This window comes from Rhinichthys klamathensis, unplaced genomic scaffold, assembly GCF_029890125.1.
Source record: "Rhinichthys klamathensis goyatoka isolate OS25496 unplaced genomic scaffold, OSU_Roscu_1.1 h1tg000775l_1, whole genome shotgun sequence".
Lineage (NCBI taxonomy): Eukaryota > Metazoa > Chordata > Actinopteri > Cypriniformes > Leuciscidae > Rhinichthys > Rhinichthys klamathensis.
Window position 1 is genome coordinate 183,582 of NW_026607174.1, and position 72,089 is coordinate 255,670.

Below are 72,089 nucleotides of genomic sequence, written 5' to 3' on the forward strand. Positions count from 1 at the left end.
GCTCAAACTAGGAGCTGAGAAATGTTTGAGAAATGGAGATTAGTCCGGCCTCGGCGGGGACTAAAACACACTCTTTTCTCATTTGCCGGTGACGCACGCCCATGGGGGGCGGGGTAGATTTCTTATAACGTAAAGAAAGCTAGCCGCGGTTTTAGGGCTCGCGGTCTTGATGCTGGCCCGTTTCCCTGACGACTCGCGGACAGAAGGGGGAGGTCCACAGAGCTCGCCTGTTGCGCGGCGGTTGCGCGGGCGCCTCCCAGTCGAGGCCGATGCTTTCCACAGCCTGAGAGAGCAGATGCATCAGCTCAGTCTCAATGCCGGCTCTCTTACCAGTGGTTTGGCGGGAAACGCTAGCGGAGGGGAGGTCCACAGAGCTCGCCCAATCCTCGCTATCAGATGCCAGAAGAGAACACGCCTCGGTGGGTTCGTCGAACTCGTGGACGGACGCGGCGGCAGGCGGGGGCCGTTGTCTGTCAGTGAGCGACTCGAGCGAAGCCGGCGAAGCTGGCGGGCGAACCGGCGAGCTTTGGCGGGCTAGAGAGAGCTCGGGAGCGCGCTGGGCGCGGCGCTTCTTGCGGCGCGGCACCACGGCGGGCTGTGGTGAAGGCTCGGAGAATGATGTCGGGCGAGTCCTCAGAGTCAGCATGGGCAAAAGCTCGCAGTGAGGGCATCCGCCGTCAGCGAGCGCGATGGCCACGTGATCCTCACCCAGGTAGGACACACAGATGACGTGACGGTCCCCGTCGCTGAGTGGGGCGCGGCACGAGCCACAGGATGGCATCTTTAAAAAGACACAGCTCTTTTGTGATGAGAAGTGTGAGTCGCATCAAGTAAGCGAGCAAACACTCTCAGCAGAGTAAGGATACAAAGTGATATAAAAGGATATAGAACGCCGGAAAGCGCAGCAGGTACGGCAGTTGAAGGCGGCGAGGCCAGCGACTCCAGAGCTCGTCCCGCTGAAAAGCTTGCTTCGACGGCGCGGCTTCTCACTCCGGATCCAGCGATGCGTGTGCTTCGCTGAAGAGATGAAAATCAGCTTGTACCAGCCTAACGAGCATATTTATAGAGTGAGACCACGCCCTTTCTGGCGGGACGTGACGATATGGGCGCGAGTTGCCCCCATTGGTCATTACGTCACGCAGAGTCTCTCTCGATAGGCTGCTGCATTTGCCGCAAGAGCAGCCAATAGGCGCGCGAGCTGTCTCGCCTGTGTCTGCTTGCTGCTGCAAAGCGTTTTACATTAATAAAAAATTAAGGATAATTTTTGGCTTCAATATCTCGTAGAAAAGAGGTTTTCCCCTAGCGTAAGCTATTACGCAGTACGAGAGATACTCTCGTAAGAGAACCTGACTCTATCACTCTCGTGATTATTTCTCCCCTTTTTCAGGTGCGTTGTTGATTATAAAACTGAGTTGAGTAAATGTAATGATGATTTAACATGTTAAGAGTGTTGAAGGTGTGTTTTAGTAACATTTTGAGTAAGTGAGAGAGTTAAGTTTGCCGAGTTTAAAATGTACGTGTGTGAGCGGAGCCTTCGCTCGGTTACAGTTAAAAATAGCTTCGTAATGAGAGCAGCCGCCATTTTATGTCAATTGTGAAGTAACAGATACCTATATAATATCTATTTTGCTGTGTTATTTGTATGTGTTTCAAGCACTTTATCGATATTTTTGGTAAATGTAGTAATGTTTATTGAGCTAAAACTACTTTGTGCTTGATTGACAGCTGTTATATTGGAAAAATGAGTTTATGTTCCAGTGAATTACAGAGTATGCTGTTGTGACTTGAATAAGCCCTATAAAGCTACTATTTTCTGTAGATCTGTAAAATGTATTATTGTTGAAATGATAACACTAAAGTTTTCAGTGAGGAAACCTGACTCTATCACTCTCGTGATTATTTCTCCCCTTTTTCAGGGGTGTAACATAGTGACTTCGATCAATGAACGGAATAAATGCGCGGACCACACGACTCCACTAGGAAGGCAACTAGGACGCCAAAAGCAACGCGCACCCCCAGCCATTTGAACGCTGCACTTTAATTTGGAAGCGCAATCATGGTAATGATCAACCAGCCGCTGACGCCGCTAAATCTACTGGGCAGATCATTCCAGTTCTCCCCCAGGGGGAGTTATAGGGGAAATTCCCAATCCACTACATAAGACTAGGGATGGCTGACGCGAAACAGTCGTTCCGAAGCTTTGCGAGATCCCGAAGCGCAGATGTTTCGAAACACTGATCCGAAGCGTGATTCAAAACACCAACGTCACGTGACTACGGCTAAATGAAGCTTTTGAGTGTTTCATCAGGTGGAGTGCTCCGCCGAATCAGGGTTTGATTGACAGGTCGGTCGGGAAAGATCACACTATCACACACAGTATAAAAGTGAAGTCAACGCATTTTCACATCGTGGGTTTTTGTGAAAGGAGTTTGGTTTTGAGGTAGCGGATTTTTGGTGATATAGTGACATTTATAGTGCGATTTGTTTAGTTATATTAAGGCTTCCATTTAAATTTACACATTGACAGAGACAGACAGAGTAGCATATAGTGACACGTACATAGATGCATAGATAGATAGATAGATAGATAGATAGATAGATAGATAGATAGATAGATAGATAGATAGATGAATATATTTTCATTTTCATTCAGAGCCACAAATGTCAACATTAGGCCCATCATCATCATCATCAACAACACCAGTAGAAACACAGGACAGTTTATGGGAACATTTTGATAATCGTTTCCATGAAACCCAGATGATACACAATGCTACAGCTGATGCCACAGTGGAAGTGAAAAAATACCTCAGCGATGCGTTTTTGCCCAGAACTGCCCTAACTTACTGGAAAGAGAGAGCAGTAATCTTTCCTCATTTGTATGTCCTAGCTAAAAAATATCTTTGCATGCCAGCAACAAGTGTCCCTTGTGAGAGAATTTTTTCAAAGGCAGGAGAAATTATCTGTAAAAAAAAGAAGTAGGCTGAGTCCTTCGACAGCAGAGAAATTGATATTTTTTGATAAAAATCTATAAGAAAAGTGAGACATTGTGGCTTGATTTCTTTTATTAATTTTTCATGACCAAAATAACATTATGCAATGTGAAGAGACTACAGGTTACAAGCTTCATATATTTGAAAAATACAATAATAATAATAAATAAAAAAACATTTTTTTTATTGGCTCGTTGTTTTAAAAATCAAAGTTGTTTCAGATCAACACCCGCAAGTGACCACTAGGTGTCACAGTGGAGACGGGGGTCGGATTGACTCGAAGCCTCGAAACAATATGGTACGTTTGCTTCAACTGTTTCATTGCTTCACGAAGCCTCGATCTGCCCATCACTACATAAGACTTGACCGATTACTTGACGAAAAACAAACAGAGGATACAGGATCAAAACCTTGTCTAGGAAACAAACTAAATAGGATACTCAAAAGAAATAATACAGGTAAGGTAACACGCAGGAGAATCACAATATCAACGGATCACAGAATCAACAAGAATACAATGAACCAACGACAGACAGCAAACACAAGGGCATGATATAGGGAGACACTAATGACAAGAACAGGTGAAGCTGACTAGACAATAATGACAAGATGAGGATAACAAGGGGGCGGGGTGACGTAACGAGACAACACAAGCACATGGCCCAAGCAAAAGGCCAAGCGCTTGTACACAAAACATGGGACTGCCATGATCCTGCCACAAGACCAGGGATTATCAATGACATGATGGCAGAATCATGACAGTTATTATTGAAGCACAATTTGCACAACTGTATTAATCTAGAAGCAGATTTAACTGTGATTTTCTACTGTAATAAACAGTTTAACTGGTAAGATCCTCAGAGGAGTTGTGCAGTTATTCCCTAAGAATGGAAAGACAGTTTCTGTGAAGGATGTCCTGAATGTGAGTAAATGTGTGTTAGTTACAGGATCAGAGAATGACACCTTTCCTCTGTCATAGTCCAGCTGAACTCTCACACGCTGGAGCTTCTGTTTAACAGTAAAGACAGTGGCGGGTTGCTCTGGGGATTGTGAGAAGTATTTGCTGTTTATGAACCGCACACGCCAGACATTTGAGTTAAAGAAAACCTTTCCCTTCCTTTGGTTTGATGCTGTGGTTATTCCAAGACCCCAGTATATAGTGTCTCCAACCTCCACATCCCAGCAGTGTGTTCCTGAGTTAAAGCCCTCAGATCCCAGGACACATGGATACTCATCAAACCTCTCTGGATTATCAGGAAGTGTTTTATCTTCATCACTGAGCGACACACTGGTCAGATCAGCAGAGAGTGTGAGACGACGATGTGCTGTGTTTGGATCCAGAGTCAACGGAGCTGCAAAGAGAATAACATCAGATTACAGGATCAAATACTGTATGATGATTATAGAAAGTTAAAACACAAATAAAGACTTTGTTGAAAGAAATCATAAATCATGATGTCATAACAATGGTCTCTCAGTTACTGTCAGAATGGATTGAGGCTCCAGGTTTTATATCAGTATTCAATAAACACTATTGTATCCTAATTCATAAACAGATCATGAGGAATAGACTTTTTATTCTGAGTTCGCTGTATGATCTGATGATTTACTTTAATACACTTCAGTAATTCAAGTGATTTTTAATATATATATATATATATAGAACGTTGTATACATATTAATGTTGTATAATATGTACAATGTTGTGTGTGTTTATATCTGAACTATCTTCTGCACTGTGTGAAATCTGCTGAGACTCACTGTGTTGGACAGTTTCCAGCATCTTCTTCCAGACTCTGAACGGCAGGTTACCCAGATAACGCCACACATGAATCAAAGCTCCAGAACTCATCCGTGGATCCGGCTGTGAGATCTGGACTCTGAGGAACATTCAGGAGTCAGAACTGCAGTGAATTTGAGTTCAGATCCACTGAGAGAAGAGATACGAGCAGCTCACTTACCTTTCCATCCAGACTTTATAGTTCTGGAAAATATAGAGTTTGAAAACATTTTAATATCTTATCAAACACTCTCACTGTCAATGAGTCTCTCTATACAAGTTGTTTTATGCACAGAGAATGAAGCCAGATTGATTTGTCACCTTTATAAACGAGACGTCATTGTCTTTCATCATCTTCTCCATGTCTCTGAGTGTGTGTGAAAGAGCTGAGATGTGTGTGTTCATCTCCTCCAGCTTCTCCTTCATCCTCTGCTTCTTCTGCTCCTCTTCCTCCCTCAGTGCAGTGATTGTAGCTTCTTCTTCGTCTCTGAGAAACTGATGAAGCTTCTCAAACTCTTCTTTAATCTGACGCTCTGTGTGCTCAGCTTGAGACTGAAATCAAATCACATTCACTTCAATCATCTCAATCAACACAAATCTCAGATACCCGACATATAACGGATGCAGAAGCAGAAGCTGCTCGTCATTTACAGAAATAATCAACTGGAATCCATTGTATTAAATATATCGATTCATAACTGTATAAAGTGATCCTAGAGCTGTAATGAAAAAACTCTTGATTCTGTTTCCTCACATTGATGTGTTTAGCTGTTTTCTCAAACTCTCCTTTCTTTTCTTCTTTGTGTTGAAGTTTCTGTTGTAAGGACTTCAGTGCTGTATTGAGCTTCTCCTAGAATTGAACAAAAATACATTAAACACCAGATTGCAGTGAAGAGAAGAAAATACAGTGATATGATCATACAATTCTGTGCAAAAGTATTTACCCCCACCCTGATTTCTTCTGTTTTTGTGTAAATCTCATACTAAATTGATTCAGAAATTAAAACTTACCATAAAACAAAGGCAACCTGAGTGAACACAAAGTACAGTTTGTAAATGACAATGTTATTTACTGAAGCAAAAAATTTATCCAATACTAAGTGGGCCTGCGTGATAATGTATTTGGCCCCATAGTTACTAATTCCTCAAATCTATGAAACAGTATTTATAATGTTGTTCAGCTGGACTAAACACAACCAGTCCTGATCACTGCAGATGTTCAATCAAATAAACACTTAAATAGGACTTTTTCAACAGCATGAAGTTGGGTAAAAGGTCTTAAACAGTAACACACTGTGACAAAGGTGAAAGAAACTCCAGGAGTAATGATGAAGACGGTGATTGAAATACATCCGTCTGTGATGGATTACAAAGCTTTCTCAAAGGCTCTTGGACTCAAAGGACCACAGCGAGAGCCATTATATCCAAAAACTCGGCACAGTAGCAAACCTTCCCAGAAGTGGCTCAAAGTCACCAAAGGCCAAGAACAACATCGTAGGAACTGATTTTTTCTGTTTTCTATCAGAAAATGCAAAAGCACAATATCCTATCTTTAGTCTGCAAACTGAAGCTCAAGCAACAAGACAAATTCGATTCAATTCAACTATTCAAAGAATAGTGAGTAAATCCACTTCTGCACGGCTCAAAAAAGCACAATTACAGTTTATGTACCTTGTGACCTTGTCAAAGGCCTGACCTGAAACAAATTGAGAAGATGTGGCAGGACAAGTTCGGTATTTTACACTTAAAGCCCTGTTTCAAGATCGTTTCTGATAAAATAGAACGGTTAAGTTTACAATTTGGACACATGCTGCTGTCCCGAGAAATTTCAGTTTCTGTGGTCGCACCCCCCCCCCCCCCCCCCCTCACCTCTACAGTGGTTGCATAGGTGCACAGAAACAATCCTTCCTAAAACGCATTAAACTTTAGTCAACAAAGACGTGAAACTCACCGAGTGGTCAGGGGTGTTCACTGATATCCTCATACAAAAATCGCTGCAAAAGATGCTTTCCAACAGGTTTTATCGTAGTTTTTGTCCGACTCCATTTGACTTGACTGGGAAAAAAACTACGATAAACCTGTTGGAAAGCATCTTTTGCAGTGATTTTTGTGTGAGCATATCAGTGAACACCCCAGACCACTCGGTGAGTTTCACGTCTTTGTAAACTAAATTTTAATGCGTTTTAGATTCACAGCATGTGTCCAAATTTTAATCTTAACCGTTCTATTTTATCAGAAACGATCTTGAAACAGGGCTTTAAGTGTAAAATACCGAACTTGTCCTTTAAACAGGCAGTTCATGCTTGAAAACCCTCCAATGAGGCTGAACTAAAGATGTCCGCTCAATTGTGCTCTTGTTTTGCAAAATAATGATATCTATGAAAAAGGACCCACTATTTAGTAGTGACACAAAAACATGAGAAATCAGGATGGGCAAATACTTTTACCGCACAGTAAATGTCATATAAAGTTGAGTAAAATGACATTGAAATAGTAATGAATGAATTGTTATGATATCTATGTTTATGACTAATTATTGTTCCCTTTCGTAGTCACTACGAGTTACGTTGTGATGACGAATGGGGTTTCACTTAGAAAGCCTATCAACTTCGAGTATTACAAAACGAGCCAATGGCAAAGAAATGCCATGGGTCTGCGGAATTTGTATAGTGTAACTCCGCCCCACCTTGTGGGTATATAAGGAAGTACGCTGGTAACACCCAGTTATGTTTTTCCGGATGAGTTCGCTGACCAGTCGCGTTCAGAGGACGCCGGCGGGCCCAGCAGTTCATCCAGCGGCACCCTGGCAGATGAAATCATGTCTATCGCCGCACCACAAGGTGAGCTGGAGTCCTCTGGAGATGAGGGTTCGGCTGTGCTGCCACCTCCGGGTGTGCCAGCTTGTCGAGTCTGATCCAGAGTTGACAGGTATGCTTTCCCAGGCCGCCGCGAGTATCGGGCTTGTGTGGACCTCCGCCTTGTCCCGAGTGCTCAAGGCTGATGATTGGTTTTGGGGGTGGCGACCCCAATTCCTTTCTACCTGGACGTGCATGAAGAGGTCATGAGATCGTGGGAGTCTCCTTTGACTTTTCGCGACTGCTCAGTGGCCTCTTACGCCTTCTCTGCCCTTGCAGAGGCCGCGGTCAAGGGTACACTGGGTTTCCCCTCGTGTAGTGTTCTGTGGCAACACATCTGTGTCCCCACAGCGCCTCCACCTGGTGTGGCGACCCTAAGCTCCCTTCCAATGCCTGTAGGTTATTTGTTCAGTCTGCTCGCCGCCTCTTCCGCCCCCTCCCGTCCGGCCCCAGCAGCAGCTTTCACCCGGGCCGCACCGTGGAGGTGGTCTCAGGAAGGCGCCCAAGCCCGTACCAGTCCCGCAGCCTACCGAACACCAGGCGATGCGGCGCTCCCGTTACGGGCAGCTCAGAGATGGGTTGCAGTTCTTCCAGGACGTGGTTGCAGGGCCACTCCTTCTCCCGGTTGAGGGCCGGGGGAGAACCTCTTCTCTAAAGAACTGACATTCCCATCTCTGAGCCCCCAGAGGGCGCGGATGGCAGTGTGTGCCGCTAACAAGCCTCGCCACTCTCGTCCCCCTCTGTCGCCAGACCCCTGACAGACCAGGCCCCCGTGGAACACTGGTCCTTCCCTGGCCTCCTCTGTCAGGATATGGCATCGGGACGCTCCGCCTCCCACGTCTGGGCTGGTCATTCTGCCTCGCTGCCCCATCGTGGGTACGTCTTGAAACATCAAAATTTGAAACATTATATTGATCATTAAACTGACATTTAACAAAAAGAGATTTGTGTCATTTTATTTTATGTAGGCCTACATACAGTGAAGAGAATGTATATATAAAATAATTTATATATTTTAAAATATTCCTAGTACATAGGCTATATAAAATAAAATGACAAACCTGTCTCTTTTTGTTAAATTTCAGTTTTATTGATCAGTAATAGCCATTATAACAGTATAAGTAGCCTAAAAGGTATAAGAAGCTATACAAGACAGGAAATAAATTAAACGATTCAGACAAACTAAACATACAGGATACAACGTTAAAATAGCCTAAATATAAAGTTATGAAACTTCACTTTGCCCTCAGCTAAAACGATTTGCCAGGGAACAAATTATAGATTAATGAGACCAAGATCGCCCGTTAGATATACACAAGATGAATTATATCTCATGTTTAACCACTAGACTACAGACACACGTCAGAAGCACTGGCCGAGGTACGGCTGTTCCAGGCGGGGTACATGAGCACTGAGAGTCCGGTGAACGCCTGGATCTCACAACTCCCAAAACGTCAGGTTAAATTTTTAAATAGGCGCTATCTTTATAAATAAACCACAGATTTGAGCTTTAAACAACTACATTGTCGACTGAAAAACTATTAAAACTACATTTCGTGAAACAACAGTATTATGTTAAAATTTCGCGGCCTTTCTCCTCTGAACGTTACTATTAATAATTATATCATGACCAAATACAGCCAGAAACAAATGTTCAGTCTTGCTTGTGAAAGGTAATTCCTCGAGACCTGTTTTCAATTGTGTGGCGATGTGTACAGCCCCAAGCAGCGCACAAAACTATGATAAAAGAGTAGCAATACTCGAGAGCACGTAGATGTGAATTTGAGAACTTGTACAATAAATATTCGTACTTGTAATACAATATCATTTATGTCTTTTAAATCAGTCTAATGCATTAAGCCATGTTAGCGTTTCAGAACATCCACGAGGAGGCGGGTTTCGTGACATCATCGCGTACAATAGAAGTCCCATTTCATTGGCTAGGCGCCAACCAATAAAACGGCTCCTTCGAACACCCCCGCTCCCGCCCCCCTCTCTCTATCGCCACTACTGAATTACAAGTGCACAAATCAGTTTTGCACCTCATATATCGCGAAAAGAGTAGCAAAAGTCAAGGCGCGAAATTTGAACTTGCAGTGACAGATTTGAGAAGTTGCAAGTGCCAATTTGAGGTTGTACTGCGAATTTGAATGTTAGAAGAAGTGCAAATATATTTTACATGTTTGTGACTGTCATTGTATTTCTGTGAATGGCATTTTACACTTTGTGACTGCTTGTCTGCAGCTTCAGATTCAGAAATACAGGTTTGTGACTATTGTCTGCGAGTGCAAATCTCAACATTCAACTTCAGATTTTTATTTTACAGGTTTTCACATTGGAGCTGTGAGTGTAAATGTTCACATACAAGTACGAATATTTATTGTACAAGTTCTCAAATTCACATCTACGTGCTCTCGAGTATTGCTACTAATTTACCTTCATACAAAACAGGCATTTTTCTAAATTCCCGCTATGAGAAGTATGAGAAAGTTGCCCTCCGCAATATGGCGGCGCCGTTGACGTGCGCACCAGCGGCCAATAGGCCGTCTTTGGGTGCATCTCAATTCTTATTTGTGCATCCTCGTTTCCTTTCCTCGCGTCTCAGCTCCACCCCTGCAGGATGTCAATATTTACTTTCTAGCCATAAGAAGTGTGCCTGATTCTTGAAATTGTCATCCCCAACTATGTCCCTGAACCTTGAGCGAGCCAATGACAGGGGCATGTAGGCAGCATCTCCTTCTTGAAGAACAACTTCAAATGTTCTTCAGCAACGCTCGTGATAACTGAAAAGATAGCAACAGTTAGCACAGGCCGTTCAAAATGTTTTAAAAAGCACATTATATAACATTATTCAACTACTTTGAAGATGAAGCATGATGGAGGGTCATCGTCTTTTAACAGCTCATCCTTAAAGAAAAATATAAGTGGATTAAAATTGTTCTATGATACACATTTTAAATCATCATTAAAATTGATTATGCATACCTTGCTAAAATCAGAGGGCACAACTGGGGTTTGGTCTGCTAAAATGAAGTAATTTAAATTAGCTGACCAATTTTACATAATTTGAAACCCAGCATAGTAAATGTATTTTGTTTCATATCAAAGTTCTTACTTTTCATATGCAAGTTCAGTTTTTTTCTTCCTATAGGTTTCAGGGAGTGCAGAGCATTCTTCTTCTTCTGAAAGAGGATTAGAATAAAAAAAAGTGATACAATTATCCATTAATTTTTTATTTGACAAAAAATATCAGCAAAATATAAAAAGCTGAAAATACCAGCTACAACAGCTCGTTTTCTCTTTCTCTCATGTCTTCCACAATTTGATTGTCATGCAAAAAAAAAACAAATAAAGTAAGCAATAGAACAAGTACAATATCAAAGTTAATTGAATGCAAGGATGCATTACATTGATCACAAATTACAGTAAAGACTTTTGTAAATACAAAAAACCTTATCCACCAATGAATACAACAACATTTCAAAATCTTGCCAACCCCTAATAGTATTAAGAACAGATATTAAAGGAGTTTGATACAGCAAGTAGTGTTTACTTGCTGATTTCCATCATCACTGAAACACTTTGCTACTCCTTTTCACTCAAAGGGTCTGCAGAATATATTTTTACTGAAATAGTGTTATGAGCGAGTCACTAAATCATTCCGTTCCATGACTTCCCAAAACAGTTTACAGAGTGAACAAGATTTCTTCACTTCTTTCAGGGTTTCTTAAAAACACCACGTGTTAAAAGTACAGCTAATTTTTTCACACTTACTCTAAAGAGAAATTTTCAAGCATTATCTTATGTTCTTCATGTTTAGCTGTGTACATAAAGTAATGAATTAGTATAATTTTCAATTATATTAAAATGCATAGCTACAAAAAATAAATACTTACTTCAGTGAAGTCAGACTTCTGTCCCAGAACAACATACAGTGCATACTTTAATATGGGAAGAAACGCAAAAAAAGTTACATGGGTAACAGCAATTGATTACGATTGGATGCGATCTCCTATTCATAGTGAATATAACAATAATATTTTGGTCAACTTACACCCAAGATAAATGGGACTGAAGGTGGCCTGTTGCCTGGAAGATCTCATCATATTTTATATTGTCCTAGGGACAAAGCGGACAGTGAAAGAGTGTCCTGCACATCTTTCACTGATAGTGAACCTAAAACACAATAACATGCGTTTCACATTTGTTTCACTGATTGTTATGAGTAATACATTTAATAAAATAATTATGATTTTAAAACAAATGTTTCAATTACATTACATTACATTGTGGATTACGCAGAAAAAAGCATAACTACAATGAAAACAAGTTTGAAAAGAATTGCATGCATTGTACAATTAAGTTAGGAGTTGTTTTCTAATCTCAAAGTCCATTTACAAAACGTTTAAGACATTTACAATTTGAAAATCAATGCAGTCCTAAAACGTACAAAAATTACACTGCCACAATACCTTATTATGGTCTTCAGAATCCATAATCTGGAGAGCAAATTGTAGAAATGGAAGGCAGAAAAGATCTTGTCACGCACGTTACAGATTTTGTCATTTGTGTGCTACTAAAAAAACTACAGAAATTTATTTGGATACACTTTACCCTTATTCTTTTTTAAAGGGGTGATGAACTGAGAAATCTAATTTTCCTTGAGCTTTTGACATCTAAGAGGTCATCATATTATAAGAATATCCTGTAAGTTTCAGAACTGAAAACGTCCTTGTTAGTCCAATAAAAGCTTTTATTGACACCAGGCTCAGCAAACGACTCGTTTTTCAAAGTGGGGAACTATGACGACAAAGAGGATAAAACCCCACCCCCGCAGAAGAAGATCAACGCCTACTTCAACACGGCCGGTTTAGCCCCGCCCACCGATTCGCGCATTACACGAAACTCATTATAATATGCAAAACTGTTATCCACTCACAGCAGTGGGTGTTTACTTCCAAGTCTTCAATGCGAGACGCCCATAAAAACCGAGCGTTTTTGAGCTAGGCTCAAAACTAGGGTAAAAAATAGCCTTTTACCTATTCATTTTGATGTTTTTGAATGTAAAAAAAACCAAGCGAACGTCATAAGTTGACCTCAGACAACAATATAAAAAAAATGTAAAAGCCAGTTCATGACCCCTTTAACACATCAAGACTAAAAACAGTGTAAGTTAAAAACTAGGGCTGTCAAAATTGCTCAAAAATGACGTTCGAATATTCCCTCTAAAAAAAACACAAATATTCGAACTATTCGAATATCTGGTTGCGCATTTTGTCAATGACGCGCATTACGTCAATAACAGGACAAATTAATACAAAGAGACACAACTACTTGTATAGGTAGTTTATTTAAGTTTAAACATAGTTGACAACGTATTAACTTACACAAAACCAAGTAAATCAACTAATGGCCAAGACCGCAGACCTTTCTCTCGCTCGCACTCGCAGGCACTCTCTCTCTCTCTCTCTCTCTCTCTCTCTCTCTCTCTCTCTCTCTCTCTCTCTCTCTCTCTCTCTCTCTCTCTCTCTCTCTCTCTCTCTCTCTCGCCCTCACGCTCTCTGCGCATAACGGTTTAAATGAACAACAATAAACAAATGTTGAGTGCTGATCAAGAGTTTTGTGCAAGCAATGTAAGGTCTAGACTCTTGTCCTAAATATAGCAGGCTTCATTCGGTGATTGAAACAAATATTATTTGTATTGACTGGACTGTACACATAGACTGCCATTCTCAAGAGTGCTTTATTGCTCAAACTCCGTTAACAAGCAACATGAAGCAACACCGCTTAACGGCGCCCTCTGTTGGCTGACTGTTACAATAGTCAGTATCAGTACATCTCTCTTTTTTTTTTTTTTTTTTTTTTTTTTTTTTTTACAATAACTTAACAATGACAATTTAAACAAGGTCTGTCAACTTAAACAGCACTTACTCTTAATAACAGCAACAACAAAAGAAACAAGTTAGTACACAATCTTGCTGCGTATTTCTAACATTAGCTGCACAAACTTTGTTGCATATAACTAAGTAAATACGAAGTAAAAAAAAAAAAATTCAAACTTAACTTAACACTCTTCTATTAGTCTTTTAGGTTTCATTGCGTGACGACGTGGTCTTCCCCCACCCATCTCAGTGGAAGGTGAGTTTTTTGTGATGTTTTCAGTGACAGCTGTAGAGCTAGGAGAGTTTTCCTCTACTCGTGTTTGCTCAGTTGGTCCATCAGAGATAACTGTTGGAGCTATTTTGTATTTTTGTTTCTTTTGGGCTTAAATTAAATTATAGTCTAATTTATTTCTTTTCTTTTCCTGTTAAAGTTAATTTGTTTATTTTGTATTTATGCTTTACTTGTATTGTCGTTTATTGGTCACATGGTGCTATGGTCATTAGCATAAGTAGGTCAAGGTGGGAGGAACCTTAGGCACGAGGGCATATGGTTTTTTATCAGCGTGAGAGAGGCAGCAGAAATGTCTGTGAGCTTGCTTATGTGTGTGAATAAACCGCCTCAAACTCAATCTTCTTATGGACATTACTTTGCTTTGGTACCTCTGAACCTGCGTAAAGCCTAACCATAACGTAGCCTCGAGTGGCCATTTGAGAAGTTTGTTATTATTTGTTTTTGTTTAAGTTTATGGACAAATAGCCACTACATTAAGTAAAAAACCCGTCCTGGATATATCGTTTGTTTACGTGGAAATTGAGTTGTCGTTTACTGGATTACCTGTTCGAAAGTGGATTACTCACCTGGATACAGTGCAAACATCGAATAATACGACCCATCCGACAGTGTAAAGTTTCCCTGGACACCGTACTGGATAACGGTGAAGCTACTGGAGCGCTGGAGCTGCACTACGGAGTGGAGAACATTATTTGCTGCAATTTGAATTCGCAAAGGCCTAAAGCCTTCACAGGTGACGCGCACGGCCGCGCGCAACAACAGCTACTGCGTGCATTCAACTCCGTGTGCAAAGGTAACCACCGCAGCAAACAAAGTTCCACAAGGTACGTGCTTTATTCAATCTTTGCAAACAACTGTGTGTGTACATGACCGACATCAACAAAAAGTAAAATGTCTGACGTTGCATCCAAAGCCGTAAGCGACACGGCGCTTCCTACAAGAAGACGCACAAGTTTTACTGCTAAAGGAGTAATGTTTTTTATGCAAACGTGTCAGGAAAAGAGATCGATGCAATGCAGACGAGCCAAATCGTACATGAATCAAATGGATAAATTGATGCACTCTGCAGACAATATTGATGCAGTCAAGTCTCTTTTGGATAAAATAATAATATGTGTTGATGAGGCAAAACAACATCATTTGTCATTTGTGTCACTGGACATACCACAGGATGAAAGGGAAAAACAAGATAAATATTTTGAACAAAAGGAAAAGTGTTTTTCAAGCTTTATTGATGATGTCAAAGGCTGGTTATCAAACACAGGCCATTCATATGAACTTCCAATTAAACCACCTGATAATCCAACTGATGTTGGGCCTGAGGACAGTGTATCCAATAAAGGTTCTGCAACGCGTTCAAAGGCTGGCTCTAGACTGTCAAAGACTTCATCCAGTGCATCTGCAAAAATATTAGCGCAAGCAGAGAGAGCAGCATTACAGGAGCGCATGGCTGCTCTAAAACAAAAACACATTTTGGAGGATCAGGAGGAACAAATACGACTTGAACAAGAGGACTTACGGAAGAAACGGGAACATTTAAGGAGAGAAAAGGAACAACTTGCTCTGGAGGCAGAATTAAAGGTGACAAATGCAAAATTGGAGGTTCTGGAAGTAAGCTCAAAGTGTGGCTCTAAAGTGTCAAGATGTGCATCTCAAACATCAGATGGCATGAACTCTTACTTGAAAAGGTCAGAAACTCAAATCATTCAATTAAATCCAAATGCTGAACGTTATGTGCCCACCAATAAAAGCTCTGAACCTACCTCCAGTCGCTTATTAAATTCTGTCCCTGTTGGTGTTCAACCCAAATATGTTGTAAAACAACTACCCATACCTAATGTCATTCCTGTGTTTCAAAGGCAAGGTACACAATCACGGGGTCTGCAAGATGCTTGTGACGATAATCAATCCATCGATTCTCCGGACATTTTGAACATCATGCAGCGTCAAAATGAAATAACTACGCTGTTGGTCCAACAAAACACAGCCTCTGCTCTGCCTACGAGAAATATACCTGTATTTGATGGTGATCCCCTGTATTTCAAATCTTTTCTCAGAGCCTTTGAAAATTGTATTGAGGATAAAACTCAAAATTTCAGTGATTGTTTGTACTTCCTAGAGCAGTACACTAGGGGGCAACCAAGAGACATTGTAAGAAGTTGTCAGCATCTGCCCTCTGAACCGGGTTATCAAAGAGCAAAAACACTTTTGATTGAACATTTTGGCAGTGAACACAAAATCTCCTCTGCTTACATGGATAAAATCAACAACTGGCCCTCAATAAAACCTGAGGATGTTAACGCTCTGCAGTCATTTGCTTTGTTCCTTCGAGGTTGCTCCAACATAGTACATCATATAAAGTACATGAAGGAGTTGGACATGCCAGCTAACCTCAGGACAATCCTAATGAAACTCCCATACAAGCTGAGGGAAAAGTGGAGAAATGTGGCATGTGACATACTGGAACAAACTGGAAGCAGAGCAGTGTTTGTTGATTTTGTAAATTTTATTGAAAAGCAACTAAAAATTGTTTCAGACCCTCTGTTTGGAAATATTAATGATGTTTCTCCAGCCAGCCACACAAAGCTATCCATACAAGTTAAGCAGAAAAGGAAAAGTGGTACATTTGCCACTAGCATCAATGCACCAAAGGATGGACATAAAGAAATGGAAAACTCAATAGCTCACAGTAACCAGCTCAAATGTCTGTTTTGCTATCTTACCAATCACACTCTGGAAAAATGCTTTCAGTTTAGAAGGAAGACACAACAGGACAAGATTCAGTTTCTAAAGGAGAAGGGTGTTTGTTTTGGGTGCTTGAAACATGGACACACAAGCAAAGACTGTAGAAGTCGTTTGGATTGTGAAGTGTGTCATAGGAAACACCCATCTGTCCTGCATGTGGAGAAGGAGGATACTACAAGGCTAACCTCTAAAGAAACTGAGAGCACTGTATCCGGGAAGCAGCAGACGTGTGGTCATATTGGGGCTGGCGAAGAGGATACTGCTGTTTTTTCCATTGTGGCTGTGCAGGTGAAAAGTCAGAAAAGTAATAAAGTTGTGCATACTTATGCTTTCCTGGATCCTGGGAGCTCTGGTACCTTCTGTACTACAAGTATGGCTGAAAGGCTGGGAGTATCAGGAAAAAACTGTAATGTAGTGTTAAGGACAATGGGGCAGACTAAAACTATTAACACTACTATAGTAACTGGTCTGGAGGTATCTGGTTTTTACACCGATGACTTTATTGAGCTACCATCTGTTCTGACACAAACGAAAATGCCTGTATCTAAAGTCAATGTGCCATGTCAGGATGATGTTGCCAAATGGGCGTATTTGAGCAGCATTAGGCTACATGAAGTGGATGCAGATGTAGACTTGCTCATTGGAACCGACTCTCCTAAAGTGTTGGAGCCATGGGAACTAATAAACAGTCAATGTGGTGGACCGTATGCAGTGAGGACCAGAGTTGGCTGGGTCATAAACGGGCCTCTTCGTGCTGGAGACTCTGGAGGTACTGGTGTCAAATCAGGATGCATCGTTGTAACTGCTAATCACATATCTGTGGAACACTTGGAAAGTATGTTGATGCAACAGTATAATCATGACTTTACTGAAAGAACAAGTGATGAACAACTTGAGATGTCAAGAGAAGATATTAAATTCATGAAAATTGTGGAGGGTACGACAGTGCTTAACAATGAGCATTATTACATTGACTTACCTTTCAGAGTTGACGATCCTGTTTTGCCAAATAATCGCTGCATTGCACTACAAAGACTCCAAGGCCTGAAGAGGAGATTTAATAGAGATACGTCATTCAAAGCTCAATACGTTGGTTTCCTCAACAACATGTTAGAGCAAGGATATGCAGAAAAGGTTCCCACAAATGAGCCCACTCTGGAACAAGGAAAGGTGTGGTACATTCCCCACCATGGTGTACATCATCCAACCAAAGGAAGGTTGCGTGTTGTGTTCGATTGCGGCTGTACTTACAAAGGTACATCATTGAACAGTCAGCTCCTGCAGGGCCCAGACTTCACTAACACGCTAATTGGTGTCCTCCTTCGGTTTAGAGAAGAGCCCATCGCTGTTATGGCTGATATCAACGCCATGTTCCATCAGGTCCGGGTTCCATATAAGCATGTTAACTTCTTGCGCTTTTTATGGTGGCCCAATGGAGACGCTACAGTGGAGCCAGAGGAATACAGGATGTGCGTTCATTTGTTTGGAGCTGTATCCTCTCCAAGCTGCTCAAACTATGCATTGAGGAGAACTGCTGAGGATAATGCACTGCAATACTCACCCGATGTCCTTCGTACAGTCAAGACAAATTTCTACGTGGATGACTGTCTTAAGTCCACTGTGACAGAGGAAGATGCAGTGAAGCTTATATATGGATTAACATCTCTCTGTAAAAGAGGCGGCTTCCATCTTCAAAAGTGGGTCACAAATAACTCAAATGTGTTTGAACTTATTCCTAGCAACATCAGAGCAGTGGGTTTGGAGAACATGGATTTGGACAGGGACCAACTCCCTGTGGAAAGAGCTCTGGGGATGCAATGGTGTGTTCAAGGAGATACGTTCAGCTTTAGGACTGCAGTGCAGGAACGTCCACACACTAGGAGGGGCATCCTTTCTGTGGTGAGCTCTCTTTACGACCCGCTGGGTTTTCTGTCTCCTTTCATTATCCCTGCCAAGTTACTGTTACAGGAGCTGTGCAGAATGAACTTTAAATGGGATGAGCCAGTTCCCCGTGATGTCTCCAAACATTGGTCTGAGTGGCTCTCTGAACTTCAGCATATGAGTGGATTTAAAGTGGAACGGTGCATTAAACCTAAAAACTTTGGAACACAAGTGAAAGCAGAACTGCATCATTTTTCAGATGCTAGTCAAACAGGATACGGCACTGTTTCATACTTGAGATTGGAAAGCACTGACAATGTGCATGTTTCATTTATCACAGGCAAGGCTCGTGTCGCTCCTCTAAAGCAACTAACCATCCCACGCCTTGAGCTTGCTGCAGCTGTACTTGCTGTTCGAGTGAACGCAATGCTGTTGAAAGAGCTACAGTTGCCATTGCAGAGGTCATTTTTTTGGACCGATAGCACTACTGTTCTTAAGTACATCTTCAATGAAACAAAGCGCTTTCACACATATGTTGCCAATCGTGTCAGCACCATAAGAGAATCTACAGACAAAGATCAGTGGAGGTATGTAAACACCAAAGATAATCCTGCAGATGAAGCTTCTCGAGGATTAAGAGCTCAGGAGTTTGGGAAAGGAAAATGGCTAAAAGGACCAGACTTTTTGCACTTGCCCCCCACCAAATGGCCAAAACTCGACTTGGACTCCTTCTCCATTCCATCTGATGATGCAGAGGTGAAAAAAGAATTTAAGGTGAATGTTGTTACAATACACAATGACAATCCCCTCAATCAGCTCATTCACTATTTTTCATCCTGGAGAAAGCTTAAAACATCAGTGGCCTGGTGGTTGGAGCTGAAAGAAAGACTTTTACTCTTGAGCCGAAAGAGAAAAGAATATGTGGTCAACCAGAATGAGAATGTGGAAAAGGAGATTAAAAAGTTCAAGGCCGCACTTGGAAAATCCAGCTTGACACCAGAGCGCTTGGAGGAAGCCGAAAAGGCAATAATTCAGTTTGCGCAAAACCAAAGATTCAGCACTGAAATTTCCTCACTAAAACATGACTCAAAGACTGTTTCCAAAGACAGTCCTCTGTATCGCCTCGATCCCTTCATCGAAGATGGCATCCTCAGAGTTGGTGGACGCTTGTTTAAATCTGCACTGCCGTGGGAGGTAAAGCATCCTGTTATTCTGTCAAAGGATTTGCATGTTTCCCAGCTCATATTGCGTTACATCCATTATCAACTTGGACATGCTGGACGCAATCATATGCTGCACAGATTGAGACAGAAGTATTGGATCATAAATGCCAACTCTGCGGCCAGGAAGATTCTCTCACAATGTACAGTGTGCAGAAGGTACAGAGGAAAACTTGGAGAACAAAAAATGTCCGACTTACCGGAGGAACGAGTAGTGCCTGATAACGCACCCTTTACAAATGTGGGAGTGGACTATTTTGGACCATTGGAGGTGAGGAGAGGTAGAACTGTGCTGAAGCGATATGGAGTGATATTTACCTGTATGAGCAGCCGCGCAGTACATCTTGAGGTGGCGCACTCCCTCGACACAGACTCCTGCATCAATGCTGTGCGAAGATTTATCTGCAGAAGAGGACCTGTGACAAGTATAAGGTCAGATAACGGCACAAATTTTGTTGGTGCGAAGAAGGAATTGAGGCAGGCTCTGGCCGCTTTAAATCACTCTAAAATTGAAAGGACTTTTGTGCAGGAAGGAATGACGTGGAGTTTTAACACCCCAGCTGCATCTCACCAAGGTGGTGTTTGGGAGCGTCTGATTCGCTCTGTGCGCAGTGTACTTACCTCTGTTGTTGGACATCAACTGCTGGACGAGGAAGGCCTGCAAACACTGTTTTGCGAAGTGGAAGCAATACTCAATGACCGGCCAATAACTAAGGCTTCAGAAGATCCCAATGATTTAGAAGCGCTTACTCCAAATCACATTCTCCTGCTAAAAGGCAAGCCCATTCTGCCATTAGGTCTGTTTGAGAAATCTGATCTGTACATTAAGAGGAGATGGAGGCAAGTGCAGTACGTTGCGGAGCTTTTCTGGAAAAGGTGGACAGCAGAGTATTTGCTTGTAATGCAAGAAAGGCAAAAATGGACGAAGCAAAAGAGAAACTTTATTCCAGGAGATATTGTTGTAATTGCTGATGCCACAGCTCCAAGAGGTTCATGGATGATGGGCAGAGTTCTAAGCACCACAGCTGACTCCAGAGGACTGGTTCGCTCTGTGAAGGTCCAAACGAAGATCAGCATCCTGGACAGACCAATAACCAAGCTCTGTCTTCTCTTGGAGGCTAACAATTGACTCAGCTCATTCTTTCTCCTACCTCTGTCTTCTATCTATTTTGTTTCTTTCAGATGTGGAGAATCTGAAGATGTGAAGATTCCAGTTTAATGCCTAAGCTACAATTAGGAAATAGCTCCTTTGTGTTAAAGCTAAGGTTAATTGTGGGTAAAGTACCGTTACAATTAGGGGCTGGGTTGTTGGAGCTATTTTGTATTTTTGTTTCTTTTGGGCTTAAATTAAATTATAGTCTAATTTATTTCTTTTCTTTTCCTGTTAAAGTTAATTTGTTTATTTTGTATTTATGCTTTACTTGTATTGTCGTTTATTGGTCACATGGTGCTATGGTCATTAGCATAAGTAGGTCAAGGTGGGAGGAACCTTAGGCACGAGGGCATATGGTTTTTTATCAGCGTGAGAGAGGCAGCAGAAATGTCTGTGAGCTTGCTTATGTGTGTGAATAAACCGCCTCAAACTCAATCTTCTTATGGACATTACTTTGCTTTGGTACCTCTGAACCTGCGTAAAGCCTAACCATAACGTAGCCTCGAGTGGCCATTTGAGAAGTTTGTTATTATTTGTTTTTGTTTAAGTTTATGGACAAATAGCCACTACAATAACTATGTCTGTACTTTCACTACAGGTGCTTGGCACTTTCAGCAGGTGACGGCGATTTCGTCGCAGTGTGTTACCATACTCAGTAAGTACCTCGTAGGATCTTGGTGTTGTCTCTTTGATGACCTTCGCTACAGGTCCCCATTTCCCATCACATCTGACACGTACCGTGTCCTTTTGTTCCAGTGGACATAGCTGTTTGGCATTCCTGTCATAGGCTTTGCTCTGGCTGTTCTTCTTTGCATAATCTCTGTGTCTCTTTTGAAGCAGGTGTTCTGCTGAGGGTAGCCGTGTTCTCAGCTTCCTGTTCATGAGAATTTCTCCTGGAGACTGTCCACATTCAAGAGGGGATGCTCTGTAGTTTAGCAGTGCTAAATAAGGATCCTCTCCTGTCTCAGCAGCTTTCTTTAGCAGACGCTTTACAATCTGCACTCCTTTTTCAGCCAAGCCGTTTGACTGCGGGTACAGTGGACTTGATGTTACATGTTCAAACCCATAAGTCTCCGCAAAGTCTCTGTAGTCCTGACTGCTGAACTGTGGTCCGTTGTCACTCACCACAGTCACCGGAATTCCATGTCTTGCGAAGATGGCTTTAGTGTGTTTTATCACCTGTTGTGCTGCTGTATTTGTCAGCATCGCCAGCTCTGGATAGTTTGACTTGTAGTCCATGATGACAAGGTAGTCCCTCCCTGCTAGGTGAAATAAGTCTGTACCGACCTTTCTCCATGGTTCCTCAGGTTTACTGTGGGCCATCAGGGGTTCCTTAGGTTGCTGGTACCTGTGCCGCTGACATGTCTCGCAGCGCTGCACCAGTGCTTCAATGTCCTTATTCATGTGTGGCCAATACATCAAAACTCTTGCACGTCTCTTGCATTTCTCAATGCCTAAGTGTCCCTCATGCGTGAGTTTTGCCATTTGTGAGCGCATGGAGGTAGGTATGACAATCCGTTCGCCTCTCAAGAGCACACCATGCACAACTGACAGCTCGTCTTTAATGCTCTGATATGGGTTTGTCAACCTCTGATCTCCTGGCAGGTGGATTTTGTCTATTACAGCTTGTAGCTCACGGTCGTCTGCCGTTGCTTCAGCAATCTGTCTCCATTTATCCTCAGACACTGGTAGGTGTTTTTGTATGCAGTCTACATGAACCTGAACATCATGTTCTGTGTTACTTGATCCTGTATGGCTCAAAGATGCTCTGCTGAGTGCATCTGCCATCACCAGGTGCTTCCCTGGAGTGAACTCAAACGTCAGACTGTATTTCTGGAGACGGAGCATTAACCTTTGGATGCGAGGAGGAGCATCTCCTAGTGCCTTTGTTGAGATCGCTATCAGTGGTTTATGATCAGTCTCTAATACCACTTCTCTTCCATAAATGTATTCATGGAACTTTTCACATCCGAAAACTGCTCCTAATGTCTCTTTCTCTATTTGTGCATAGTTTCTTTCAGCCTCAGTCATCGTTCGTGATGCATATGCCACTGGAAACCATGCCAAGTCATGTTTTTGAAGCAGAACTGCTCCAAGTCCATCTTTTGAAGCATCAGTAGATACTTTCACTGGAAGCTCAGGATCAAAGAATTTTAGCACCGGTTCTTTAACTAAGCTGTTCTTGAGCATGTCCCATTCAGTCACATGTTCATGCTCCCATCGCCACTCAGTTCTGCTTTCCAGCAAGCTGCGCAATGCCTTCGTGTTAGCCGACAGATTTGGAATAAATCTTCCCACATAGTTGACTAAGCCTAATGCACGTTGCAGCTCTTTCTTTTCTTTGGGTTGTGGCATTTCTTTTATAGCTCTTATTTTTTCAGGGTCTGGCTGTATCCCTGCAGCAGATAATCTGTCTCCCAGGTAAGTAATGTCTCTCACCCCAAACTGACACTTTTGCTTGTTCAGTTTCAGTCCTGCTTTTCGTGCTCGTGCCATCACTTTTCTCAGTCGCTCATCATGTTCTGCCCTTGTAGCACCCCATACGACTACATCATCTAGAAAGACTCCCACACCTTCCATGCCATCGAACATTTGTTGTACTGTCCTGTGGAAAACCTCTGGAGCTGAGGCAATTCCAAAAGGCATGCGTAGGAAGCAATGTCTACCAAAAGGAGTGTTAAATGTGCACAATGCTGCACTTTCCTTATCCAGTTTAACTTGGTAGAACCCTGATGATGCATCAAGCTTGGAAAAGAACTGTGCACCAGCCATTGCGCTTGTGATGTCTGATTTAGTTGGCAGCCTATAGTGCTCTCTTTTGATCCATTTGTTCAGATCTCTTGGATCGATACAAAGTCTCAAATCACCGTTCTTTTTTTCCACAATGACGAGAGAATTAACCCAGTCAGTAGGTTCTTCCACTTTTCTCACTATCCATTTGTCTATCAAGGATTTCAGTTCTTTTCTCAGTCTTTCTTTCAGGGCTAATGGCACTTTTCTTGCTGCATGGATAACCGGTTCTGCATTTTCTTTCAGCCGTATTTTGTACTGATTAGGTAAGCAACCGATACCTTGGAACACATCCTTGTACTCTCTCATTATCTCAGCGGTAGAATCAGCACATATGTCCATCCGTTTGCTGTGTGCTGCGCCCCTAGTGGTCACTAAAGCGCTATCAATGACATGAACTCTCTTTATAAGCCCAAGTCCTTCACTTGCTTTCAGACCTAAAATCGGCTGTCTATCCTCCTCTACTAGAACAAACAGTGCATTTATGGTGCGTCCTTCTCCTGAAAGACTCGCTCTGAAAACACCCATATGTGGAATCGGCTGATCGTTAAATGCCCTTAAGTCCAATTTCTTTGGTCTCACTTTTGGCTTAACATTCATCTTATTGTAGTATTTTCTCGGCAGAACATTTACTTGTGCACCTGTGTCGATTTTCATTGGCACTGTCACACCATCCACTATCAAAGGTGCTATCCATTCATCATCATTACTGTCCATATTAGTCAGAATTGCTGCTTCGACATACAGAGGTTCTCCGTCTTCACTGTCACTTTCTTCTCGTTTCTGTCCGACGACATGTACCCTTTTCTTTGTGAGACAGGACCTGGCAAAATGATTTTTTCCTCCACACTTTTGACATTCTTTGCCATAAGCTGGACATTCTTTGGGAGCATCTTTACTTCCACATCTCTCACAGTCTCTGCCCTGTGGTTTCCATTTGGATTTTTGTGTCTGTCGCTTATCAAATCTTTTTTTGTGTTTTTCCACCGTATCAACAGCAGCAGTTTCACTTTCGTTTTCAAACGATTTCAATTGCATCTTCGTACTTTCTGCAGCCTGACAAATACCAACTGCTTTCTCAATGGTAAGTTCTGTTTCTTTTAATAACAGCATCCTTACTCTCTTGTCCTGCACTCCTATTACAATTTGATCCCTTATCATGGAGTCGCACAGTGTGCCGAAATTGCAGGATTGACTCTTAAGGCGCAAGTCTGTCACATACTGTTCTATTGATTCAGTCTCTTTCTGCATTCTGTTCCTGAAGACATACCGTTCATATGTTTCATTCTTTCTCGGCGTGCAGTAATCCTCAAACTTGCTCAGTACTGCGGGCAGCGTGTCTCTTTCCTCTTCCGAAAAGACGAACGTGTTGTATACATCCAGCGCAGCCCGACCAGCTACAGTTAGCAACAGAGCTATCTTCCGTCGATCATTTCGTTCGTCAAGCCCAATGGCTAACAAATAAAGCTCAAAACTTTGCCTAAAGGCTTTCCAGTTAGCGTGGACGTTACCCGTCAGCTTCAACTCGTCAGGTGGGCGTATATTATTCATTACACTCATGTTTTACGAGTTTACTCCTGGTACCATGTATTGACTGGACTGTACACATAGACTGCCATTCTCAAGAGTGCTTTATTGCTCAAACTCTGTTAACAAGCAACATGAAGCTACTCCGCTTAACGGCGCCCTCTGTTGGCTGACTGTTACAATAGTCAGTATCAGTACATTATTAACATTAATTGAAGTTTTACAGTATATAGAACCGACATTGAACGCTCCGAGCGAGCTGTGCTGTGGTAAACTCATGGGTAAACTTCTTCTTCTTCTTCTTCTTGTTTAATGGCGATTAACTCCTAAGGAGCATTATCGCCACCTACTGTGCTGGATGGCAAATTAACCTTGGGTGATACGTCTGAATTTTAAAAACTGTCTGCCTGTCTAACTATATCATCCCACATACATCATCATTATTTATCATACCTGCAATAGAGGTTTCATTGAGCTTCATTCGGCGCTGCGTGTTCAGCTCCTCCGTCCACACTCAGCCCCCATGGCGGGTTCAACGTTACACACATATTAAAATCTAAATCCCAAACCTGAATCATATATAAACGCAATTAATGCTCTATATATCTGTCTGTCTATTAAACCTTTTCCTAGAATATCCTCATTCTTCATTATATCCTCTCCATTTTTTAAATGACTGAATAATACATCCCGAAAAATATTATACTTACTACAAATAAATAATACATGACATACATTTTCAGATACACCACATGCATCACATAATTCATTCTCATGTAACCCCATAATTGCCAGTGTTGAGTTTAACCCTGTATGTCCCAGTCTTAACCTAGACAGCAATACCTCTTCTTTCCTATTTTCTCCCTGGCAATGTATCCTCCCTTCTGTCTGTGTGATACTATGACACCATCTCCCTTTGCTACTACTATCCCATCTAATTTGCCACTTATTCATTAACTTCCTCTTTAAAATCGATTTTGCCTCCTTTTTCCCCATAGGTACTCTAACATCCACCTCCCTCTTGTCTAGTGCTTTTTTTGCTAGTTTATCAGCAACTTCATTACCAGATAACCCAACATGTGCTGGTACCCAACAAAAATACACCACTATTCCAGCCTCTTTCAGTCTGTATAATGATAAATATATTTCCATTATTAAATCTTCTCTATCTGATCTTGCATGTACTATACTAATTAAAGCTGAAGAAGAATCTGAACATATTACTACTTTATTTGGTCTGACTTGTTCAACCCACTGTAGTCCTATTATTATAGCTGTTAACTCTGCAGTGTACACGGACATCTCATCAGTCAACCTCAAACTAATCTGTTTTTTAAAATGTGGAATATAATATACTCCTAATCCAACCTTTTGACTGATAGGTTCCTTAGAACCATCTGTAAATATTTGTAATACTGAATAAAATGTGTTTCATGGGTAAACTGCTGCTAGCTAGCCTGCTACTGTGGCTATTTCGAGGGCGTCTGGCCACGCCCCCTTGGCGGGCTCTGACGTGTCTGATGTAATGCTAGCTCATTGGCGCACACGTTGGAGGCGCCCGTGCCATTGGATGTGCAGTTGCCGCAGCACAGCCAATGAGTGACCCAGACACTCACTGTTCTATCTGTGCAGCTGGAAAATGCGTTTTACATTTTAAGCTTCAGAATTTTGCCACTCGTAAAGCAGACAGCCGCGCCTCTGCTACCGCGCGCCTGTTTTTCCACATGATTAGAATATTAATTTTCACCTTCGAATTTCTGTTTTTTAAAACTATTCGAATATATATTCGAATTTAGAATATTCGTTGACAGCCCTAGTACAAACGACATTATGAAATGGTCTTTTTGAGAACTTATAATGCTTTTTTACAAAACTAAAAACTGTACAACAAGCTTACCCCTTCATCTCAACGGCACGCTGACACGTGAAAGCGGTAATCTTCTTTGTTTTCTGATGGATCACAACTAAACTTACACATTACCGCCACCAACTGTGGAGCATAAACCAATAGCTACACTGTAAAAAATTATCGTGATTTTAACGGTAAAAGACTGTAAAAATGCTACAGTGAAAAACTGTTAATTGGTTAACAGAAAGTTTCCTTAATATATACGGCAAATAACTGTGATAGATCTAACGGTACATTTAATGTAATTTTACTGTAAAATACCATTAAATTTACAGTTTTTGAAAGTGAAAAAGATCAACACATTGTATAATTTACAGTGAAAAACTGTAAATTGACATTGCCACAATTCCCTGCGTGACACTTCACATTTGATGTATTTTTGTTGAAATAACTGTTTCTTAGCTTTCTTAGTTCTTTTCTTATCAGTTATGTACATTAGAGTTTTATGTTACATTTAATGTTGTTAAATTAATGTTTATTGCATTTTTAAAATTCATGTGTTACCATGATGCTGTTTAGTGTTTGTGCGAATGACACTGTGCAGCTTCTTTATATAAGTATTAACTTTCTTGCAGAAGAGCTGCCTGTGATGAGCTTTGATTTATCATGTGACTTTCATCACTGCTGTGATGATTGTTGGTTGTCAGTGTATTACAATGGTGCAAAACAGATATTAATACATAAATAGGTTGGTAAATTAACATAATATCAGATAATGAAATACGATTTATTACTGTAAATTTTAAGTTAAGTCTGTAAAACCAATCACGTCTGTACCATATTTTTGACGGTAAAGTTCTGGCAACCACAGCTGCCGGTATTTTACCGTAAAAATGGCTTTTTTTTTTACAGTGTACTACAACACAGGTGATACTAAATAAACCAATCAAAATCCTCTGGAAGTTTGTACAGCCCACTTGCGGCTAAACCATTTGCAGCTGCTCCGACCTCCGTTTATACCCATCTCGCACAAGTCACCTCTCGATGCATCCTCGGTAAACGAGGCGGATCCAGAACACATCCGGGGATTTGAACTGGACTTGGCTAGATCTGGACTTGGCTGGACTTTGAATTAGAACAGAACTTGGGCAGCGACTGATGACGTTTCACAAGAACACAAGTACAGACAAGAACGCATATTGAGAAACAGTCATTGGAGCACACTAGCTTATAGATAGCCGTAAGGCTAACATTCAAAAAGCCAAACAACTTCTATTTTGATTTCATGGGGGCTTTACTGTCCTTACCAGTGTCCTCATTAGTGAACACGATTTACTGATTCACCAGCTAGGGAAGATAGGGAGCTGATTGAGACGCATCGGCAATCTATTGATATTCCTGCAGTTCCCGGATGTGAAATGTTGAATTTTCTGTCGAATTTGAACCACTGAATTTGCAAAGCAAAATGAAATGGACTGTAAATTGCCTGTCGAATATTTTAGGGTGTGTTTTTAAACAGAATGATCATTTTGGAAGTAAAATCTTTTATATGGATTATTGAATTTTATTAGGTTATATGGATTATTGAATTTCTAATAATGAAAATGAGTGTGAAATGTTTTTATTTTCACATCTTAAAAATAGCCTACACTTCAGCCCAAAAAAAAGACAAAAAATGCAATACATTAAAATGCAGGCACGGTTAATGCAGTGCATATTTTTTTCAATTAGTGCGATTCAATAAGCTTTTTTTGTTTCAAAAACATTTGGCATTACTTTACTTCCATAGACTGTAGATCACAGTTATGTTTTAGTTCCTGATTCCTGCTCCTAGACCAAATATCAGTCATATAGGCTATATTGGTTTAATAATAATTATATATATATATATATAATATTATTAAACCACTATTTCCAATTAAAGGTGTTTATCTTCATAATTTTTTCTTGGATTGGAGGTCAACTAAGAGCAATGAAACAACCAGATGAGCTACAATAGCAGTCAGAGCTCTACTAGGCTACTAACTAAACTAGACTTATTAGTTCATTTTCCCAACATTGCTCTAATGCTTAAATACTGTGATGGGCTGATTCTCTAAAGCTGAGGTTATCTATATATCTCAAAATTTAATGACACCATATTCAACTGATGATCACAAAAGTAGGAATCGTTGTTCTTGTATGAAAGAAAGACAAATTAGTTTTTAAAACCGAAAGCCCCATTAGTTTTCCACCAGTGTCTTCATGACCTACACATTACTCTTCAACCCCCATATATAGGGATCAAACTATATCATTTTTTCAAGAGAATATGGCTTCAAACAGTCCTTTGAGGGCTTTGTCTGTTTGGATTCCCGCCATAGCTTTCTATAGCGGAAAACAGAGCACTTACGCGATTTTACGCGCTCAACTCTTGATGTGATCTACACACTATAGACTGAGAGAAATAAACAATCCCGATGATGTGAAGATCGACGGATGTGGGCGGGGCTATGCGCGAGACACGTCACTAGCGCCGCCCCTCAAGCCTCACGTGACCTGGATGTTGACGTACACTGCGGGACGTTGGCGCGGTTTAATCCAAACCCGGCTGCTGTTCGTACGTGCGGTTTGTAATTTTCACTTGAAGAAATGTCCGAACAGCAAATATACAGCTACGAAAACGACTGCAAACCTGACGAAAACAGGTAAGAATTTAAAACCTTGGTGTGTGTGTGTGGTTGTTTTTACTTTTCATGGTTATTCACGGTTTGCTAGCATAGCAAGACACTAAGTAACGTTAAGCTATTGTCTTCCGGAGTGCTACATTTAGTCTATTTTGGGTCATTAAAGCATGTGTTTTTTCACTCCTTTTAACTTATTCCAGTTTCCCCCCATGTATCCCTAACTCTTTTAAGTATGGACACATTTCTGCGGCTAGTGAAAGAGGTGTGAGATCTCCCGCCTTCGTTTGGGGTGTAAATGATTATTTGGCGCCATGAGAACATTAGATTTTATCACCGCATTCATGAAAACTACATTAAACTACTTCTCTCAGTATGCCTGTTTAATTCAGTCGTTATATTTCTGGTGTGTGTAGTGAGCAGCGTGTGTGTTGACAGCAGATTATTTGTGGCGCCTTGGAAACAAAGGCTAACTTAAACAGAAATATTAGCTTGTTTTCGGTTAAAAAGTTGCTTAACTTATTGGTGCAAAAATATATTTATAGCACGGCAGATTTTGTGACCAAGTGTGTATAATGATTAATGTTTTTGCATTGAGTTCATTATTTACTAAATAAATAAAATTCTCATGCTTTAATGCATGTACAATGTTCAGATAATGTGTAAAAATCATTGTTTTTTTAATGCTTCTCATGTCTTTTGTCTTGGTTGAAGGAACAGAGGCGCTTCCCGATGGTCCCAGTGTAGGAAGCGCGGAGCAGATGGTAGTCTGAGGAAAGCTCATGCTGAGGAAGATCAGAGATGTTCACGCCGACCCGAGAGGTGCGTTCAGTGTCTGATCATAACCTGTGCATGAAAAACTGCTCTCTCAAGAAAGGCAACTTTGCTTCGACATTTTGTTCAGTATATCAGATGCATAAATTCTAACCTCTTTGCTAATTTAATTAAATTGCATCTAATCTAATACTGGCATCCGAATGATGGTCAGTTAAAGGGATAGTTCACCCCAAAAAATGAAAATTAGCCCATGATTTACTCACCCTGAAGCCGTCTTAGGTGTATATGACATTCTTCTTTCAGACGAACACAATCTGAGTTATATTAAAAAGTTTCCTGGCTCTTCCAAGCTTTATAATGGCAGTGAATGGCCTTTTTGGTTTTGAAGTCCAAAAAAGTGCATCTGTCCATCATAAAAGTGCATCTATCCATCATAAAAGTGCATCTATCCATCATAAAAGTGCATCTGTCCATCATAAAAGTGCATCTATCCATCATAAAAGTGCATCTATCCATCATAAAAGTGCATCTATCATCATAAAAGTGCGTCTATTCCTCATAAAAGTGCATCTATTCCTCATAAAAGTGCATCTATTCCTCATAAAAGTGCATCTATTCCTCATAAAAGTGCATCTATTCCTCATAAAAGTGCATCTATTCCTCATAAAAGTGCATCTATTCCTCATAAAAGTGCATCCGTCCATCATAAAAGTGCATTTATCCATTATAAAAGTGCATCTATCCATGATAAAAGTGCATCTATCATCATAAAAGTGCGTCTATTCCTCATAAAAGTGCATCTATCCATCATAAAAGTGCATCTGTCCATCATAAAAGTGCATCTATCCATCATAAAAGTGCATCTATCATCATAAAAGTGCGTCTATTCCTCATAAAAGTGCATCTATTCCTCATAAAAGTGCATCTATTCCTCATAAAAGTGCATCTATTCCTCATAAAAGTGCATCCGTCCATCATAAAAGTGCATTTATCCATTATAAAAGTGCATCTATCCATGATAAAAGTGCATCTATCATCATAAAAGTGCGTCTATTCCTCATAAAAGTGCATCTATCATCATAAAAGTGCGTCTATTCCTCATAAAAGTGCATCTGTCCATCATAAAAGTGCATCTGTCCATCATAAAAGTGCGTCTGTCCATCATAAAAGTGCGTCTGTCCATCATAAGTGCATAAAGTGCATCTGTCCATCATAAAAGTGCATAAAGTGCATCTGTCCAAAAGTGCATCTGTCCATCATAAAAGTAATCCACACGACTCTAATAAAGGCTATCTGAAGTGAAGCGATACATTTTTGTAAGAAAAATATCCATATTTATAATTTTCTAAACTATAATCACTGTCTTCTGGTAATGGCCGTACGCGGGTGTAGTTCCTGTGGAAGAGTGACCTCTGACCCCTGAGGCCACTTCCACACGAAGCCAGAGCTTTCCTTATCCGATCTTTTCCCCCTCGTTCTAAAATAAATACAAATTCTGTAAACACGGCATCGTCTCAAGAAATCTCTGCGTTCACATGTAGTATACATGCCAAACCATTATGTGGCGCTGTAATTCTGCCAGGAAACATTTATTTTTAACCAAGAACTTTATTGAACAATATACATATGTATTTATGATACAAAATATGAAACGTCTTAATCAGACAAGAATCATAGAAATAAGAAAATATAAATAAAGAAATATAAGAGGCTCAGTAACGAACACAAGCATGTAGTCCGCTGTCACGTGATGCAGTGGCGATGACATCACTCTTTCACAAAATATACACGCATTGGCTCGACACACAGATATTAATAAAACTCTGATTGTATTCGTCTGAAAGAAGAAACTCATAAACACCTAGGATGTCTTGAGGGAGAGTAAATCATGGGCTAATGTTCATGTTTGTGTGAACTCCCTTCAGTTGGTCCTCACTGAACAGGTCTGACGTGATGTGTGTGTGTGTGTGTGTGTGTGTGTGTGTGTGTGTGTGTGTGTGTGCAGTTTCACGACCCCGGAGAGCGAGGGCCCGGTGTCCAGAGTGAGGAACTGGGGTGACGAGGTGGAGGCCGAGGAGATGCGCTCAGACGTGCGGCGCGACGTGCACCGGTCCGTTGCCTCGCTGCATTCATGCTTTTCAATCAAATCAGATTCATATTACATGCATGACCATTTTTCTGGGCTAAATATAAATTTGATTTGTTAATATGAATGTACAGGCGTCATTGATAAGCCGTTAATTGGAGATTTCTCTTTTCCAGATACAGGAGGAGGATTCTTGCAGTAGATGTTCCTCAAAGAGACAGAAAACTCTCATCTGGAAGGTTTGTGATTGTAACATTTTCTGTGTTTGAGTCTCCAAAAAGCTGGTGACACTTTCCCATGTTAAAATCCTTTCTGCTGCTGATCCCCTGAAGAGCGTATCACTAAGACTGTGTGCTTTCAAAACAATGCGGGAACATCGGCTCAAACAATGGTGTGTTTAGTGAACAATGGCAGGTGTTTTGGGGGGGATATTTTTTATTTACTTTAAGCAAAATCTAAGAATGAAATCGTGTGACATCATTTCATGCAAAATTCAGGCCATAACGAAGTTTGTTTCGGGAGTTCAAAACCGCTTGCTAAAGTGAACTGTCCAGGAGAGTTCCAGCCTTCCAGCTCCCATTGGTCCGAATGGTGATGATGTCATAGGTGGGTGTGGCTCTGAGGCTCCGCCCTCTTTGAGGTCATTTCTTGTGTTCAGTCCGTTGAGGTTGAAACATGAACACACTGGAGAGGCACTCCAGTCACATCACGTGTAGTTATACCGCACTTTATACAGCATATTGCTTAAAATCAAGCAGCTTTACAGTATTAAACGTGTAAAATAACTGTCACTTTCAATTAGAATTACAACATTTTCTACTATAAAGTGCCTCTCCAGTGTGTTCATGTTTTATCTCGTGTCTGACCTCGACGGACTGACCAGAAGAAATTAATCCGAGAAGATTTACAGCTCAAAGAGGGCGGAGCCTAAGAGCCACACCCACATCATCACCATACGGACCAATAGGAGCTGGAAGGGGTTTAGCAGACAGAGCGAACTTCTCCGGAAAGTTCACTTTGGCAAGCGGTTTCAAACACAAAACCAACTATTTCAGACAAATGCTGTTCTTTTGAACTTTCTATCCATCAAAGAATCCTGAAATAAAAATGTAAATAACTGTTTTCGACATTGATAATGAGAAATGTTTCTTGAGCATCAAATTAGAGTGAGTTCTGAAGGATCATGTGACACTGAAGAGTAATGATGCTGAAAATACAGCGTTGATCACAGGAATAAATTACACTTTACTGTATATTCACATACATTGTAATAATATTTCACAATATTACTGTTTTTGTATTTTTAATCAAGTAAATGCAGAAGAGTTCTTTTAAAACATTAAAAAGCGCCCTGATCCAAACCTTTTGAACGGCAGTGTGTCTTCAGGTGTAGCTTGTCTTGTCTCGAGTCGTAACCCGAGCTTTTCTTGTCCCCCAGTTCCGACTCCCGAGACTCTCGAGACTCTCCGGCTAAAGGCGACATGGAGACCGACGAGGCCGTACTCGTGCGGCGCCAGAAGCAGATCAACTACGGGAAGAACACTCTCTCGTATGACCGATACATCAAAGAAGTGCCCAAGTGCGTGAGGGGTCTCTAAACACACGAGTAATCTCCTACGACCTCTCGCATAGCCTTGTTCTTACAGTATTTAAGATTATTTGTATTATTTTAGGCCTATGAGAGAGCCGGGCGTTCATCCAAAGACTCCAAACAAGTTTAAGAAGTACAGCCGGCGCTCGTGGGACCAGCAGATCAAGCTGTGGCGGGTCAAGCTGCACGCCTGGGACCCCCCCGCCGGAGACCTGCAGCAGATGTGAGATACACCCCGCCTCAGTGTCTTCAGGGGACACACCATTACACACACACACACACCCCGCCTCAGTGTCCTCAGGGGACACACCATTACACACACACACACACACACACACCGTGAGCAATAGGATCGCCATTGGCTATAGGACATTTTATAGTTTACTCGCCATGCTGATATACTATATACATGTGAAACTCTAAAAATTAGAATGTGTAATTCAAATTAAAAGGTGAAACTAATATATTAAGTATATATAACATTTTTAGTTTACTCTCCAAACTGCTATACTAATATATATGTATATATACAGGTGAAACTTAAAAAATTAGAATATTGTGCAAAAGTTTGTGTATTTCATAATTCAAATTAAAAGGTGAAACTAATATATTTAGTATATATAACTATATACTTATGCATGATTATACTTTTCAGATGGCCGACATTTGTGTATTTAAAATCCTTTTTTTTTTATTGATTTCATGTAATATTCTAATTTCCTGAGATTTTGAATTTGGGGTTTTCATAAACTGTACACCATAATCATCACAATTATAGCCTTTGCACGTTCTAATTTTTCGAGTTCCACCTGTATGTGTATATATATATATAACGGTTCAATACGTGTATCGTTACACCCCTATTATTTAGTCTCATATGCGAGTGATTTATTCTCATTGTATAGTTCAGCACAGAGGTGTAACAAGGATTAACCCTTTAGGCACCAGAGGTTTTTTCCTAAAACGTTCGATTTTGACATCTTAAGGTCAAAAGGCTATATCTTAAAAGTGATAAAAGATAGAGACTTTCTGTAAATTAGAGAAATATTAAGAATGACCCAAAGTTTATGTAGGGATTACATTTTCCTATCTAATTAGCATATGGTGGCGGCAATCTTGGATTATAGAATTTTCATGAAAAGTCACATGTTTAAATGATAAAATGCAGCACTTCTTTCCCCCCAAAATGTCCATCACCTTCTGTATGCTATATTGCACAATACTGAATGCTCAGGTATATAGTAAGTAGTAAACAAACTGTGCAAATCATTACTAATAAATGGTAGAAACAATCCGAATGCATGTAGTGGTTGCCTTTTGCTGTAGAGATTTTCCATTTGCTAAATACAGTAGGCACTCTGATTCCATGTATGGGGCACATAAATATTATTCATATGACATACAAACTAGGGATGCTCATATTGACCGTTTAACCGTTAACCGAAAGTAAAAAATTTGACCGATTAATACTATCAGTTAAACGGTTTAAGTTATTTATTTTTTATTTTTTTATTTATTTAGTTTGCTGCATGGTTAAAAAAAATACTATATAGCCTATATTTGTAAACTCACTGGGCGCGTCGACACGCGCAACCGCACGTGCCTAGAGACATATTTCACTGAGCAAGCAAAATGAAGCGAGCGAGCGAAAAGAAGTAGCCTACTGTGTGGGACCATCTCGACAGAAAGGGCGACGAAGTTACTTGCAAAATATGCTACGCGGTATTAAAATACAGCAGTAGTTACAAGTTAAATGCAAATATATCTTGCGAGGCAAACATCCACAAGCAAATGAAAGTCGCTTCACGAAGCTGGCCATTCTAGCGAGACGTTATCTCTGTATTCCCGGGACATCTGTGCCATCGGATCATGTGTTTTCGGCCGCGGGTCGAACTCAACAGGCTGCGCTCCAGACTAACCCCACATCATGTAGACATGTTACTTTTTTAAATAAAAACTAGACAATATGTGGATTGAGGTAGGCCTGCTATTTTTATTTGACGAAAAAACTTAGTCTGGAGGGGGAAAATTGCATTTTTTTCAAAGCTTCAAACGGATTCAGTGTTTTCTTTTTGTCATCTTAATTTGTTAACTATTTAAGAAATAAAATAAAGAAAAAACATAAAATAGGCCTACACAATTTTATGTTTTTTATTTATTTTATTTTATTCTGTTGTCACTGTCAAGTGCGTGAAAATTGAATGTGAATCCAGGTTCTGTTGTTGATCTGCTCTGCTGTTTGCACGTTAAAATAAACCTGTGGGGGGGAAAACGGGTCACAGACACTCAATTTTATTTTTATTTAAATTAATAGGCTATTATAATCTTATCAGTTAACGGTTAATAATCGGATAACGAGTGTCGGTTGTCGGTCGGGAAAATTAACCGAAATGAGCATCCCTAATACAAACACAAGTAGACAAGACCTGTTTAGTTCAAACGCTCACTCGCCACGGCAAGGCCCAGATCATGAGTGAGATGATAAGAGCAGCGCGGCCAGATCGAGTGTGCACAGCTCGGACTACTGTCATTGTCATTGCGACTCCTCACCCTGCCTCCACGTCGCCCCCTAACTGTCCTATGAATACCTCGACCTCGTCTAACATACCCAGTGACATTAGATAAAGTCTCCACCACAATACTGTCGCCGCGGTTGTGGAGAGGATCTAATAAAAATGGCTCTCGCACACTAGCTCTGCACTGATTCAATGCGCTCTAACTCGAACATTTTGTATAGAAGCATGACGTTTTTTTGAGTCGAACGAAATTTGACACCCAATTTGACAAAATCGGGCGTTTTATTCAGTGCCGCATCTTGTCGAGTAAACTCGACCGTGGCGCCTAGAGGGTTAATGTTGTGTAGTGTGTTTCCAGTGCTGGTTTACTCAGTGTTGTGTTTCTGTGTCAGAGAGGAGATTGACCTGGGTGAAATCATGGACTTCGAGTTGGACGTGGAGTGTTCTGCGGATCCCGAATCCCAGTGTCCCACAGCCGACGCGGCACCACTGTCCCTGACGCAGGTGAGATTCCCAGTTCCCAACACGGGCGCACATCAGATCACACACACCCGGAATACACCTTTTCTGTGTGATTAAAAAATGTCCAGAATTTTGTGAAAACCTCATTATATCATGGCATACAGCATTCCTACGCAGTTTGGAGAAGTATGGAGATTTGGTTTTAGTCATTTCCAGGACTGGATGAGTGTGGAAAAAAATTCTACAAATACATTTATCAAACAAGCTGAGTGTTTTCATGGCAAACGTTCAGTGATCGTCGAACACAATTGAATAAATTCAAGGTGCACATTTTTTACTAAGGAAAGCTCTTTGTCTGCCAGAGAAAATAACTATATTTACAAATAACTGTTAAAATGCTTTTCTTACTTAGTATTTCTGTCTTGTTTCCAGTCCAAATATCTAAAAATTCCTAAATCAAGAAGCTTTTACTAGAGTAGTCCAATGACAAAGGGGTCTGAAAAATAACCTTAATTCAAATGGAAAACGCATAATAGCAGATTTACAGACAACAGATCATTTAGCTGTTAGATCAAAGGTCTGAAAAAGCGTGTTTATTTGTCCTCTGCCGTTGTAACGCATCTATAGTGTGCCACTTGCACAGACACGGATAGGCATGGAGACTCTGAGACGCGTCAGTACCACTTTCAGTCAGAGTTTGAGGTTTTGAATTGTTTCTGAGCGTGTCCTCTCGTCCTGCAGGACTCATTCACAGGAACCCCTAAGAAGATGATGAAGATGGAGGATGCGGAGATGTGCTGAGAGCCGAGTCTCCGAGGGATCCCGAGCATCTGGACCGGTTTAATGCACTGTTCGTCTCACTGTTGGTGTGAGGATTACACCGCTTCCACAGGTTCTGCTGTGTGTGATCCACAGGTGTCCACCGCTGCTTCAAGAGAAGGTGTCGCCCTCGCCCTCGGCACCGAATCCACCGCTCTTTCCACCGGTTTCCTTTTTTGGGTCTTTGAAAAGAAAGTGTACATGTGTAAATTGTGGAGTTGTTTGGCGTTCTGTGGTGGTCGTCCAGCGCTCAGTGAACCTCTCGTGTATTTATCAGTTTGTTGAACTCACAGCAAATTTACAATGTTAAGTAGATTGTGATTTTTAATGTTGCTTTTTAAAAGATTTTCTTTTTTCGATTTGTTAATTTCTATTTTATTAAGAACCTTTTGAAAATAAATATTAAACTGGAATGACCAAGTGATATTTGTCAGTTATTCGTCTCACTATTATCAGGAGAATGTGTTCATATCAAGTAAATTAATGCTTTTACTGTCTAATGTGGGTGTTTTCAAGCTTTGAGACCCTACATTTGATTATCTTCATGAAAGGGACCCCATCCTAATTTTAAAAGACTTTTATAGATTTTATTTAAGTTAGTCTTATATTTTAAAATTTCTTGTATAAAGATCATTGCTCAAAATATTATTTTATGCAGTTACATCATTACCATATTATAATACTGCACTGTTATACTGCACGTGTTTATTCACTCATTTACTTATTTTAATCTTTTTTTTTTTAAATTAAAAACGAGATATTCTCCATTTTAACCAATCAAAAAATCGATTGACATTCGGGAAGCTCTCTGATTGGTGGATCGTCGCTACCATGTAACAACCTGACACAAAAATTCTTGTGCTTTGTGTTTTTGCATGATGATAAATTGTATTTTAAGTAATTAGCTCCATAATCATCAAGTTCCTCATCAAAGTACTTTTGACTCGGGGCTAGAGTATATTTTAGAGAAAATCCTACAGTTGACTCTTGATATGAGAAGCGTATCATAACCAGAGAGCAACTGCACAAGTCATTACTAGTATTTCTTTTCACCAAATCCCAGCATGCACTGCAGTCACTGGTGCTGAGAACAGGTCCTGTTACATCATCAATGGCCATTTTGTCCTATTTATGTTATTATGACTTACTGTATATTTGTCACATTAGTTGTTGTTTTTATTTATCCTTTATTTTACCAGGTGATGTCCCATTGAGATATTCAAATCTCTTTTACAAGGGAGCAACAATTGCACACATTTCACAGAATCACAACAAATTTACAGTACATGTAAAACAATCAAATTTGTACTTAAAATCCATTTAATTCCATAATTTTGCATCTTGTGTGGGGCTTTATATATATAAGTATAAAAAATATAAACATTGTCAAACTCTTTTAAATAACGGTTAGTTAAAGTAAACTAAATGATTTAGTTTGTCTTGTTATTCTGTCAATCATTATGCATGAATATAAACCGCTGCTGGGCTCACAGTGCATTCATGTTTCCAGAGCTCGAGTTATAGGATAATATACATATGAACATATGAGGATTTCACTGGCAAGTAGATTACTAAAATATGTCGACACTTTATCTTGTAAATGTGAATTTAAACAGTTTAATTATTGTAAGACTTGATTAATAATTACTTAAGTATTGAATTTATAATAATAATTACTTTGTAATTTACAGTACAGTAGACATTTTCTTGATCAAATATTACATGCAAAAACACTATTATTTTAGTACATACACACAGTTATTACACAATATTTTATCCGATTGACCCTAATATGCAGAAGCAGAAAACAGGGAAGAAGCCTTAAAGCCTGGCCTTAACAAAGACTGAATCATTTAATAGTGAAATTGCTCTGGGAAAAAAATGAATTGGCCGTTTTAATGAGTTTCAATGGAGACATTTTTGTCCTTAAGGTCCAAACTTGAGTGTAATTATTTTATGTACCCGGTGATTTATGAAAGGAAATGAGGGGGAAATATACATTAGGATTTATACAAGGAAAGTAAACATTATCCAAAAAAATTAAAAATTAGAGAAAAAAGTCCTTAAGGAATCACAAGGGTTAAGTTGGCTCTAAATTTGAAATTGATCAATGAGACCCTTTGATTACAGTGTTATTATTGAAGCATAATGTGCAAAACTGTATTAGAAGCAGAATCAGATTTAACTGTGATTTTCTGCTGTAATAAACAGTTTAACTGGTAAGATCCTCAGAGGAGTTGTGCAGCCATTACATAAGAATGGAAAGACAGTTTGTGTGAAGGATGTCCTGAATGTGAGTAAATGTGTGTTAGTTACAGGATCAGAGAATGACACCTTTCCTCTGTCATAGTCCAGCTGAACTCTCACACGCTGGAGCTTCTGTTTAACAGTAAAGACAGTGCCGGGTTGCTCTGGGGATTTTGAGCTGTATTTGCTGTTTATGAACCACACACACCAGACATTAGAGTTAAAGAAATCCTCTCCCTTCCTTTGGATTGATGCTGTGGTTATTCCAAGACCCCAGCGTGTATTGTCTCCAACCTCCACATCCCAGCAGTGTGTTCCTGAGTTAAAGCCCTCAGATCCCAGGACACATGGATAATAGTCAAACCTCTCTGGATTATCAGGAAGTGTTTTATCTTCATCACTGACCGACACACTGGTCAGATCAGCAGAGAGTGTGAGACGACGATTTGCTGTGTTTGGATCCAGAGTCAACGGAGCTGCAAAGAGAATAACATCAGATTAGAGGATCAAATACTGTATGATGATTATAGAAAGTTAAAACACAAATAAAGACTTTGTTGAAAGAAATCATAAATCATGCTGTCATAACAATGGTCTCTCAGTTACTGTCAGAATGGATTGAGGCTCCAGGTTTAATATCAGTATTTAATAAACACTATTGTATCCCAATACATAAACATAGATCATGAGGAATAGACTTTTATTATGAGTTCGCTGAATGATCTGATGATTTACTTTAATACACTTCAGTAATTCAAGTGATTTTTAATATATATATATATAACGTTGTATACATATTAATGTTATAATATGTATAATGTTGTGTGTGTTTATATCTGAACTATCTTCTGCACTGGTGTGAAATCTGCCGAGACTCACTGTGTTGGACAGTTTCCAGCATCTTCTTCCAGACTCTGAACGGCAGGTTACCCAGATAACGCCACACATGAATCAAAGCTCCAGAACTCATCCGTGGATCCGGCTGTGAGATCTGGACTCTGAGGAACATTCAGGAGTCAGAACTGCAGTGAATTTGAGTTCAGATCCACTGAGAGAAGAGATACGAGCAGCTCACTTACCTTTCCATCGAGACTTTATAGTTCTGGAAAATATAGAGTTTGAAAACATTTTAATATCTTATCAAACACTCTCACTGTCAATGAGTCTCTCTATACAAGTTGTTTTCTGCACAGAGAATGAAGCCAGATTGATTTGTCACCTTTAGAAACGAAACGTCATTGTCTTTCATCATCTCCTCCATGTCTCTGAGTGTGTGTGAAAGAGCTGAGATGTGTGTGTTCATCTCCTCCAGCTTCTCCTTCATCCTCTGCTTCTTCTGCTCCTCTTCCTCCCTCAGTGCAGTGATTGTAGCTTCTTCTTCGTCTCTGAGAAACTGATGAAGCTTCTCAAACTCTTCTTTAATCTGACGCTCTGTGTGCTCAGCTTGAGACTGAAATCAAATCACATTCACTTCAGTCAGCTCTGTATGAACACACACTCCACTAATGTCCATAATAAACTCTGTGTGTGAATGTTGAGTATTTAACTCTTTATACATCCTCACCGTGATGTGTTCAATTGTTTCATCAAACTTGTTCTTCACTTCTTCTCCATGTTTGAGCTTGTTTTGTAAGGACGTCAGTGCTGTATTAAATTCCTCCTACAGGTTAAAGTGAAAATCTGTGAAACTTATGCAGCTATAAGAGTTAAATATTGTATTTTTATTTATATGATGAATGGGGGAAGCGTTTGTGCCTGACAATTGCAGGAAATATATTTAATAGTGCTGTCAAACGATTAAAATATTTAATCGCGATTAATCGTATTAATGTCATAGTTAACTCGCGACTAATCGCATTTAATCGCACATTTTTATCTATTCTAAATGCCTCTTGATTTCTTTTTGTCCCATTATTTTTTCTCATTTTAATGCTCTTATCAACATGGAAAAGTGGATCGGCTTGCTTTGTGCAAATGTTTTTTATTGAGAACAACATTGACATATACTGTGTTCAATTTCACACTAACATTCTCACTTGGAGCAAATAATCTCTCACACAATGTAACACTGTCCATCAATAAAAGGGTGAAAGAAATACAGACGAGGTCCTGATATTGACGAGGGGGCGGAGAATTCGCATCAGCTGTGTGTGTGTGTGTGTGTGTGTGTGTGTGTGTGTGTGTGTGTGTGTGTGTGTGTGTGTGTGTGTGTGTGTGTGTGTGTGTGTGTGTGTGCCATCATCAAGTGGTGTTTCAGACTGGACGTGCTGCGATGATGATAGCTCAGTTCACAACGACAAAACACACAGATCACTTTGGTCTCGTCAATGGACCCATTTGGCAACTTTTTAAAAGTAAACTTTCCATTCAGAATCTTATTGGCATCCATTTCGGTGTCTCGCGCTCGTCATCTACTCAAAACTGGATGTTTTGAACGTTCCTATAACATTCAGATAACGTTTTTATAACTTAATGGGAACGTTATGAAAACGTTCTTATAACCTAAAATTGTTAGCTAGGGAAGAGGAGAGATTCGCGATTGCACTGAACACGTTTTAAGTGCAGGCATATTCTCTGAGCGAGCCCAGAGAAAATTCTTACAAGAGCAGCGTGTATCTGAGAGCGCGCGACTCGAGCAGAGAGATTCGCGCTCGCGCATCCGGCTCGCAAGCCCAAACAAGTGTGTGCGGCGTGCCTGTTGTTTTGTTTCCGGTCTAGCTAGATCCGCTTGCGCTTTCAAAACGTCCATGCCGAGTCCTGTTGCAAAAGCATGTGAAAAAAACTACAAAGTTTGCTAGGCCAAAAAGACCGTTAATCGCGCGATAAAAAAATGAACGCCGTTAAAATGGGTTTGCGTTAACGCCGTTAATAACGCGTTTAACTGACAGCCCTTAATGATTTCATTTCGAAAGCATGAACATCAAGAAATCATGTTTTCATCAAACAAATGTTTTTTTTTTTTTTTTTTGCAATGGCCAATTCTTAATTATTTTATCCATGCAGTTTTAAATTTATGGTTGTGCAAAATAAATACAGAAAGTGAAATTATGTTGGTATCAAACACTTTTGGGTGTGTTTTAAATCACATTATTATTGAAAAAATAATAATAACCCATGATATTTCTAATTTGTCATAACACGTTTTGTGCCAATGCTGTTACATTCAAGAAGATTTGAACATCAGAGGGTCGGAGATTAGTGTAGAGTTTTACATAAGTAATAAATCATAGTCTGAGCAAATATAAACACTGGTCTATTGTATAATAATAATGTTTCTATGTTTAGCACTGTATTTAGCATATGAAATGAGAGATGTGTCTTACCTTGTAAGAGGAAAGCACTTCACTGATGGGTCTGAATGTGTGATTGGTGTGTTTCTCTGAGTCTCTGCACACTAAACACACAGGCTGTTTGTCCTCCAGACAGAAGAGTTTGAGTTTCTCACTGTGTAAACTGCAGATCTCCTCAGATCCTGATGAACGTTTCTCATTTCTCTCCTTCAGGAACGACTCACACAAGTTTTTTAACGCTAGATTAACTGGAGGATCATCTCTTGAGGATCTTCTCCTGCAGACAGGACACTCCTGAGTTTCCTTAGTTCTCCAGAACTGTTGTAGACACTCTTTACAGAAACTGTGACTGCAGGACAGAAGAACAGGAGCCTTGAAGATTTCATAGCAAACAGGACAAGAAAGCTCTTCCACAGATTTTGAATCCATTTCCTCGTCTTGTAAAAATCTACAATTTACTTTCACTTTCTGAACTTTGGTTCACAGAGTAAATAACCATTACAATCAAAATCTCATGCAGGTTCATAAAGAAATAAACAAAAATGCTATAATATAAAGTGTCTTCCTCTGTTCTTCACAACTCGTTTCAGCTTTCAGTAAAAATGAAAGGTAGAAATAAAGACTAGTCACTTCCTGGTAGATTAAGAGGGTGGAGTTTCTGATGTCCTTCTGGGACTGGTTGCATGAACCACTGAAACTAGTCATACAAGTTAGTCATACATTTTTTTTCTTTAAGACTGGTCATTACTTTAATGCCGAGTTCAGACTGCACGATTTTAGCCCCGATTTTGGCTCGCCGACAGGTTTTGAGAAATCGCCGACAAATGCCCGAAATCACAGGCAAATCGGTGCTCGTTCACGCGAGTGACAATCACGCAGTGTGAATGAACAAAGACGCGATCTGAGAGAATCGCCGACAAGTCGCCGACGCCCGTGAGATATTTGGCATGCTAAATATCTGGACCTGTCGGCGATTCACAATCCTGCTGTGTGAATGTGTTCTGACTGAAAACTACATCGGCGATGACCGACAGCCAATGAGAGAGCAAGATACAGGGAGGAGGGGGAGGAGTTATAGACCAGAATATCAGTATTTTAATAGATAGGCCTATATTTACAATTATATCAAACAGAAACAAAGCACAAACATTTGCATGACCAGCAGCAACAGCAGGACATTTGCAAAATTATTTATTTACCCCCAACTCTCTTTGCAAAACACAGTTCCTTGCTCCCCTCGTCTTCCCAACCATTTCCTGCATAAACTGTTTTTTTATTTTTCATTTTCGCTACAAATCAGTGCACAGACAATTTGTAGGCTACAAATTCAGTGTCGCGCGAGAACTCCGGTCTCACGCACGCGTGATCTTCCGTTATTTCCTATCACTTCTCGCGTTTGTTTGGTTGTGAAACGTAGTTTGCGGACCAGGCAGAAGTTGTCGGCGATTTTGTAAAGTCATGCAGTGTGAAACCTCCTGTCGCCGATCCATCGTGCAGTGTGAACACAGCAGCAACTGAACGTTACCCCAGATAGTCATGCAGTGTGAAAACAACAGTGACCCGATTATTTTGAAAATCGTGCAGTCTGAACTCGGCATAAGTCAGTTACATAAAAAATGTATTTAAAAAATATAAGACTGATTGTCCCTTCTAGTGGGTCATATAAGACTGTCCCATCCACCAGCTGAAGTGCCCATGATCTCCACTAGGGGGAAACACTAGATTAAAAAGTTTGTCGAGACAAACTTTAAGTTGTGAAAGTTTGGACCAGAAAGTTCGAAAAAGTTTAAAGGTGCAGTGTGTGGTTTTTAGCGGCATCTAGTGTTGTGGTTTGCGAATTGCAAACAGCCAGTCACTCACGGCTTACCCCTCCCTTTGCAAACACAAAGGAGAAGCTACGGTGGCCGACGTAGGATAAAAGATGTCGTCCTCTGAGACAGCAGAGATTAGCAAGTCAAATACTAATCAGCTGATTGTCTCGCGAATGTAACCAGCACATTTATCCCCACATAGCAAACACAGCGAGGGAGAAGAACCACATGAAACTACCCAACTACATATTTTTTCTAACAGGGTAGTATTTGAAGGAGTTTCACCGCACTCACGATAAACAAGGTGCCAGACAGACAAGACTAGACAACTCAAAAAATAAATAAACTGTCCGCACACTTAAATCCTTTTAAGCAAATTTAATAGCCAAGCTTTCGGTCAAAAGACCATCCTCAGGGCATACAAGAATTAAATGTCACAATCCATTTAACTGTGTTCAAAACACATCAGGACAATCAACAGTGATAACCCACACCTGCAGAGGCCAGGTAGGACCAGTTGTAGTCCAATAGTAGGAGTTGTAGTTTTTTAAGGTGATCAACATTAACTCCACATAATGAATAAGTAAAAAATGAAAAAACACTACAAGAAACAGACATAAGAATACATATACAAAAAGTATACAAAAATATAAGCGCATATATATACACACACATTCATTCATGCTTGCTATATAAGTACATGGAGACTGCAAAAACATCAGCAACATCTTCATAAACTGCAGTATTCAAGACTTATAAAGAAAAAGAAAAACAGTACAGCTGTGACTAAAGCATGACACTCATGTCAACATCCACATTTAAACCTTTAGGATGTAAGGCGTCCAAAGTATGAATCCAGTAAAGTTCCCTTTGACATAGCACTTTATGAATATTGCCACCTCTAGGTAATTTAAAGCTGCAGTCCGGAACTTTTCCTCTTTGTCGCCATCTCTCTGTTCGAAATCTGTAACTGCAGTGATTCGCGGAATTATCATCTTTACGTGGGTTGTAAATCGGCATGAAACAGCGCGGATGAACACAGTGCTTTGAGGCGAGTGCTGCTGTCAGTCACCGCGCTGTGTGGATACTGGCATACAGAATCACAGATTCACTTTTGGAAAGTTTGACCAAAATTTTCATAAGAAAATGTCTTCTGAACAAGTAAGTAACATCCATTTTTGTTCTGACCAACTAAGGGGGAAAAAGCATTCGACATGATAAGCTTCGTTAGATTTAATCAACGCGATTTACAGCAACCGTGCAAATTATAGCCTACTTTGTTCTCAAATTGTTCATGTTAACAACATCAGCATTGCGTGACTAATGTTAAATTTAATGTGTTTTATGGTTACCTGTGTAGTTCAGAATTCATATTCTCCATAATAGCAAAACGAGAAAGGCACAACAAAGGAAACTCCATAACTGTGTGAATTAAGAAAACGTACTGTTACACGATTGAACTATTGAAATGTCTTACTTGTTCAGCAGAAAAAAGCCGTCTCTTCTTCTGTTTCGAACCCCTTCAAAACACGGAGTTCACGCACTTTTCAAAAGCCCCGCCGATGTTTAAATCCTTGTGTTCGCATGAGACGGTTTCTTTCTCTTTCTCTAGCCACCTTAAATCCGAAGTACGAAGTCTTTTGGGTTTTATAACTGCTGAATCTCCAGTTGACACTGATGATTGTTGTTTGGATCTTTCTGGATGCCATAAGTTTAATTATGTAAAGTGCTGCGAGAAAAGCCTATACATCTAAACATCTCGTGACGCGCAGTATAGCCGGCTAGCCGAAACTCCTTCTTTATGTGTACGGGTGTGACGTCATGACGCAAAGACATGCTCGAATTTCCCGCGGAAACCCACCAGTACCACTGGAATTAAAATCATTATTACAAGCTAACCGTTTTGAATCTAGCTATGGCAAGCAGATAGTTTTGACCACTGGCAGAATAAGTTTTTTTTAATATAATTATTTTGGATTATTTTTTACTTAAAAAAGGTACGGACTGGAGCTTTAATCTGCTCAATTCCCTGAAAACGAAGAGAAAAAACTGAATGAGCACACTCTGTAAAGTGACAGGCCACAGGTTAGTTAGGGTCGGCACGTCTAATTGAGCTTTTATGCTCACTGATCCTCTATTTTAAACTACGTGTGGTCTTTCCCACATACACCATATCACAAGGACATCTTAAAATGTAAATAACATTCTTAGTTTTACATGTAATAATGCCCTTCACATTGTAGCTCTTACCAGATCTAGGATGTTTAAAGTTATAGGTCTTGTGTGTGTTATTACATTGGGCACAATTCCCACAGGGATAGTTCCCATCCCTAAGGGGTGCTAAGAGTGTTTGGGTAGGGGCTGATCTTATACATGCTTTAACTAACCTATTACGAAGGTTAGGGCCCCGTCTGGACACAAACACAGGTGGATCCTTAAATTTATCCTGAAGAGAAGAATCATCAGATATAAGGTGCCAATATTTCATTATGGTGTTTTTAATAATAAAGGATCTTGGAGTAAAAGAAGTTATGCAGGGGATAGAAAACTTTTTATCCTTTTTACAACTCTTTTTCAAAAGGTGTGATCGTGGTGTGGAGAGGGCAATATTGTATGCCTCTTCAATACTTTTAGCCGGATAACCCCTGGTTAGTAATCTTTGTTTCATATCTATAGCATTTTCTTTAAACTCTTCAATTGAATGGCAAATACGTCTAAGTCTGTAGAATTGACTCTTCGGCAGGCCGTTTTTTAGGGCACTGGGATGCGAGCTGCTTGCCAAAAGGAACGAATTGCGATCAGTCTCTTTTCTATAGAGGGTTGTGGTTAATCTACCCTTATCTAGTTTGATCCACATGTCTAAGAAATGCACGCGTTTTGAGTCGGATTCTACACTGAATTTCAAATCAGGACTCATCCTATTGAGGTAAGTCGTGAATTCATTCAACTTATCCTGGGACCCTTTAAAAACACACAAGACATCATCCAAATATCTAAAATATCTAATGATATTACTCAGGAAGGGGTTTCTATCCTCATTGAAAATAGAGTGTTGTTCAATGAATCCAACATATAAGTTAGCATAGCTGGGGGCAAAGGTACTCCCCATACTTGTGCCTTTAACTTGGAGATAATATTCTCCCTGATGGAAAGCTCCGTCACTCCGTCTGGCAGGACAACGGGTATCCGTTGATCAACCATGCGTGCAGAGACCAGCGCTCTGGATGGGGATGCCAGATCGTGCCGTGAGCTTGAGAGAGGAGATCTGTTCTCACCGGAATAGGCGACGGGGCTGTAAGTGACAGCCGCGTCAGCTCCGGGAACCAAATTTGATTCTCCCAACGCGGGGCTATAAGGAGCACAGAGTGGCGCGTTTCCCTGATTCTCTTGATTACCTGTGGCAACAGTGAGATCGGAGGGAAAGCATACAACGGGCGGCTGGGCCAGGTTTGGGCCAGCACGTCCTCGTTCTTTGAAAAGAACATTGGGCAGTGAGCGTTGTCTTCTGACGCAAAGAGGTCGACCTCCGCGCTGCCGAAAAGGCGCCATAGTGTTTGGACTGTTTGGGGGTGCAGGGACCATTCCCTTGGGGGAACATTGTTCCTGGACAGTCTGTCTGGGCCGTCGTTCAGGTGGCCTGGCACATGCGCAGCTCTCAGCGAGCGCAGAGGATGCTGAGACCAAACGAGGAGGCGCTCCGTCAGATTGCAGAGGTTTCTGGATCTGACCCCGCCCTGACGGTTCACGTAGGACACTACAGACATGTTGTTTGAGCAGACTAGAACATGGTGGTCCTGTAAAAACGGGAGGAAAAGCCTCAGCGCGTTCTCGACCGCCAACATTTCCAGACAGTTTATGTGGAGGAGCTTCTCCTGGTCTGACCAGAGGCCAAAGGCCGGTCTGCCCTCAAAGAGAGCGCCCCAACCTGAGTTGGACGCATCCGTCAAGATGACTTTTCGATATGAGACAGCTCCCATCATGACACCCCACTGATACCAGTCGGCCACTAACCGGGGCTGCAGAGCTGTGACGCAGCTCTGAGTCACTCCGATTCGTTTGCAGCCGGTGGTCCAGGCCCGGCGAGACGCACGGGCATTCAGCCAGCGTTGCAGTGGGCACATGCGCAGTAAGCCCAGCTGGAGCACTGCCGCGGCTGAGGCCTTATAGCCCAGCATCCTCTGAAATGTCTTCAGGGGAACGATGCTGCCTTTCCGGAAAGAAGCGGCTAGGTGACGAACACGGCGCGCGCTGTGTCGACAAATGACCCGTCATGGCCACAGAGTCCAGTTCTATTCCCAGAAAAGAAACTGATTGACTGGGCGTTAATGAGCTCTTGGTCCAGTTGACTGAGAGACCCAAGCTTTCCAGGTGACTGAGAAGCACTGTTCTGTGAGACAACAGTTCTGTCTCTGACTGTGCCAGAATCAGCCAATCGTCCAAATAGTTCATAATTCGCATGCCCTGATTTCTCAAGGATTTCTTCCATGCACTTCGTGAATGTGCGAGGTGCCAATGACAGGCCGAGCGGGAGGACGGTGTATTGATATACCTGACCGTCGAAGGCGAATCTCAAGAATGGCCTGTGACGGGGTATTATCTGAATCTGAAAATAGGCATCTTTCAGATCGAGAGAAATAAACCAGTCCTTCGGGCGAACGTGCGCGAGGATTTCCTGGTTGTAAGCATTTTGAACGGTCTTTTCACAAGCACTTTGTTCAAATGTCTCAGATCTAAAACAGGTCTGAGGGCACCGTCCTTCTTGGGTACGAGAAAATAACGGCTGTAGAAGCCTGACTCGCTCAGAGAAGGCGGTACCAGTTCTATGGCCCCTTTCCACATGAGCTTCGCTATTTCTGCGCGGAGTAGATGTGCTACTTCAACATTTACTGTCGTCGCGGCGCGCGCTTGAAAGCGTGGGGGACGGCGATCGAACTGTAGCGAATAGCCCTGTCTTATTGTGCTCAGCACCCATTCTGATACCCCTGGGATAGCTTCCCATGCTTTTATATGTACAGCTAGGGGTTGAATGGCCTCCGGGTTATGATCGCCACACTGGGTGGGACCGAGAAACTGAACCGGAGGTACGGGCGCGGCGCGCGCTCTCGGGGCTTGGATACGGCGGCTCGCTGACAGCGGTGGCATGCTGTTTCATGTGTGACGTCCCGATTGCTGGGAATGGGGAGCGTTCTTTGATCAATTTGTGATGCGCGAGCGGCGCCCTGGGCGAAGCGTTTATTAGTAAGCGAGCGCGCTTGGGAGCGGGCACGAGACTTACATTCATATGCAACGCCCCGATCGCTTTTGATGGGGAGCGTTTTGTGATCGTACTGTGATGCGCGGGCAGCACCCTTGGCGAGGCGCTTATTACTGAGCGTGATCGCTTTTGAGTGGGCACGAGACTTACATTCATACATGACGCTCCGATCACCTTTAATGGGGAACGTTTTGTGATAACTCTGTGACGCGCGGCCGGCGCTTTGGCCAGAGTGTTTATTAGTAAGCGTGAGCGCTCGTGAACGGACACAGGACTTACATTTATATGTGATGCCCCGATCGCTTTTGATGGGGAGCGTCTTGTGATCGTGCTGTGACGCGCGGGCAGCGCCCTTGGCAAGGCGCTTATTAGTGAGCGTGAGCGCTTTTGAGCGGGCACGAGACTTACATTCATACATGACGCTCCGATCGCTTTTGATGGGAGGCGTTTTGTGATAACTCTGTGATGCGTAATCGGCGCTTTGGTCAGAGTGTTTGTTAGTAAGCGTGGGCGCTCGTGAGCGGGCACGGGACTTAAATTTAATTGTGACGCGCGTCGCTTGAAGGGATGTGTGTGTCAGTAAGCGTGAGCGCTGTTGAGCGAGCACGAGACTTACATTCATAACTTGACTGATATAAGTTTGTAATGGCCGTGTGGCAGAGAGTAGCCGTGGGCACGGACTCGTGGACACATTTCCTACTTTTAACACTCGAGCGGCTTTTGCCCACTTTAAGAGAGTGATTTTAAAGCGGGAAGTGACACGGGAAGTGTTGTGCTTGTGTGTAGGGGTGAACACTGAGATGTGGGCACATTTTCTACACTTAAAACACCACCGGTGTGAGCCGGATGTAAGACCGGCACCTGTATGCAGGTGAGCATGCTTATAACAGGCCTATTGACTGCAACATTGACGTCTCCCGTTTTCTAATAGAAGAGTACAGGGAGGCGCGGTCAGGTCGAGCCCGACCAATCCCGTCCTCGGACACTGCCAAAGAGAGTGAGTCAAGAGGGGCGGGCCGGGGTGAGCTCGTTTGCTTTGGTAAATGGTTTCAGGTAGCCGAGATTCAAACTCGGTCTCTGGCGCGAAAGCTTTGTTTAGCCACTGAGCCACAGGGGGAAACAGCAGAAGCATAATTCAGCACGAGCAGATAAGAGAGCGTGTGTCGGCTTTTGTCTGCAGACGCGCATGTTATATAACAGGCGCATTGCTGCAATATTGACATTTCCAGCCGCTCGAACTCGGAGGAGCTGAGAAATGTTTGAGTTTTACTCGAGTCTCTGGCGCTGGTGTCTTAAGCCAAATTTATACTTCTGCGTCGACCTCCCGCCGTAGCTACGTTGTAGGCTGTGTGTAGCGCGCATACCCTTCGCCGCACCCTGACGTGCACCTCTCCAAAAATGTAACAACCCGCCAATTCTACGCGGACGCAAGCGCTGTGATTGGTCTGCTAGAACCGCTCCCTCGGGTTTCACATGTTCCCTCTGCGTGCATCAACGTGGACAACGACGCAGAAGTATAAATGAAAACCAACGCGTAGTCTACAGTGTAGAGGCTCCGGCGTAGGTCCGACGCAGAAGTATAAATCAGCGTTTAGTGTTAGAGTCACGTGGGGCGGGCCGGCGTGGGCTCATCTGTTTGAGACACTCATAAACACTCGAGCCCCGCCAAGGAACGGGAGGGTGCGAGGGCGGGTTCGCTTTCTGTACGGGGCGGCAGTGGCTCAGTGGTTCATGTGGGTTGTCTACAAACCGGAAGGTTGGTGGTTCAATCCTCTGTTCCACCTGACCAAGTGTCGAGCTGCTCCCGACGAGCTGGATGGCGCCTTGCATGGCTGCCGTCGCCCGTCGGTGTATGAATGAGTGAGTGAATGGGTGAATGTGAGGCAAATTGTAAAGCGCTTTGGTGGCCATTGGGTCTGTGAAAGCGCTATATAAATGCAGTCCATTTACCATTTTACCATTTACGTAAGAAAGCTGGCCGCGCGGTCAGAGAGGAGAGCCGCATTAATTTTATCTGCCGCCCGAGCCGGGATTCGAACACGGGTCTCTGGCGCATCAGCCTATGAGCGCGCTAGACAGCCTGCTCTAGGTCTGCTAGCTGCTGCACTGCGTTGACAATGAATACAAAATTAAGGATAATTTTTTGGCTTCAATATCTCGAAAAGATTAATCTTTCCCGTAGCGTAAGCTCTTTCTCGTAAGAAAGAAAGATGTAGATGAGGAGAGAGCAGGTATTGACAAAATAATCTAATGCCCACTGACATGGTTTTAAAGCTATTTATTATCCTTTTTTTTTTGGCCTTCAAAAGTCTTATATGTCACAAATGTAAGTCAGAGAAATCAAATTTTTCTCTGGGGAGCATGCCCCCCAACCCCCCTAAATACCTCACATTTTAATGCACATGTCTGTGGGTGGGGCTGTTAATGTGGGCTGGCTTGGCTACAGTGTCAGGGCTCAATTTTTGTCCCAGTGTTAAGCAATTTTAACATAGTGTCGTCATCAAATCAGTGTAGATGGGCCAAAATAAAAGCATTAAAATATCAAGTAAATAAGTGATACTTGGTGCCACAGCGACACTCTTGACCCAAAAAGTGAGTAATTTTTCCCTGTTGCACCTACACAAAATTTGAGGGTTCAGGATGCAGCCTTTGGGGGGCGCGCAAGATGGCGACCGGTGAGGAGGTAGTTTTGAGTAGCTGAGGATAAAAGTTTGTTCCTTTACCTCATATCGTTATTTTTGTTAGAAAATTGACCAATCGGTCATATAAATGTAAGATCTTATTATTTACCAGATAATTAACACAGAAGAATTGTTGTAAATTGCTTTTGAACGTGTGACTAGGGAGTAACGTGTAACCGAGACTGCATCGAATGGCGGAAAAACGAAAAGAGAGGGAGAGTAAAGTTAAAGAAAAAAGTCTAACTAAGTCGCTGACAAAGATGAAGAACAAAGAGGATGAAATACACATTTGCGGCACTGACAAGGCACTACAGTTCCTTTAACGGTTTCAACGCCTAGTTCCCCTGACTGAGCCGAAGAAAAGTAAAACTGAACCGTCCCTGTCTGAAATTAAAGAAAACATCATGCGTTGCATAAATGAAAGAGTCAACGGATTAGAGGAGCTCTTAAGGGCAAATACGGTGAGCATTGAAGCTTTAAAAAAAACGACGGAATTCCTCTTCAATGAAGTAAAGGATGTCAAAGATGATGTGAAAATTTTGAAAAAGGACACGAAGGCGATGCATGAGGTCAGTGATGCACATAGTAAGAAAATGTCGGAATTCGATTCCAGGCTCAACGAGATAGAACGGTATAAAAGAAGATGGAATCTGAGATTGTACGGTCTGGCTGAGCAGACGGGTGAAGATGTGAAGGCACAAGTCGTGGATATCTGTTGCGCAGTTCTTCCAGAGTTCACCACCAAAATACAACAAGATGTAGATACCGTACACCGGATAGGAAGAAAACTTGAAGGAAACGCCACAAAAGGGTGGCGTCAAAAAAGTACGTCTCGTAAGGATCTGGACACAAACTGGATGATGACCGTTCTCATCATCCAGTTTGTGTCCAGATCCTTACGAGACGTACTTTGGAAAGCGGCAAAAACCAGCACCTAGGCCTACCTGAGATCTAAGGAGCTACGGTTTGGAGAGGATTTAACAAATATGGACAAAGCAATACGTAGGCAACTGTGGCCAAAGGTGGAGGCAGCTCGGCAGGTAGGGAAGAAGGCTTACTTCGTCGGCGTACGAGCCTTCGTTGATGGAAAAGAAATACCTCCCTAAAGTTTGAATATAATCATACGCGCATAAAGATCTGCACACGATTCTGCAAGTGTTATGGACGGTGACAAATGCAGTCATAATCTGATTTTTGTGGCATTTACAAAATAATATTTCTTTCAGTTTACGGACAGAATGGACCGTTGTTAATCGAAACATACATTTAATAGGCCTATGTTGCAATTGCAGTAGCCTAGTTTTCTAAAGGTTTTGATTTAGTTTAAGTATTATTAAGGTCAATTTGGGTTGTCAATTCTACTGTTGAGGTGTTGGGAACATGTTTTGTTTCAGATTTGTTAAATCTAAAGTTGCGAATATAGCACATTGGTATCTTTGTCAGTTTTATCTGTTAATGTCAGGGGAATTCGAGATTTGCTAAAAAGGAAAGCAGTTTTTTTGTTTTGCAGGAAATTCAAATGTGATTTTTATTATATTCAAGAAACACATGCATCTTTGTCAGATCATAATTTTTGGAAGAGTCAATGGGGGGATGATTTATGGATGTCATATGGGAGTAATCGATCAGCTGGTGTTGCGATATTAAAAGGTACATTTAAGGGAAAAATAATTCAAACTAAAATGCATGATTCAGGTCGATGGGTGATACTGGTTATAGAAAAGAATACAGATTTTTTTATTTTGGGGAATATTTACGCAAGTAATGTTACCACACAAAACAAAACTTTATTTTTGAATTTTGAAGACCAGATTGAAAAAATAGTGGAACAATATAGCAATGCAAAATTAGTACTTGGAGGGGATTATAATACAATATGGGATTCTGAAAAGGACTGTTTTCCACCTCGTTCAAATAACAGGTCTGTTCTTCCAGAATTGAATAATTTATGTTCTACTCTGGACCTGATTGATATATGGAGACATAAGTATCCAGAAAAAAATCAGTTTACATGGTGTAAAGGAAACCTTTCTCAACAATCACGTATAGACTATTGGTTGATTTCAAGGAATCTAATTAATTATGTTAATGAGGTCTCTATAGAGCCGTCTGTTCTTACAGATCACAAAGCTATTTTTCTCTCTTTAAATACAACTAAATCCAAAAATATAAAAACTTCTACATACTGGAAAATGAACCAGAATATATTGACAGATGTGCAGTTTAGAGATAAAGCAAAAGAGGTTATCATAGATTGCTGGAAGGAGGCAAATATAACTAAATCTTTTGGGGTAAATTGGGAATTAATGAAATATAAAATTAGAATTTTAGCAATAAGGAGAGGAAAAGAAATAGCCAAATATAGAAGAGAAAACGAAGAAAAAATTATACAAGAAATTATAAGTCTTTCTGGAAATTGTAATATAGATCAAGAAAAGAAAAATAAATTACTACAACTACAATTAGATTTAGATAAAATATATGAATATAAAGCAAAGGGTGCCTTTGTAAGATCAAGAAAGAAATGGTTAGAGGAAAGAGAAAAACATACAAAATACTTCTTTAACATGGAAAAAAGGAATGTAGAACTCACATCTATGGTCAAACTGAATATCAATGGACAGTTAACAGAAAATTCTAAAGAAATATCAAGATATGTGGCTGAATTTTATGAGAAATTGTATTCTTATGATGACAAATTGAGCAATGCACAGTCATTCTTAGAGTCTATTCAAGATGGCATTCAAAAGATAGGCGAATCTGGTTTAATTAGTGAATTTTATAAATATTTTCAAAAAGAATTATCCCCTTTTTTGTTAGCTGTATTTAGAGAAGCTATACAACAAGGTTATTTACCCACTTCAATGAGACAAGGTTTGATCACTTTATTACCAAAGCCCTATAAGGATATATTATTATTTTTTTAGAAAATTGGCGTCCGATTACGCTAATAAATAATGATGCCAAAATTTTTGCACAAATATTTTCAGAAAGATTGAAGAACTGTCTTGATCCCATAATTGATGAATGTCAATCAGGATTTATGAAAGGTCGACACATTTGCAATAATATTAGGCTTATTTTGGATTTAATTACAACGAATTTATTACAGATAATAGTTTTGTTTTATTTGTTGATTTTTTAAAAGCGTTTGATACTATCGATCATAACTTTATGTTGGAGACCTTAGATTATTTTGGTTTTGGAGTATACTTTAAAAAAGCTATTCAAACACTGTACAATGACTGTAACAGCTCAGTTAAGTTATCATGTGGAACTTCATCCAGATTTAAAATCAATAGAGGTATACGACAAGGATGTCCCATTTCACCATTTCTTTTCTTACTTGTAACACAAACCATGGCCATACATATTAAAAGAGATACATTTCATGGTATTAGAATTTTGGAGAAAGAGTTAAAATGCTCTCAATTAGCGGACGATACTGCCATTTAAAAAAAAAAAATGAAACTGAAATTAAAAGAGCTATTGAGTGCCTTAATATTTTCTCTTCTGTATCTGGTTTGTGTTTAAACATAAAAAAATGTGTGTTATTCCCTTTGAAAACATGTAATCATAATAACATATTTGGTATTCCAGTAAAGGTGATAGTAGATTATTTAGGTATTAAGATCTGTAAAGATCAAAAAGAGAGAAATAATTTGAATTTTACACCAATTATTAGGAAAATTAAACAAAAATTAAACTCATGGTTAATGAGAGATCTTTCCTTAAAAGGAAGAATATTATTAGCCAAAAGTGAAGGATTGTCACGCTTGGTGTATACAGCTCTTGCATTAGATGTTCCACAATCAGTTATAAAAGAGGTGGATATTTTTTTGTTCAATTTCATATGGAAGAACAGACCACATTATTTAAAAAAAACAGTTTTATGCAATCCAATTGAGGATGGTGGTCTAAATCTACTTGACTTTAATACTGCGAATTGCGTATTTAAGAATAAGTGGATAAAGAACTACTTGAACTCAAAAGGTAAAATCTGGAATATCATCCCTGAGTACATTTTTGATAAGCTGGGGGGTTTAGAATTTTTTTTTAAGATGTAATTTTGACGTAAATAAGGTTCCGATAAAGCTCTCTTCTTTTCATAAACAGGTTTTTTTATTATGGATGCTCATTTATAAGCATAACTTTTCTCCACACAAATCTTTGATTTGGAACAATAAATATATTACGTTTAAAAATAAATCTTTATTTTATAGAAACTGGTACAATAATGATATCATTTTGGTCAGACAGTTATTTAAGAATAATGGACATCTTTTTAATTACTGTGAATTCCTGAACTATTATAAGATCCCTGTAACTGCTAAAGAGTTTGCAGTAGTATTTGATGCCATTCCTAGTGGCCTTATTCAATTATTTTCAGGCAATGTATCTTCTGAGCCTATCTCCATATATACTACTAATCACTTAAGTATTCATGGTGTGAAAATTATAGATAAAAAATTTAATAACTTTTATATTAGAGAATTATGTAGAATTACATTATTGCCTAAATGCAAACCTTTTTGGAACTCAATGTATAATCAGATTGAATGGAAAGAGGTCTGGAATTCACCCAGTAAATACTGTCTTACTAATAAAGTTAAAGAAATTACATATAAGATTATTCACTTGATTTATCCAGTGAGACAAGTAGTCTCAAGATATTTTAGAGACATGGAGACAGCATGCATCTTTTGTAACACAGAAGAAGAATCGATAAAACATGTATTCTTTGAATGTGTATTTAACCAATTGTTTTGGCTTGATGTTGAATATCTGATATTTAAATTCACAAAATTAAAGATTTGTCTATCTGGTAAAGATATTTTTCTGTTATACAAAAATAATAGTTTGGAGCAAAATTTGGTGATTAACTTAATAATTATGTATGGGAAATACCATATTCACAAACAGAAATGGACAAATAATAAACCTAACATTATATTATTAAAAATTGAGCTTAAACATTATATTGAAGCCCTAAAAGATGCAAGAAATAAAAAAAGCGAAACGGATGTATAGAATATTTGAATCCCTTTCTTTTTGGAATTTTTTGTAATGTTTCCCCTGTAAAGTTTTTTTTTCTTTTTTTTCTTTCTGTTTACTGTTTCTTTGATGCTATTATGATTGTAATGGATAATAATATTCTGTGATCCTCTGTATTTGTATGTTGTATATTGTTCTTGTTATACAATAAAAAAAATTAAAAAAATTGAGGGTTCCCCCACCTGCTAAATCCCACTTTAACCACTGGCTATGTCTATATTACTGTGTGCAAAGTCCAAACTCCTCAAAAACATCTGATAACAATAAGTCATTCTGAGCAAACACGCTTTAGTTTTATATATTATGATGCTCGAAAGGCAAAATAGCGAATTCTTAACTATCAGCCATTTCAACTGAAACTGTCATGATAATGTTGTCTACTAGAGGGAGCCACAGGATTAGGGATCTTTATCTCTCCGCGAAGATTCAAGATGGACTTTGTTGTAAAACCTCATAAGACACATTTGAATTGATGACAGTTGTTTTTACTGTTCTTTCAAGCATTTAATAAATAATTAAAAAAGAAGAAAGAAAGAAATAGTCTTTAAAAAAGATTCAACTCGAATCGCTATAATGTGCAACTTTATTTGAATCTACACTGTTTCTTTCTAAACATTTTCACGGACCCGTAGCCTCTTCAACCACACTTTTAAAACCCCTGAAACCAAAGACTTTATGTATAAAATGACTTTGATTACATTACAGCTCGCTTTCTCTTCAGTGATGCAGTTTAGCGCCATCCGCTTCTGCTCAATCCTACGGATTCTTTTCTCTCTAGACAGTAGTATACTCTCCTTGCTATCCAAGTCTAATGACAAAAAAAGGTAAAATTTTAGGTAAGCTACATCCGAATATTATTTAACTAAACAAAACATTTTAGAAAACACTTCTGGGCATCAGTAGTGTATTTTGGGCGTCATAAACGCTGGTGTCTAAGTAGGGAGCTCGCTAGGTAATGAGTCCCAGCCAGAGTCAGCGTTCTCTCCTCTCATTGGCTGATCTCCTCATGCTACGCTAAGATCGGGAAATGTGCTTAACTGAGGATTAACTAACCTGTTGCCACCAACATATCCCTCGAAATAGGCGTCTTCCTATAATAGTAATTGAACTGAAGGTTTGTCGTGTGCACTGATTAGTGACTGTTATTGTTAGCGGGCTGTACCGGCCAGTTAACTTCAGCTAGCCTGTTAGCATCAGTGTATTATGGAGGACTTTATACCAAAACACTGGAATGAATCACGACCTGGAGCTTTCCTGTGGGTCCAGTGACAGGTGTGTATCGACCTAGTGTTGTGTTGTCACGTGTAATGTTATTTATACTTAGCAAGGCTGTGTATTGAATCATTCTTCTGCTATATATTAATAATTTGCCCTTTATTTACGCGTAATAGAGATGAAAGATGCCCGTTGAGATGAACAGGTAAGCTCTCAGATGTGCTGTTATTATGATCGTGTTGTTTCTGTGGGTTAGTATGTGATATGTGTGTGTGTGTACAGGAGAGATGGCTCAGTCAATAGGAGGATCTCAGGAGGAACACACTTACACACACACAGGTGCCACCTTCACCTTTTAATCTCTCTATTGTCTTTAAAACAGGAGACTGGCACAGTCTCGCTAATACCAGCTTTATAGGTTGGACTTGTAACCTGCCAAATTGGCTTGAATTTTCTGTGGCTAATATTGACTTTTGATTGTTGCATAAACTACCTGTCAAACGTCACCTACAGTACCGTTCAAAAGTTTGGGGTTGGTAAGATTTTTTTAATGTTTTTGAAAAAAGTCTGACATATGCAATAATAGGCAGGCTTTAATGGTATAGTATGATAAAGCGAGAACATCTCCGTTTTATTCAGAGACTCAAACTGAGCAAAAAGCATGCATTTTGGTGCAGATGCGGATATTGATATGGACAAAAAGATTCAATTCTGATGGGACTGAACTATATAGGACCTTTAAAATGAAGATTTTAAAAGTAAAGTTTATTAAGAATGAGAATCTAGAAAGATATCTTGAATACTTTTAGAGTTAAAAGCATGACAACTTTAGAAAAGGAATATGTATGGGACTCGCACAGGAATGTTTAATGCAATTGAGCTGATAGTAAAACACAAGATATACATTTCTAGTTTCAACATTATTTGTTCTTTAGATATTCCTCTTTAATTTAAATGCAATAAGTATCAGCTGTATGCAAAGTGACCCACATTTGATTTTTGATCACTGAAAATGTGTCAAATTTACCAATTTACTCACTGAGCCGAATTAAGATCTCCAAATCTCAGGGATTGAACCATATAGAGCCTTTAAAATGAAGATACCAAAAGAAAAGTTTGATAAAACCAGAATCTAAAAGGATATTAATAATAGATCTTTCATTTTTCTTGAGTTACATGCGTCCAAACTTGAGGCAAAATACACAAGTGCTTTTTTCCATGTTTGAACTGTCACAACAAAGATTGATCAAGTCAACAGATTTTACTAATAGATCTACCAATCTCTGTGTAAAAATTAAATAATTATGCCGCCATCTTTCTAAAGTAATATTTACACCCCTGTAATTTGGCTCCAAATCTCTGGTGAATATTGAAATTTGACCCCTCTCTACAAAATAATGTATTACTCAGTAAATATACATCTGTGACTTTTAATATTTTGTCTTTCTACCGAAAAAATATGAACAAAATAAAAAATTTGAGGAGGGTTGAGTAAGTTTCTGAAATTTGGTTGATTTGACACGGAATGACCCTTACATAAAATGCATGTAAATAACAATATCTGCCAATAATGTCTTAGTAAGATAATATTTCAATGATCAAAGCTCTGTAGGTTTAAAACATATAATGCAATACAATACAGCGATGATTGAGAGATGAACAAATAAACCCTCCTCAAAAGCCTGATTATCACATTTGACACTTATGGCTCATTTAGTTTTATTATTATTATTTTTTTTAATGGACAAAAAATAAGATGAAATTCTGATGCATGTTATGGAAATCAATGAGATCTTAAAATGCATGTAAGGATCAGTCGTCACTGTATCTGCCTATAATATGTCTTAGTAAGATGATATTGAAATGCTTAGTTTTATGATCAAAGCTCTAGTTTTAAAACATATAATGCAATGTGATACAGTGATGATTGAGAGATGAACAAATAAACGTTTTTGAAGTTATACTTCAAGGCCTTTTACATGCTAGAAAGTATGAGCTATCAGATGACAGAAGGGTTTTCTGCAGAGTTTGGATCATGTTGATCATTTAGTATCAACATGATAAATGGATCAACATGATCACTGATGTTGATGCAGTTTTAAGGGTTAAGCTCACCAAAGCTGCGTTTATTTGATCAAAAATACAGTCAAACTACAATTTATTACCATTTTAAAATAGCGGTTTTCAACGTGAATATATTGTAAAGTGTAATTTATCAATGTGAATAAACTCAAAGCTGAATGTTCAGCATCATTACTCCAGTCTTCAGTGTCACATGATCCTTCAGAAATCACTCTAATATGATGATTTGATGCTCAAGAAACATTATGAAAGAACACAAATGTGAGTAGTGACCAGAAATACAGTGTTGAATGAGGACACTTTTTCTGGCTGCTTTTCATGTCGGGAGATTCTGATCAAACGATTAAGAGTTCAGATCACTGAGTCCATCACTGAGTGTTGAAGCCTTTGACCAGTGATGTCCGTTATATTAAATGATCAAACCGGATCAGCAGAAGCCAGTCAGTGCCATTGAAGCCTCAACATTTGCTTGTATTCTGCCTTTCCTGATCCCTAACAGACAAAACGGACAGTTCTGCTGCTGACGGTCCTGACAACCAGCGTCCGGATCATGGACAGGTCAGACCCCCCGCCTCACGCTCTCAAACACACCTGGGCATTACTGACATCATTCACAGCACATGTTAAAGGAGTAGTTCACCTCAAAATGAACATTTCCTGATAATTTACTCGCCCCAATGCCATCCAAGATGTTCATGTCTTTCTTTCTTCAGTGGAAAAGAAATTAAGTTTTTGAGGATAACATTTCAGGATTTTTCTCCACACAATGGACTTCAAAACGTTGGTTGCGACTGAAGTCCATTGTGTGGAGAAAAATCCTGAAATGTTATCCTCAAAAAACTTAATTTCTTTTCCACTGAAGAAAGAAAGACATGCACATCTTGGATGGCATTGGGGCGAGTACATTATCAGGAAATGTTCATTTTGAGGTGAACTACTCCTTTAATGACCGTTCTGCTCATCAGTGAACTCTGAGATAAATCTCTCTTGAGTTCTAACCCAGCAGACAAGGTTATAACCCAGCAGACAAGGTTATAACCCAGCAGACAAGGTTATAACCCAGCAGACAAGGCGTCCTCACTCATGTGTTATGACATGTTTCTAATAATCATATATTTGTGTGTTTTTACAGAGCAGGCCAAGTGACCTTTCAGAGATACTTCCTGAGGAATACATATCAAATGGCAAATATGATGGTAAGTAATGCCTGGCTCACACTACAGGAGTTTTAGGCCGATTTATCCCAGATTTTCCCCTCCCGAGAATCTTGTTGAGGACCTTGATCGGTTCCAATGTTCGGCGCATTTCTCCCATAGGAATTTTAAAAGAAGTGATCTTGTCCTTTTAACAGTTTTAAGGGTTTTTCCGTGCCCTGACACTCCAGTCATTTGTCAGTCTCTGTGTTCTCAACAAGTTTCAGTCTTTTCAATATAAAGTCTTCTCTACTGACAGACTCACTCATAAAGACAGTCTAAAGACAGCGAAATAATGTTATTCTGCTGCTGTTCACGCTCAGGGACTATTTTTTCCAGCGGAAGGAATGCTTATAGTGACTTTACCTCATAAAGGTTGCATTGATACATATTTTTGGGCTTTAATATTTGTATTGTGTGGTCCTTCAGCCGGCCCGTGACTTATTCACGATACAGCACTAGCGCTTACTTATTGTGCCTTTCTGTGTCCTCCCAGCTTCCTGGTACCAGGGTCCGTTCACCAAATCCCTGCAGAGGGCCGAGGCTCTGTTTCGCACGCGCTTGAACCCCAGCCTGAAGTGGCTCATGGGGCAGAAGAGCAGAGACGGCAGCTGGGACTCGGAGAGCGAGAGCTGTTCCTCCAGGAGTGTCCAGCGCTTGGGTCCGGCGTTACAGAGCCTCGGCTCTCAGTGCCTCACGCTCCGCGACCCGGCGTCAGGAGCCCGTCCCTTCGGCTGCGTCACAAACCTCTCTCTCTCCTCGTGCCCTGAGGAGTTTCACCATCACTCCCAGGCTTCAGCGTTCTCCCAGCATTACTGCCAGCTTCAGCAGCTGATGGAGCAGAGATCCCAGCTGCTGTTCCTCAGCGAATACGCCCGGAGAACACACCTAGCCTCTTGTTTTGTAACTCAACTAGGTTTGGTTTTAGAAAGGACTCGCCTCCTGTTAGCCGACAGAGGGCAACCGAACTCCACATGGAGCCTAAGCCTTAAAGCTTTATGTCTGGAAATGCAGGTTCACGTAAACCATTGGGATCTTCTCAGGACTAAAGCTCGGACTGATCGCGGTCTCCGGCGTGTGCTTTTCATCCGAGTCGAAACGCTCGCGTCAATGCGGCGAACGCTTAATCTGTTAGGCTCACAGGCGGTGTGGCTGATGGAGCAATGCATTCACACGGCTCTCCGCGCCCTCGCCGAAGCCCAGCCGGATCGTGTGCCTCGAGACGCTTTAGTGGACCTGCTGTGTGCCGTCGAGCTCTTCAACCAGATCCTGCAGGACAAGAGGAGCTCAGGGCTCGACTCCGGCGCCAGACCGTTCCCCGTCGAGCGGCTAATGATGATTCTGGCCCGGAGTCAAGCGAAGAAAGCCGCCGAGCAACTCTACACATGGTCTTCCCAGCAGAGTAACCTCATACATATCGCAAACAACCCTCGGTGCGTATCATCACCCGCGATACACACACACACCGAAGCCGCTGTTGACGAGGCGTCCCGAAAGCCCGTTCACAGCCTCTGGTCCTCGAACCTTCCCTTCGCCTCCTTCATCTCTCGAGACCGAGAGTGTCTCGATACTCTCTTTCAAGTCCTGGTGACGTCCACGAATCTCCTAGCTCCGCATATTCCCAGGAAACCAGCGTTGGATCTGGAGGACTCGATGGTGATCTGTCGCCGGGCCAGTGAAGGCGAGGAGAGGCCTCTGAGCCGACCCAGAATGCCCTGCAGGACGATCAGTGTGGACCTGGGCCGGATGAAGCTCTTCTCTCACTATAAAGACCTGCTGTGGAGGGAGTTCGGGGAAGCAGTCGCTCGACACTTCCACTGTCAGTCGTGCAGCTGCGCTCTGGGAAGCCTCAACCTGTGGAGCGACGAAACGCTGATGCTTCTGGTGTCGTGGCTCAGGCATGCGTGTGTGGAAGGTACTGATGATGGGGTTGAAGTGTCAGATGTGTGTAATGTGTATGTAATGCTAATAGGGATGGCGAAAACTATAAATTTTCTTGACCGACCACCGAGCCTCATTAGCCGGTTGGAACCGGCTAACCGATTAGTTTAAAATATGCTACGCTATTTGAAATAGCCATTTCGAGCCGCGCCTGCAATTTCGCAACTCTGTCGCATCTCTCTGCCGCTCTGCCTCCTGCTCACACACACACACTATAATAGTCTCTGAGCGCTGTTTGTCACATTTCCTACCACATTTCTCTCCCGAAGAGGCTTGCGGGTGTCGCGTTTCCAGGTGATGCATCAGTGACTACGTTTACATGCAGCCAAATTTCGGGTTATGGTCGGGTTAAAGTCACTATTCGGGTTTCTGAAACATTAGGGATAACCCGTTTACACGCGTGAGCAGAGAGAGTTACTCCTGTATACATGGAATTGCAATATCCCGATGTAAACGCGACGCGCGGTTAGCGTCTGGACGTACGGACAACCTTAAGACGCAATATGCGTCATTTCCGATTCTTCTTCCTGTATCCAAACTAAAGACAACAACAACAGCAGCACCGGATAATGAATAGTTCAGGGCAGATAGCGATCGCCTTTTGTTTGCGCTTTGGTGCTGGTACTGACCTCGCTCCAAAAGTATGCTGTGCTGCGTCTCGCCACGTTTACTTCCGGTATACTGCACGCGGGTTTTTGTATGCGCCGAGAAGTTTCTCTACTCAAAAGACCAAGATTCCTTGCGAATAGAACATGCGCAGAACACACATCACTATGGGGATATGCCGATGCGCGTTTACATGACCAAAAATTCGGGTTAGAAAAGGGGTACCCCAGGTATAATATCCCGGTTTTTAAAATCCGGGATATGAGCATATTCGGGGTTTTGCCGGTGTTTACATGGCCGTTCGCGACCGGGTTATTGCTAATATCCTGGTTTTGAACGGGTTATTGGCTGCATGTAAACGTAGTCATAGATGATGTGCTACCACTGTATTTAAGCACTGTATCACACAAGTTGTAACATACATCTGTGTCATTTTTTTTGGTGAAATGGTCCCACACACTACTTTTCTTTGCACGCTTCATCCTGTCGTCTGCCCTGGCTCTAACCTCGAGTGTTTTAGCCTGTAGCCTTTACTTTCGCAAACCTTGTGAGCGCGCGAACACAAGCGCTGTGACCTCGCGCCAAATGTTTTTATTGGTTTATTAAAGGAGAACTCCGGCGCAAAATGAACCTTGGGTCTAATAAAACATTGGTACCTAGTCAACCGTTCTCTGAGATTTGTTTTCATGATAATCGAATGTAAAGAGTTTTATCTCTAAAAACTGTTTAGCGTATAACGCTAGTAATGGGGGCATATAATAAGTAAAAATAAATCGCTAGTTTATACCACTAACAAGACTCAGAATAGCCCCACACAAACACAGTAACAATAATGAGGGTCCCTACATGCAAAATGAAGCATTGAGAACTTTGTAAGTGTACAGACCGTTTAATAAGAAGATAAAGATAAAGACAGTCCACTTCGTGTATACAGACAGGAGCCATCTTTGGAAAACAGACTCGACTAATCAAACCACGAACGCCATTAATACAGTTCAGCTCACTTAGCACGTCGTTTGTGGTTTGATTAGTCGAGACTGTTTTCGAAAGATGGTTAGTGTGGGGCTATTTTGAGCCTTGTTAGTGGTATAAACTAGCGATTTATTTTTACTTATTATATGCCCCCATTACTAGCGTTATACGCTAAACAGTTTTTAGAGATAAAACTCTTTACATTCGATTATCATGAAAACAAATCTCAGAGAACGGTTGACTAGGTACCAATGTTTTATTAGACCAAAGGTTCATTTTGCGCCAGAGTTCTCCTTTAAGTACAAACAGGCGAGTTATGAAAAATTGAGTGTGAGGGATTTGTTCACTTCACACAAAAATATCTTGGAATGAGATGGCTAACTGTAGTAGCGTTTAGTCCACTCTCTATAATAGCCTAATTTAGAGATCGCTTTTTTTTTTTTTTTACTGACTACCGACAACTTTGATCGGTTAACGTTGATACGGTCAAACGGTCATCGGTTAACATCCCTAAATGCTAATGGTTTAATCTTGCAAATAAATGGCTTGGTCATATTTCACATCAAAATCGTTTACACTTTATTTTACAGTGTCTTTGTTACATGATATGTTACATGTACTTACCATAGCAATAACAGTAAATTATGCATAATTACATGCAATTAACCCTCAACCAAACCCTAATCCTACCCTAACCCTTTAGTAAGTACGTTTATTAATATTACTCTGTACTTAAATATATAATTACACTGTAATTATACATTTAACTACTGAGTAATAATAATTAGCTACATGTACTTACTATAGGGTTAGGGTAGGGTTTGGGTTAATTGCATGTAATTATGGATAGTTTACTGTTATTGCTATGGTAAGTACATGTAACATATCATGTAACAAAGACACTGTAAAATAAAGTGTCACCTCAAAATCAAAAGATGAAGTATATTTTTGCATAAACTACATACAATCATGATTGTGCTTGTGCACTACCTCTTCTGCTCACCGACACTGCTTTCATTTCAGCAACATACAGTAAAACAGCAATATTATGGTATATATTATTACAATTTAAAATAGATGTTTTCTATTTAATATATTTTAAATGTAAACGTTGAAAACAAAATATTTTTGTGAAAACCACATGTTTCCCCCCAGGATTCTTTGATGAATATAAAGTTCAAAATAACAGCATTTATTTAAAATAGTAAAGACATTGTAACAAAAAAATGTTTCTGCCGTTTTTGATCAATTTAATGCATCCTTGCTGAATAAAAGTAATAATTTCTTTTTTTTTTTAAATCATACTGACCCCAAACTTGCTACTGATCTTTATATGTATCTATATTATTTGTTTACTAGTGTGTGCCGGACACTATAGTTAATTTATGTAAGTGAGGAGAGCAAAATAAAGTAAACTGTGACATATTACACCCATAAACTCTTCATACAGTGACATTTATAAACATTAGGGACCAAAAATGATTCCTCCACTTTGAGCTGATCATGTTCTGCTGAAGTGTGTTTTCTGTAATTGCTAATGCTCTTTTTACACACACACTGAACAACATGAAGCATTGCTTGGTCACTGGTTGAGCTAAACTGGTATTATCTAATTGTGTAGTTAAATTGAACAGCTGACAGATATTCAACATAATTCATGTGTGAGAGTCTAACAGAAGGACGGACAAAACCAGTCAAATATCCACTGATCTGAGAACTCTGAGTTCTGCTCATGTTTATCACCATTTTCTAAACTATAGCGAATAAACTGATACTGTGAGAAATGTTGAAGGTTTCTGAATACATGGTGGTTTGACTGTATATGTAATTACTTGATGTATATCTCAATTTGTTTGCATTAAATGAATGACATTTGGGAAACTTTGCTTAATGTTCATAAAAATTACGTCTAATGAAAAATCTACATTCTCATCGGCTTAAGTTTCTTTACGCAAACTATTATTTGTTTCATTTTGGTGTGAAATATGGACATATTTGACAGTTTTTATGTTACTCTTAAATTTAAATAATATTCAAATACATTTTATATGTTGTGTTTCCTAGGGATGCACTGATTTAGACATGTTTTGTTATGGCCAATAACAGATATGATGAAGTCTATGCATTGTGTACTTTTCTTACTTTTATAGATTCTGTTGTTTCAAATTACAGCCGTGTTCACAATAAATCTAGAACTGTTAAATATTTTAACATACAGCAGAAAATATGCACAACTGTTTAAGATTTGAGACCTGCCATAGAAAGTATTAACCGATACTAATATAGTGACTGATACTGTATATTGTGCTTAAGTATTGCATTGAGGTTTTGACTTTTTTGTTATTCTGATATCAAAGTTTGTTTTTAAACATCTTTGTGTGTTTCCAGACCTTGTTCCAGAAGAATGTAAAGAAAGTTTGAGCAGTTTCTGCTCTCATGTGTTGTCTACTGCCGCCTTCTCACGCTGGGATGAAAGTGAGTAGTGTGTATTATCACATGATGACCCGTCGGATGAGTCTTCGGAGGTGAACGTGTTGTTGTTGTTGTGTGATTGTGTTGCAGTGATGTGTGTGTCGCTGGGCTCGGGACTGAAAGAGAAGTGTGTTCCTGCAGTAAAGCACGAGAGATGTGTCGTGAGAACGGCCACTATGGATCTGATCCTCCAGCTCTTCCCTCCTCTACACACCGTCCTCAAGCTCCTGCCCGGTAACGTCACACACACACACACTCCCGTCATCTTTTCAATTCACGTTTATTTGTATAGCGCTTTTCACAATACACATCATTTCAAAGCAGCTTTACAGAAAATTCACATTGCAATTTGCAGTGATCTGTTATCAGAGGTAACATGCATTTCAGAAATGTACATGCACAAAATCACAGTTAGCGAAACATTTATTAATTTAAACAATGTAATAATTTAATGCAGAAACAATGAGCTCTTTGAAGTAATGAATACTTGTTTGTTAACAAATGATTATGACATTTAGAAAACTGTAGCATCATCTACAGTACCGTTCAAAGCTTTGAGGTTGGTGATATTTTTAATGTATTTGAAGCTCTTTTCTGCTCACCAATGCTACACTTACTTGATAAAAAATATAGTTAAAACTGTGAAATATTATTAATGTAATGTGTAATGTACTGTAATGTTTTCCTGTGATCAAAGCTGAATTTTCAGCATCATTACTCCAGTCTTCAGTGTCACATGATCCTTCAGAAATCACTCTAATATGAGGATAATATGATGCTCAAGACACATTTATGATTATTATCAGTGTTGGAAACAGTTGTGCTGCTTCATATTTTTGAGGAAACTGATACATTTTTTTACAGGATTCTTTGATGAATAGAAAGTTTTAAAGAACAGCATTTATTTGAAATCTTTTGTAGGATTATAAATGTCTTTACTGACACTTTTGATCAATTTAATACACCATTAAACGATTAATCACATCCAAAATTAAAGTCTGTGTTTACATAATATCTGTGTGTGTACTGTGTATAATTATTTTTATATATAAATACACACACATGCATGTATACATTTAAGAAATGTTTGCATTTATATACTGTATATATATATTTATGCATAATTTATATTATATATAAATATAAATATTTTATATTTAAATAACACATTTTTCTTAAATATATACATGCATTGTATACATGCATGGAAAATACATGTATTTATATATACAAAATAATTATATACAGTACACACACATATATTATGCAAACACAAACTTTTATTTTGGACGCGATTAATCGTTGCCCAGCTCTTTCTATTATACATTGTAACTATCGTTAATAAAATAAATACCAAAGAAACAAATTACAAGCGATAATAAAACAAAATAATTGTGTATTGTGAAAATAATTTCATATATTTTTTATATATTATGATTTTAATATTGCTTTTGTAACGAAGTGCCAGTATTTTGTCTATCCCTGGTTTGTCCACTGTTCGCCCTGAGCTCATCCCGCTGATGATGTGTTTCCCCAGGTGAGCGAGGGTCCAGGAGTCTCCGGGAGACTCACCTGGGGCTGTTGTGCAGGTCAGTCGTCACCGTCCAGGCCTCCACTCTCTGGGTCATGAGCAAAGCATACCAGTTTCTGGCCTCCTGGTCCCTTAGTAAGTTCCTGCTGGTCACACAAGGAGATCTCAAGGTAAATTAAACGCTCACCTCTACCATGCATTTATATCCATCTTTTTCTGATAAAGGATTATATTTTAATCCAACATAGGGGTGTGAATTAAATAGACACTGATTCTTATTAAAGCTACTGAAGTTATGCAGTCAGGAGCAGTGAGTGCTTTTCTCTTTGTCTGTTGTTGTGTGATTAACATTAATGACAGACGGCAGCAGGTTTATGAGGCTACTGTCACTTTAAGAGCGAATGCACCGATCTAATATACTGACACCCATCCGAACTGTTTGCAATCACTTAAAGGGATAGTTCACCCAAAAGCTAAGTTTCTTTTAGTAATTCCGCAAGACCTTCGTTCATCTTCAGAACACAAATTAAAGCTCCAGTCGGCAAGTCTGGCAGATTGAGTGGATTTAGGAAAATTTTGAATGTTTACAACTCTCATGCCCCTCCCCTACTATCAACGGATACCCTCCCACCCAGTTCATGCTCGTCAGTGCGTGTGCACCAGATTTTCAGTGAACGCCAGGACTCTCAAGTGTCACGCATTGAGCGTGACAGTCACTCATTTCGGTCTTTTGTCACGCTCTCCCGCCACACATTGTATTTCTCACGCTGAAAAACTATTTGTAATATATTTAATATGCCGCAGCGCCCAAAACTCTGGCCGCGCCGCTCTCACTGTGGAACCGGCATGAATCAAGCGCGTTTCCTCTGGTGTTGTTCGTCGAGCTACACAATAGCCAATCAGAAAATAGCACTATTGTATCTGGGTAAGATTTAACGCAACAACCAATGACAAAAATGTATCCAACCCCCCGTCGGCTGGGTGTCACTCTTACCTGTCTTCAAAACTTGAGAGCCCTGGAACGCGCCCGTCTCATCAGCATCCATCAACACCATGGAGTATTTGGAGGTATGCTGTCCTGGCTAATCTACCGATAGATTGCAATTGCTAACGTCATTTATACTCTAAATGAGCGTACTTGATTTTCCGCCATCACTCTTCGTTACTGCGCGAACTTCAGGCGTGTGCATGTGATTGTAGCGTGCGCGAGAGGTGGCGTGTGCCCGATCTGTGATTGACAGTCAGATCTCACACCCCCCTGCACTGATTGGACATGATGAACCGGGAGCGGTGGATTTTTGCAAAACAAATAACACGCTCCAGGTGGAGTTAGAAGCTCAGGTTTTTTTCTAAAACCACTTTATTTATGTTGTTCTGTCAGATTATAGTGTCGATTTCACTAAATATGATCAAAAAAATGTTGCCGACGGCAGCTTTAAGATATTTTTGATGAAATCCGAGAAGTTTCTAAACCACGAATATGCAGCAACGTCATTGAAACTTTCAAGGGCCAGAAAGGTAGTAAAGACATCGTTAAAATAGTCCATGTGTCTACCAGCTGAGTATTAAATATACAACTGGATTGTTTGTTGAATTGTGGGAAGGGCTGTATTACTGTAATGGTTTGCATTATTTATTCATTTATTGTGTTGCTTCCTAATTGATACTCTTGTGGCTGTAATTTCAGGTTTTCCTGTTTAAAAAAAAATAATTATTCAGTTGTTGATTGTATTTGATGTATAGGATTTTGGGTACCATCCAAATGTGGTGGAATGTGAAAATTGCTGTAATAAAAACCTAAAAAATAGTCTATTTAACTACAGTGGTTCAAATGTAATGTTATGAAGCGACGAGAATG

At 40.3% G+C, this 72,089-nt stretch overlaps 4 protein-coding genes across 7 annotated transcripts in view; 3 read left to right on the forward strand and 1 right to left on the reverse strand.

Annotated features, from left to right (window-relative positions):
- Positions 1-3,392: 3,392 nt before the first annotated feature.
- LOC130077742 (E3 ubiquitin-protein ligase TRIM35-like) lies at positions 3,393-44,067 on the reverse strand. 3 transcript variants are annotated; one of them, XM_056243077.1, is made up of 6 exons: positions 43,452-44,067; positions 41,693-41,788; positions 41,348-41,578; positions 4,955-4,977; positions 4,755-4,873; positions 3,393-4,345 (listed from the first exon to the last, which is right to left on the reverse strand). In XM_056243077.1, exons 1-6 carry the CDS (start codon positions 43,845-43,847, stop codon positions 3,804-3,806), a joined length of 1,407 nt encoding a protein of 468 aa, XP_056099052.1. In that variant the 5' UTR covers positions 43,848-44,067; the 3' UTR covers positions 3,393-3,803. The 3 variants fall into 3 exon arrangements, with proteins under 3 accessions (XP_056099052.1, XP_056099051.1, XP_056099053.1); XM_056243076.1 differs by lacking the exons at positions 41,348-41,578; positions 41,693-41,788 and adding exons at positions 5,095-5,325; positions 5,528-5,623 and having other exon boundaries at positions 3,394-4,345; XM_056243078.1 differs by lacking the exons at positions 3,393-4,345; positions 4,755-4,873; positions 4,955-4,977 and adding exons at positions 39,932-40,604; positions 41,008-41,126; positions 41,208-41,230 and having other exon boundaries at positions 43,452-44,066.
- LOC130077741 (uncharacterized) lies at positions 14,375-21,236 on the forward strand. The gene has a single exon (XM_056243075.1). It carries the CDS (start codon positions 14,694-14,696, stop codon positions 20,775-20,777), a length of 6,084 nt encoding a protein of 2,027 aa, XP_056099050.1. The 5' UTR covers positions 14,375-14,693; the 3' UTR covers positions 20,778-21,236.
- On the forward strand, positions 29,496-37,966 carry slbp (stem-loop binding protein). The gene is made up of 8 exons (XM_056243080.1): positions 29,496-29,654; positions 30,345-30,452; positions 32,413-32,517; positions 32,670-32,732; positions 33,932-34,072; positions 34,167-34,307; positions 36,993-37,104; positions 37,804-37,966. The coding sequence occupies exons 1-8, from the start codon at positions 29,599-29,601 to the stop codon at positions 37,861-37,863; spliced, it is 786 nt and encodes a 261-aa protein (XP_056099055.1). The 5' UTR covers positions 29,496-29,598; the 3' UTR covers positions 37,864-37,966.
- A 15,125-nt stretch (positions 44,068-59,192) lies between the features above and the next one.
- The window catches only part of ccdc142 (coiled-coil domain containing 142), a 22,616-nt gene continuing 9,719 nt past the window's right edge, over positions 59,193-72,089 (forward strand). Inside the window, exons 1-9 of one of the 2 annotated variants that reach the window (XM_056243073.1) lie at positions 59,193-59,491; positions 59,613-59,639; positions 59,717-59,773; positions 62,016-62,074; positions 62,649-62,712; positions 63,206-64,624; positions 68,617-68,703; positions 68,791-68,934; positions 70,238-70,401. In XM_056243073.1, the coding sequence (XP_056099048.1) occupies positions 59,722-59,773; positions 62,016-62,074; positions 62,649-62,712; positions 63,206-64,624; positions 68,617-68,703; positions 68,791-68,934; positions 70,238-70,401 (1,989 nt within the window). In that variant the 5' untranslated portion in view covers positions 59,193-59,491; positions 59,613-59,639; positions 59,717-59,721. The remainder of the gene's footprint in view (positions 59,492-59,612; positions 59,640-59,716; positions 59,774-62,015; positions 62,075-62,648; positions 62,713-63,205; positions 64,625-68,616; positions 68,704-68,790; positions 68,935-70,237; positions 70,402-72,089) is intronic. The other variant, XM_056243074.1, reaches the window with a different exon arrangement.

What these genes read in the sequence shown, in the direction of transcription:
- LOC130077742 (XM_056243077.1), bottom strand. Translation starts at nt 43,847, where the DNA reads ATGGATTCAAAATCTGTGGAAGAGCTTTCTTGTCCTGTTTGCTATGAA. An exon ending in ATGACGTTTCGTTTCTAAAG is followed by an intron (nt 4,978 to 41,347) that starts GTGACAAATCAA and finishes TATATTTTCCAG; the next exon opens with AACTATAAAGTCTGGATGGA. An exon ending in GCTGGAAACTGTCCAACACA is followed by an intron (nt 4,346 to 4,754) that starts GTGAGTCTCAGC and finishes TTCTCTTTGCAG; the next exon opens with CTCCGTTGACTCTGGATCCA.
- LOC130077741 (XM_056243075.1), top strand. Translation starts at nt 14,694, where the DNA reads ATGTCTGACGTTGCATCCAAAGCCGTAAGCGACACGGCGCTTCCTACA.
- slbp (XM_056243080.1), top strand. Translation starts at nt 29,599, where the DNA reads ATGTCCGAACAGCAAATATACAGCTACGAAAACGACTGCAAACCTGAC. An exon ending in TGCAAACCTGACGAAAACAG is followed by an intron (nt 29,655 to 30,344) that starts GTAAGAATTTAA and finishes TCTTGGTTGAAG; the next exon opens with GAACAGAGGCGCTTCCCGAT. An exon ending in CACCACTGTCCCTGACGCAG is followed by an intron (nt 37,105 to 37,803) that starts GTGAGATTCCCA and finishes CTCGTCCTGCAG; the next exon opens with GACTCATTCACAGGAACCCC.